The sequence below is a fragment of the Zea mays genome, chromosome 6 (genome assembly GCF_902167145.1).
Source record: "Zea mays cultivar B73 chromosome 6, Zm-B73-REFERENCE-NAM-5.0, whole genome shotgun sequence".
Classification (NCBI taxonomy): domain Eukaryota; kingdom Viridiplantae; phylum Streptophyta; class Magnoliopsida; order Poales; family Poaceae; genus Zea; species Zea mays.
The window spans coordinates 134483018-134552496 of NC_050101.1; the positions used below are offsets into that span (position 1 = coordinate 134483018).

General features: G+C 42.0%; 6 protein-coding genes, 1 long non-coding RNA gene and 1 other non-coding gene across 32 annotated transcripts; 4 read left to right on the plus strand and 4 right to left on the minus strand.

Annotated features, from left to right (window-relative positions):
- Positions 1 to 2763: 2763 nt before the first annotated feature.
- Positions 2764 to 7081, plus strand: LOC100274586 (putative integral membrane protein). The gene is made up of 7 exons (NM_001148939.1): positions 2764 to 3216; positions 4206 to 4390; positions 4817 to 4884; positions 4988 to 5120; positions 5442 to 5603; positions 5682 to 5948; positions 6634 to 7081. Exons 1-7 carry the CDS (start codon positions 3093 to 3095, stop codon positions 6757 to 6759), a joined length of 1065 nt encoding a protein of 354 aa, NP_001142411.1. The 5' UTR covers positions 2764 to 3092; the 3' UTR covers positions 6760 to 7081.
- A 6699-nt stretch (positions 7082 to 13780) lies between these two features.
- On the plus strand, positions 13781 to 16585 carry LOC103631410 (probable gamma-aminobutyrate transaminase 3, mitochondrial). Of its 23 annotated transcripts, none has more exons than XR_002262836.3 (8): positions 13821 to 14193; positions 14453 to 14536; positions 14624 to 14711; positions 14787 to 14877; positions 14972 to 15097; positions 15270 to 15385; positions 15473 to 15571; positions 16207 to 16585. XR_002262836.3 is itself a non-coding variant. In XM_035960156.1 (6 exons), the coding sequence occupies exons 3-6, from the start codon at positions 14776 to 14778 to the stop codon at positions 15545 to 15547; spliced, it is 372 nt and encodes a 123-aa protein (XP_035816049.1). In that variant the 5' UTR covers positions 13825 to 14193; positions 14386 to 14536; positions 14624 to 14775; the 3' UTR covers positions 15548 to 15760. The 23 variants fall into 23 exon arrangements, 1 of the variants encoding a protein (XP_035816049.1); XR_004850303.1 differs by having other exon boundaries at positions 13823 to 14193; positions 14386 to 14536; positions 15473 to 15603; XR_004850299.1 differs by having other exon boundaries at positions 13824 to 14193; positions 14386 to 14536.
- A 1329-nt stretch (positions 16586 to 17914) lies between these two features.
- On the plus strand, positions 17915 to 21411 carry LOC103630033 (uncharacterized). Its single transcript, XR_002748578.1, has 3 exons — positions 17915 to 18234; positions 20567 to 20682; positions 20971 to 21411. It is a non-coding gene; the product is annotated as an uncharacterized lncRNA (long non-coding RNA).
- Positions 21412 to 21625: 214 nt separating this feature from the next.
- Positions 21626 to 24828, minus strand: LOC100278212 (uncharacterized). Its single transcript, NM_001151561.1, has 9 exons — positions 24627 to 24828; positions 24465 to 24527; positions 24320 to 24375; positions 23524 to 23617; positions 23367 to 23427; positions 22643 to 22724; positions 22490 to 22545; positions 22231 to 22294; positions 21626 to 21916 (listed from the first exon to the last, which is right to left on the minus strand). The coding sequence occupies exons 1-9, from the start codon at positions 24771 to 24773 to the stop codon at positions 21856 to 21858; spliced, it is 684 nt and encodes a 227-aa protein (NP_001145033.1). The 5' UTR covers positions 24774 to 24828; the 3' UTR covers positions 21626 to 21855.
- A 9094-nt stretch (positions 24829 to 33922) lies between these two features.
- Positions 33923 to 39315, minus strand: LOC103630034 (AP2-like ethylene-responsive transcription factor CRL5). Of its 3 annotated transcripts, XM_020539492.1 has the most exons (9): positions 38879 to 39315; positions 38631 to 38781; positions 37224 to 38544; positions 37052 to 37103; positions 36850 to 36937; positions 36706 to 36779; positions 36593 to 36643; positions 36436 to 36512; positions 35656 to 35866 (listed from the first exon to the last, which is right to left on the minus strand). In XM_020539492.1, the coding sequence occupies exons 3-9, from the start codon at positions 37336 to 37338 to the stop codon at positions 35739 to 35741; spliced, it is 585 nt and encodes a 194-aa protein (XP_020395081.1). In that variant the 5' UTR covers positions 37339 to 38544; positions 38631 to 38781; positions 38879 to 39315; the 3' UTR covers positions 35656 to 35738. The 3 variants fall into 3 exon arrangements, with proteins under 3 accessions (XP_035816051.1, XP_020395081.1, XP_035816050.1); XM_035960158.1 differs by lacking the exons at positions 38631 to 38781; positions 38879 to 39315 and adding an exon at positions 33923 to 34329 and having other exon boundaries at positions 35816 to 35866; positions 37224 to 38627; XM_035960157.1 differs by lacking the exons at positions 38631 to 38781; positions 38879 to 39315 and having other exon boundaries at positions 37224 to 38627.
- Positions 39316 to 39834: 519 nt separating this feature from the next.
- Positions 39835 to 43531, plus strand: LOC100192895 (uncharacterized). The gene is made up of 11 exons (NM_001358486.1): positions 39835 to 40043; positions 40140 to 40232; positions 40877 to 40945; positions 41064 to 41168; positions 41445 to 41499; positions 42091 to 42164; positions 42375 to 42458; positions 42544 to 42684; positions 42795 to 42860; positions 42948 to 43057; positions 43130 to 43531. Exons 1-11 carry the CDS (start codon positions 39939 to 39941, stop codon positions 43296 to 43298), a joined length of 1071 nt encoding a protein of 356 aa, NP_001345415.1. The 5' UTR covers positions 39835 to 39938; the 3' UTR covers positions 43299 to 43531.
- A 2160-nt stretch (positions 43532 to 45691) lies between these two features.
- On the minus strand, positions 45692 to 45887 carry LOC111589690 (U2 spliceosomal RNA). The gene has a single exon (XR_004850935.1). It is a non-coding gene; the product is annotated as a U2 spliceosomal RNA (small nuclear RNA).
- A 4390-nt stretch (positions 45888 to 50277) lies between these two features.
- LOC100272933 (germin-like protein) lies at positions 50278 to 51368 on the minus strand. The gene has a single exon (NM_001147385.1). It carries the CDS (start codon positions 51317 to 51319, stop codon positions 50681 to 50683), a length of 639 nt encoding a protein of 212 aa, NP_001140857.1. The 5' UTR covers positions 51320 to 51368; the 3' UTR covers positions 50278 to 50680.
- Positions 51369 to 69479: the final 18111 nt, after the last annotated feature.

The following is a 69479-nucleotide window of genomic DNA, read 5'->3' on the forward strand; positions in this document are numbered from 1 at the left end:
CCAAAGTTGTACTCTGTGCCTATAAATAGAGGAACAGTGCCATACATTTGGACATCTTTGGATCACCAAAAGGGCGATTGGCTCTCGTTTATGAAGCTGTTATTCTTCCTTCGTCTTGTAAGCTTCACAAGGCCGAAGGTAGAATTGTAATCTCTGATTTAATAATAAAAGAAACCAAAGTAAGTAAGCAATGTCCATAATATTACATGATGTGTTCGATGTTTGTATTTACATTCTTCAAATTATTATTTTATCAGTGCAACCCTTGTTGATTAATGACACTCCTTCATCTCTAAATTTAATCTTCTCCTCAAAGAAGGTGAATTTAGAGACGAAGCAAAATTTCGATCTAATTATGTTGCCTTGTTTTTTACACCCGAAGGAGTCAAATACAAGTGCCCAACCAAATCTGTTTTGTATTTCAAGTCTTCCAGATGCCACATCCTAGTCTTCTCTTTAATTATTGTGTACAGTCCTTGAAGTACACCGAAGCAATGCACTACATATTTTTCGATACTCTGGTTGTTTGGTGGTGAAAAGCCTTTGCTTGTTACTGGCATTAGGACTCCACTAATTGAAGTGGCCCATGGTGGGTATATACCATCGTAGAGATAGTAACCCATGTTGTATTGTCTTTCGTTCACACAATAGTTTACTAGCGGTGCATTTCCAGTAGCTAAACTATCAAATACTAGTGGACAATGCAGAACATTGATTTCATTACATAACCCCGGTAGACCAAAAAGGCATGTCATATCCAAAGGTCGTAACTAGCTATTGCTTTGAGGATGGGTGTTGATTTCTTGAAATGACCACGATAACTGCCATGCTAGGAAGTGGGCACATTTCTCATTCCTAGTACGTGCAGTCTATGCTCCGTAACATATGTAGAAACCCCCTTTGTTCTGCAATAGCTAAGAGACTTGCAACATCATTCGTGTTGGGTTGTCTAAGGAACTTTGGCCCAAACAAGTGGACGACTGTTCGTGTGAACTAGACAACTGTTTCTAGGATGGTGCTCTCACCCATATGTAAGTAATCGTCCAAACTATCAGCGGGCCCATCGTAAGCTAACATACGAATAAAAGTTGTTACCTTCTGAATCAGGTGGAATCTAGGTTGATGTGTTCCATCATATGATTGCTTGAAATATGGATTGGATCCTTCTAGGGATTGACAAATGTATTTGAACATCGGTTTTGTCATCCGAAATCTCTACAAAAAAGTTTGTGGGGCAGTGTAATTACAAATGATTGAACCATCAAACTAACCGTCATTGGAATATGTCGTCGTTGTAAATAGGGTTGTCACAAAAGTCATGAGCCTCATATAACCCGACCCCTTGTCTTGGTTGATTATTCAATGGCCAATTACAGATCCTCAGTGCACTTGTGGCTCCTCCTCTTAGGCTACTTGTGATGTAGTAAACATATGGAGTAGCTCTTCGTTCTCTAACATCAGCATCATTCTTTGATGTCGTCAATCTTTGTCAAAAGACATTTTATGGATACTGCGTGTTTGTCAACCTGGAACAAAATACATGAATCAAACATGAAGCATTAATAAGAACCAATTGGGCCCCGCATGTGTCTCTAGAGCAACTTCCGGGTGATGGCGCAAGGAGACCTATCGGTGTCTCTAGAGCAATATACAGAGGAGGATATGTTTCCTTGCTGGAGAACGAGAGACGACCGATAATGTAACCAAATGGGCCCCGCATGTGTCGGTCATGGTAAAAGCGGACGCGGATCCACAACTGCTGGAGTTGGTCTTAATACAGTTAATACTGATCATTGGTGTCACGTTTTTATATTACTTTATAGATTATTCTGTATCTAAAATTACTACTAAGGGGGTGTTTGGTTAAAGGGACTAAAGATTAGTCTCTAGTTTTTAGTCCCATTTAGTCTCTTTTTTGCCAAATACTATGACTAAAATATGGACTAAAATGATTTAGTCTTTAGTCATTCACATATGTGCTAAAAGTGACTAAACCATATTAATTTCACATTTATCCCTCATTTAGTTCAATTGTACTAATAGTAGGAGAATGTTAAAGGTCATTTTAGTCTTCTTATGAGTCATTTAGTATATTCTTACTATTTTTAGCCCCTAGAACCAAACATGTTAGGGACTAAACTTTAGTCTCATAACTAAACTTTAGTCCATAGACTAAAGAAACCAAACATGGCCTAAGTTTAACATTTGTAAAGGCAAAATAAGGATATGATACTTTCAACGGGTATATCGTGGTGTGAGTCCGGCGGCTTTTGGCTAGTTCTCCGCTCAACTATGTCTAGTCTAGGAAAGACAAGAAAGGGCATGTTTGGTTCGGCTTTTTTCTGACCAGCTTTTTTGAAAATCTGGCTGTGTAGAGAATCTGGCTGTGGGGAGAATCTGAGTATCATTACGATTACGTGTGGAGGAAGATAAAGTTGTTCATAGGGCTCAGGATCTAGAAAGTGACGAATTCCTACTATTACAACGACTCAACCGATTATGTGTTTATATTAATTTTGGATAGTTTTTTCCGCAACGAATTTTATAGAAGCTGGCTGAAAAGCTGATCGTTTGCAGTCCGCAGCAGCTTTTGGTGGTCAGAAGCTGCTAGAAGCTGAAACAAACAGGCCCAAAGAAGGCTGGTCCCACATAAAAAACCTTGAACATTAGCAAAGTAATTACTGCTACTGCAGAGTCAAATATCCTTCCCAATAGCAATGATGCCAATGATGCCCTCTCTCTAATCAGCTTTCTCACCGACGGCGACCGACCGACCAGCCATATAATAAAGAAGCGAAGCTAAGCGAGACCGGAGGGGCACGAGCGCCACCGCCTTGATCCCGCCCGCTCCTCCCCAGATCTCCTCGCCATTGCCGCCGCCCTGCCAGGATTCGCGCCCTACTCGCCCAGATCCGACCGCGGCTCTGATTTTCCAACTGACGCAGGAGCGGTGGGTCTGACCGGGCGCGACCCGTCTTCTCATGGGCGAGACAGCGTGATCCCTGCGGCTCGATTGTAAATTCGTGATCTTTCGGGGCATTCCTTGGTTTGTCTGTCGGTGCTGGTGGTGCTGCGTTTGGAGGGCCGCGGAGATGGGCGTCGGCGGGGAGAAGTTCCAGCTGGGGACGGTGGGGGCGCTGAGCCTCTCCGTGGTGTCCTCTGTCTCCATTGTCATCTGCAACAAGGCGCTCATGAGCTCCCTCGGCTTTAACTTCGGTGTGAGATCTGACTGTGTTCCTGCCACGGTTTCTTGATTATTATGTGTATGCTCGTGCTGGATGTTATGTGATTCGTGTAGATCTGCGTTCTCCATTGGGGGCTGCAGTTCTGTTCTGGTGCATGAGATGTGTGTGCAAGGTTCAGCACTTCAGATGGTGCTTTAGGGCTTAAGCTTCAGTGGTAACTTTGAGGCAGGGCTAGGAGTGTCAATTGGTAGTTGTCGAAACTTCAACTGTCGTTGCCATTTTTTTATTGTGAATGGTGAAACATGTGTGACCCTGGTGCTAACTTGCTTTCTGTCAAAGCTTTGATGGCCCTTGATGTTCTAGATTAGAGCTAATTCTCTGTAGTTGGTGAGTGAGGTTGGGTGTCATGTCCTGGTTGCTTCTTTCATAGGTTGCTTCACACAAGGGAGTATCCTTGTTTGCGCTGGTGACACATTTGATTTGCATGAGAAGTTCATGTACCCATGCATCGGATGGGGAAGTCATAACTTCCGTTTTTGTTCTTATTTAAAGATAACGTACGTTGACTTGTACTCATAATTTGGCTAAGGCTTGTGCTGCCTATCGTGACTTTGTATCACAAAATGCTATAAGAGTTAAAACTTCTTGTTTTTTCTTAAAAAGTTTTGGACTAGGGTAGTGGGGTTTTAAATTTTGCTGAGATACTTCTACCTGCCTGTAAGGACTAGGGTAGTGGGGTTTTAAATTTTGCCCACAAATGTAAACTTTTGGCCTAATCCACCTGAATAGACAGGATTTAACACTATTATTTGCAGCACTGATAACCTTATTTTGCAGTGTTTACTTGCACAATGTGCGCTTTTTTCCTCCTTGCCCATGTTATCCTAAAAATTGAGGAAGTTCTTACATTTGTCGACGGACAGAGTACTAGATCTTATATTATCAACATGTATGTAGTGAAGTATGTAAGTCTGATTTAAATGACTTCTAATATCTGTGAAATATGTATGTCTTTTGCAGCCACTACCTTGACGAGCTGGCATCTGCTGGTTACATTCTGCTCCCTTCATGTAGCATTATGGATGAAGTTCTTTGAGCATAAGCCTTTTGATTCAAGAACTGTCATGGGATTTGGAGTACTTAACGGAATCTCCATTGGGCTCCTCAACTTGAGTCTTGGCTTCAACTCTGTTGGGTTTTACCAGGTACGTAGCTTGTCTATGTTCTTAATGTAGTTCTTCCACCAGTCAGAATTTATTAGATATTTCATTCTGGTCCTGCAATTATTACTTGTCCGGTATTGCATAAGATTTTCATTATGTGGTGATACAACAATAGTTACTCATGTAAAGGTCAAGGTAAAAGTATCTTGTCATTGTCATGTATCATACACACTTTGCTTTTGACACAATATGCCATCCACCTTTTTTTTTTCTTAACACAATGTATGATGCATTTTTTTCTCAACACAATGTACCACCCACTCTTCTTGTGCTAGACACATTTTGTAGATTTTTTATTAGATTTTCAAGGTCTTGTATGAGTATTTATTGCAGTTGAATAATTGGTGTTCCTCTTCCTTAGATAATAATCAATCCACCTAACTGATGCTGAAATGCCTTTAAATTTAGATGACTAAGCTGGCAATCATCCCGTGCACTGTCATTTTAGAGACACTTTTCTTCAGGAAGAAGTTCAGGTTTGTGTTTGATACATTTTGTGCATTATTTCCGTAATATCTTCAGCTAACATTTTCTTTTATGAAACTCATCGCATAACATGTTTCTTACTTTACTCTGCAGTCGGAGTATCCAGATGTCCCTTTCTGTGCTTCTTCTTGGTGTTGGTGTTGCAACTGTCACTGATCTGCAACTCAATGCTGTGGGATCCATACTGTCCTTGCTGGCAATTATCACGACTTGCATTGCTCAAATTGTATCCTTTCATCAGAAGCTCCTATTTATTTCCCACAAACTAAAGTTTAGCTACCTAATAATGTTGTTTTTATTCAGTAGAATTCGCACTTCGAAACCATCTCCTGTTTTCATGTGGTTAGCCTTGGTGTTCTAGTGTTCTACAAGGCAAAGAAAATTCTAGTTTCCGCTCGCATCAAAACATGAGATCAAACCTGCCATTATTTCTATTTACACTGCTCTCCTGTAAATAAGCAGAAGCTTTTTCCTCTTGCTGTGTAACTCTAATGCATTTGAGTTTCTGTTTTGTGGTCAGTTTCTGTAATCTTTAACCGTTCATCAGATGACAAACACTATCCAGAAGAAGTTCAAGGTCTCATCAACCCAACTGCTTTACCAGTCTTGCCCTTACCAATCACTGACCCTGTTTCTCATTGGCCCCTTCCTTGATGGCTTTTTGACTAACCAAAATGTCTTTGCTTTTAATTATACATCTCAAGTTGTGGTGAGTAGTAAAACATCTTTGGTGCACTTATCCCAACAGTTTCACCATATTCTAATTTTTCTCTTATTTCGCATGCAGTTTTTCATCGTCCTGTCATGCTTGATATCTGTTTCAGTGAACTTCAGCACTTTCCTTGTGATCGGAAAGACATCTCCTGTTACTTACCAAGTCCTGGGCCATCTTAAAACATGCCTTGTTCTTGCTTTTGGTTATGTTTTGCTTCACGATCCGTTTAGCTGGAGAAACATACTTGGAATCCTAATTGCTGTAGTTGGAATGGTCTTGTATTCATACTTCTGCACAGTGGAGACCCAGCAAAAAAATGTTGAAGTCTCCCCACAACAGGTAACTTTCTCATGCACTACAGCACTAGAGAAGTTCCAGTGCGCACCATTAAATTCTGTTGCCCTTTCAGAATTCTGTCATTGGTAGTGACCCAGTGTGTAAGTATGATATACTAGTAGCCAATCCTGAATGTTGTGTTATTTGAGCAGCGAACATTGAGTTTTCTGTGTTCTTTTATTTCATTTTTACAACTTTACTACTTGGTCGGTCCTAGTCATCCTATTTATATCAGGACTAATATACCAAATTGGGTTGCATTTAGGGTTGCAAATTGGGCTGAGAACATGAGCCCAAGTGGCCTAAGCCATCTAAAAGCAGCTCATGTCTTCAGCTTCCCAGTAATTCCATTCTGTTTCTGGTCGTTCACTCCCTAGTTGTCCAACTTATCGTCATTGGTCGATGTCTAATCGGACATGATTGGTCAATGACTAATTGGACAACCATAAAACTAATCGAGTCGGAGCACCTAGTTAAGTCCAGGATACTAACTAGGGCAACTAATCTTGATTAATCAGATGACTTGGTAACACTGTACTTGTATATGGAACAAACTAGGCTCTACGTTTGTGGTGTAGTAAGTGGAATTGACCTTTTTTAGCATATTCAGTTTGTATTAACTAGCATTATAGATTTGTCTCTTCCTGTCTCTTGTTTGTAATTCCCGGCTGCGCTTCTTACATTGCAGGTGAAAGAAAGCGAGGCAGGCCCTTTGATCGCAGACTCTATGAGCAAAGTTGAAAACGGGGGTGGTGGTGTTGATGACGAGCCTTTGAAGGTACCCATGTGGAGCTCAAAGTACTCGCGGGAGTGAAAAGGTCACGATGGCATGGCACCATACAGGATTCAATTTAGTAGGCAGATAGTAGGGTTGGAAGCCAACCCAGAGTGTAATGAACATTTCAGTTACATTTTTGGGCTTCTTTAGTGTCGCAGTCTACTAGCAGTTAAAGGATCTGTTTCTTGGAAGGATCCTACCTTCAGGGCTCTCAGACCTACCTTGAAACTAGACAGCAGGTATTGTATGATTGTATCTCGATATGCTCCACATCCTCTTACTGTAACTTCCAACTGGTACATGGCGTGCCTATATCCAAAGATAGACCTCATTCTTTTTGTATCAAGAAGATCCGGATAAGAAGACTTGTGCAAGATTTGTAGCGTTTAGTGAAATTTGTGACTGTCAGTCATGTTCGCTTTAAAAAAGTTTAGTAATTTAAAAGTCAATTAAGAAAACTCCCGTCTTTCCTGCTTCCATGTAAAGAAACATATTAGAGATTATGATTTCTTCATGATCCATACAATGGCTTGCAACTAGATGCGAAGCTCAAAAGGAATCTTGTGGAAAATTAGGCGTTATACGGTGTTCACATAAATTTGGTACTTTCCTAATCTAACTTGAGTGAAGAGCAGCAAGGCAAATCGGCACATCTGTTTTAACATTTCTCGCTACAGTTTCTACAAAGCCACAAACAATCATGGTTTAAAAGGCGTTGCCTAGCCATCCAAACGATGTATTTTGCTAGGCGTCAGCCTAGGTAAAAACGCCATCTTGGTGAGGTAGGCGGCTGGACGACCGAATTTTTTGGTTTTAAGTCCTTTTTCTGTCAAAAATTTACAATTAGACCCCCAGAAAACTTAAATGCAAATTTAGACCCGTTTCTCGGCGCCAAGAGCTATGGCGCCGAGCTTACACAGCTCGGCGCCATAGATCATGCCGCCGAGCTTCCTGCCGCGCTGTCGCCACCAGCTGACGCGGCGCCGACGTGGACCGAAGCTCGGCGCCATAGATCTTGGCGCCGAGCTCCGGAGTAAAACTCCTGCGCGGCTCTCGTCTCCTCCAGCGCGCTGTCGTGTTCTCCACCGTGCAATTGTCTCCGGCCTCCGCGCGCTCGCCCACGGCCACCGCACGCGCTCCTCCTCCGGCCGCCGCAACGCGCCTGCTCGTCCTCCGGCCGCCGCACACGCCCCTCCACCGGCCACCGCGCGCGCGCCTCCACCGGCGACCGGGCGTCCCGACCCAACGCGCGCCCGTGCAGCTCCGGCAGCTCCACCGCGCGCCCGTGCAGCCTCGCCCCCGCCACCGCCCCTGGCCCGAGAGCCTCGACCCGTGACCTCCCCACTGCGCCTCGTCCCCGCCACCGGCACCTCCACCGCGCCCCGGCCCCCTGCACCACGCACCGCAGCGAGCCCCAGCTCCCTCCACCGCGCGCCGCAGCGAGCACCGGCTCTCTCCACCGCCGTCCCTCGCCGCAGCGGCACCGAGCTCCGTCTCGCCTCCTAGCCCGACAGGTAAAATTTTAAAATTTTTTAGTTAATTAGCACATTGTAAAGTATATTGTTTAACTTAGCATTTTGTTTAACTAACCATATAGTGGGTGATTATATAGTTAGTAAATTGTTAGTATATTGGATGAAGGAAAGTTATTGAGTATATAGATATATTTGTAGCATATTGTTTAGCATACTTGTAGATATCGTGCAGTTTTCTGTGTTTGCAACCATCGTGTTGTCGTTTATTTGTAGGTTCTAGAAACATCACTTTATAGGGGAGGTGCTGCCAAATTTTTTATTGACAATAGTTTTTTTGTACGTAGGTGTTCTTCCGACTTGACCTTCTCCATCGTTAGCTGGACTCGTACGCGATCTCAGGTATACATTGTTTTCGTACATTATTCATAGATTATGTAACTTCGTTTGATGTGGTCATGTAATATTTACTATATAGTTATTAGTTAATAAGTAGTTACTATTTATTTATTATTTAGTAAGTTTTTAGGCTTAAGTACGTAGCCGTTATTAAGTTAGTAATCCATTTTTGCAATAGACGAACAGGCGCACACAAACTACAACTTCCGGAGGTATTTGATTTGGTATGATGGTGTGACTAGGTGCAAGCTGAAGGGACAGTGGACAGCTGCAGACTATGCCGAGCAAGAATCGTCAGACGACGAAGACACAGCTTTCGACATAGCTGCTCGGCACGGGTCCCAAATTGAGGCTGCTCCAATCCTTGACAGAGTGGTAACTATTTCTTTACTAAAATTAGAAATTTCAATTCAATGCTTTATGTCTAGTTTTGAGCATCCTAATGTTTTAACTTGTGAATAGGGAAACTCTATGCTCGTATCTGTTGTTGAACTTGAGCGTATCTCACAGAGAACTTCAGATAGTACTACGCTTTCGTTACTATCAGTGAGTATCAATGTTTAAAAGAAAACTTGTTTATTTGTATGTTGTAACATATGTCTGTAACTAATATTTCGATTACAGAGGGTATCACGTCGTCTTCGTCGTGCAGCGGCTCGGTGTAGATGCCGGTCTCTAGCGAGCGTTGACGTGCAGCTGCCTGTGCCTCGTATGCAGCAGGACGTTCAGCCTCCCATTTGTGCAGTTGGACCATCTACAACAGGACTGAGCTCCTCGCGATCGACGCGGGACACGTTTGAGGACGTGGCCCACAATGACGAGGACGAGGACGACGACGACACTGGCGCTGGCGCCACAGGTCAGGAGGAGATTGGACCATCACAGTTGCAGGATGCTCCTACAACTCAGCCATCACAGCTGACACCACGTAGAAGGCGTCCACGAGACCCTTACACTCCAGGCATCGACGCTCTTGGGGCCAAGGGCAAGGGTAAGACTAGGAGGAAATGAATACTTTTGTGATGTTGGTCTTATGCTGAAAACTTTGTGATTTGGACTCATGCTGGAGACGTTGTAATGTGAACTATGTTATGTGTTTTGGACTATGTTTTGTGGACATTGTATTTTGGACTTTGTTTGTGGACATTGTATGAAGAACTATGTTTTGTGGATGTTTTTATATTCGATGTTATTTTGTGATGTATTATATGTTGAAATGTGGTTATGTCTTATAATATGTGATTATTTGAACTGTGGTTGTTAATAAAACAAGGGGAACTTTTGCAATTTTTTTTTTGTGAATTGTAAAAAATATGACAAGCAATAAGTAACGCATCTTTAGAGTTCTAAACTATTTTAGATATTCAAGTAGAGTTCTAAATTATTTTGGATACGAAAATACTACATAACAGGCTACAAGTTTCTTCAATCTGAATCACAATCTATAAGTAACTCATCTTCGGAGTCATCCGTCGCGCAATCCTCAACGACAACCTCATTCCACTTGCTGCATTGTCCTGCATCACACTTGTCAACAGTTCTCTTGTAATAATTGGCTTCTGCTTCATCTGCAGCTTGGGAGAATAGCTCATCCTCAGCCTCAGCCTCATCATACTTCTTCTTGTAATAAGCCGCCTCTACCTCTTCGGCGGCCTGAGACATAAACTCATCCTCTTCCTCTTGAGCACGTAATCCTGCCTCAGCTAGTGCGATGAGCTCACTCAACCTTGATGTGTCGTCCTCCTCTTCTTCATGTAATCCTGCCTCTGCGAGAGCGATAAGCTCACTCAATCTAGATGTGTTGTCCTCCTCCTCCTCCATCAGCTCAACCGTCGCCATTTTATCCTGAACATATCTTGCATGCGCCTCATCGGCCAAATAGTTTACGCCACATCCAATCTTTGCAAATATAATGAGCAAAATAAGTTAGCAAAGTCAAGATAAATAAATTATACTAACATAATTATAGTATCATTTTTCTCACTCACTTCCCTTGAGGCGATCAGCAAGATTATCCAACATCTGTTTCTCGGCTTGAGCCGCTTCCCATTCCCTTGCATCCTGTGCTCTCTTCTCATCTGCCGCCTTCAACCTCCTATACTCTGCACGCTTCGGGTTATCATAAAAGGCAGATTTTGCTTCCCTACGCATGTCGCGTATGCGATCGTTAATGTACGAATCGACAAGCTGAGATCCACAACGCATCTTCTATCCCATTAGTCTCTTGGACTCTATTGTGCGCATCACCTCTCCTTTGTCGTCGTAACTCTCCCAACTGCATTTCCTCGTCTCCTACAAAAAAATAGTAAGTACCGCTATAACATTACAGTTGGTGCAAAAAAAATACCAACCTTGTCGTAATCGACCATATGTCCACAAAAATATCCAACACCAAGCTCGGAAGGAACTAATCCATACTTAGCTTCAATACCACATTTGCAGAGTACTGGATCAAATTTCAACTCTTCTTCCGCCCACTGATTGTATCTCTTTTCCTTTACCTCTGGCTCTGGCCAATGGGACAAAGGACCATACAACCACTCTCTGAAACGACACTTACGCCACCCGTATGGCTGCAGGAGAAAAATTAGTAATTTATTGTAAAAAATAACTAGTTCATACATTTAGCGTATTGATGGGCTCACATAATCAATGTTCAACAGAACTGCTTCTCATAGTCTTTGCCGATGACAGCACGGTCTCCACAATCGCATCGAGGCGGTGAGTCCATCCGTCTTTCTGTTGCTACCTCCTTCTCCGCATCCGTCATTGGTGGAGGATTCGGGGGAGGAGGTACCCAACGCTTAAAACGCTCATGACTAGTCCTTCCACTCAACCAATTAACGAAAAGAAGATATCGAGGGTCAAATTTATTAGGACCGTCGATCCACTGGAAAAAGAAACACCTCTGATGCCCCTAAAATAATGGAAAGAAGCACTATTACACATCTACAAAATAATGAATGCGAACAAAATTAAGTGACAAGTCATAAGCTACGTACGTCCAAACCGCCACAAAGGTAGTAGCAGCGAGCAGCCGTGTCTGAATGTTGTGATTGATGTACCCAAGCCAGTCTGCCACAGTCACAGTTAGGCACGGGGAGTTCAGGAGGAACATGAGCATCCTTACTAGATACGTCCGGATATAACTCCCGAGGACGACCTCTCTTCTGCCACAACGCCTCTCGGTACATGTCTTTCATCTAATAAACGATTATAATTATCACTTGTACCTAATATGCTTTATAACAGGTTTACACAAACTATCAAATAAAATATACTCATCATATTAATGATACTATATATATTATGAGCAACTATGAAACTAATAATCGAAATGATAATATAATAAGTTTACACAAACTATCAAACTATGAGCAACTATGAAACTAACAACCCAATATACAAAACAAATCAGTTGAGCACCATACCTTGGTCTATGAAGTAAACCACCTCGAATCTTTGAATCCAAATAAATTTGACGAAGTTTTGAAATGAGAGGAATTGTGCTGCTCTCGGCCAGCAGCGCGGCTGTTTTATAGGCGTCCGTAGCTCGGCGCCAAGATCTGTGGCGCCGAGCTACGAGGCCGCGTCGCCGCCACATCGATGACAGGTCAGCCCTGGGCGCAGGTAGCCGTTGCTGCCACGTCATACCTCGGCGCCATAGGCTGTGGCGCCGAGCTGTGTTACCTCGGCGCCACAAGCTATGGCGCCGAGCATCGGGTCCAAACTTGCAAATAAAATTTCTAGGGGTCCAAACGTAAATATTTTTCAAAAGTAGGGTTAAAATACAAAAAATTCGGGCTGGACGACGCCTTCTTCATCCTGGGTGACCGAATTTTTTGCATTTTGATCCTTCCTCGGAAAAAAATCACGTTTAGACCCTAAAAAATTTAATGTCATTTTTGGACCCTTTGCTCGGCGCCATAGCCTATGGCGCCAAGGTATGTGCTGCGCTGGCACAAACGGACGTCGTGGCGTCGACGTGGCACCGAGCTCGGCGCCATAGATTTTGACGCCGAGCTCAATTGTGTACACAAAGCTTGTCTAGCTCAGTCGGTAGAGTACAATGCTCTTAACCTTGTGGTTGTGGGTTGAGTCCCACAGTGGGCGTTTAATATTTTTTTGTCTTTGTCACTGATTGTTTTTTGTTGTCTAGATTTTTCGTTTATGTCGCTAATTTATCCGTCTAGATTTATTTCTCATCCAGATTTTTTTTTGCGGTTCAGTTTGATCTTGAAGCGAACTCATTCTCGAGTCCAAAACTGCCCGCTGAGATATAACCCAGTTGGGGTTGTTCCTCCCGTCAACCCATAGTGCTTCACCAGTCTGCTTATGCTTGAAGTCTGGATACCTTGGGTTCTTCTGTTGATGGTATGATTTGAGGACATAAGCCAAGCAAACGTTCAGCAGACCTCTTCCAAACAGACTGAGAGACAAATTACTTAAGTAAATAAATAAACACTATACTCATGTTACAAACACTATACAAATGTTTTTAAAAAAACATGTAAATATCAAGTCACTACACGACGGTTGATCTTTAGCGACCTTTATTAGGTACCAACTGTTGGTTGCTAAAGGTTAGGGACCGACGGTCAGTCGCTAAATCCTTTTATAGCAACGGTCGATTGGTCGCTAAAAGTCTAGAAATGTAACAACTTATGGTTGGTCGCTATAGATGTTGTCGGGGACTAGCAGTGGGTCGCTATAGAGCAAGGATCACTATCAAATCTTATAGCCTGAACGTACCTGTAGATGTTAGTGACTAAAAATTAATTAAAACAAGTAAACATTGATAGCTAAATTGTAGTAAAGAAAAAAAAAGAATTGTAGAAAAGAAAAAAAGAATTATGGAAAAGAAAACTGTAACACCATAAAAATCATAAAATAAAAATAATGCATTTAGTTATTAATGATATTTATGGTAATGAATTTTCTTTTAAGTGTTTGTTATGTATTTGCATTTGGAATAATTTTTTTATTGCGCATGATTGATTTTTGTTATTGAATAACATTTTTTCTTAAATGAAAATCCTAGTAAATAAAAAATATAATAATTATTAGCCCAAAAATTAATATTTTATTTATAAATAATTTTGGTTTAATTACTATAAATATTAGGGTTATTTAAAAATATATTTCAAATTTAGAAAAGGAAATAAAAAAGAAAAAAAACAAAACCTAACCAAATCGGCCCATTAAAGCTCAGCCGCACTCCCCTAACCCTAACCGGTCGCCACCTAAACCTAGGCGCGCCACTCTCCCTGGCAGCCGCCGTTTGTTGTCGCGAGCGCGTTCCTGCCCCGCCACAGCCGAAGCTCCCAGCGTCCTCCTGCAGGCCGAGCTGAAGGTTCAGCGCGCCGGTGGAGTTCGACGACGAAACTCCGTCACGTCATACCTCTCCGCCTCCCGTCTTCCAGACGTCTCCAATCAGGGCTCCCAGCGTCTCGGAGAAGAGGAGCAGCACGGCACGGCGGCTGTGGCGAGGAAGGCTCCTGTCCCATCCCAACCCAGTTAGCAGCCGCCCAAGGAGGAGGAGATTCAATCGGCGTGCGGGCGTCCGCGGTCCATCCATCGATCCAATTCCAATCTGCAGGTGAGCAGCTCGTTGAGATTCCCAATCAACAGCTCGAATCGCCTGCTCTCCCATCCTATTGAATGAAACTATGGTATAGTGGTTTGCCTAGTTATTATCTCGAATTAATTTGTAAAGATCTCCACTTTGGTTCGATTTGATTGTTTCTTCAACTAGTGGCATATTGTTCTGCTTCTTATGTGATTCCATTAGGTCTCTGCGTCACGGCTTGTTCGTGGAGGAGAGGTCGAGAATTTACTAAGTCAACATCTTGTTTTAGGTCATTACTGCATTTGGAAGACTAGGGACAATGTTTGGATGTGATATGTATAATATTAAACCAGATCTTGTTTCCATAGCCAAGGTTAGTTCAATATAAAATACTTATTAATTACAAGAGAACTTCTTTATAAAATTAATGGTGAACTTAATGCACTTTTCCCCCTAATAGGCTCTTTCTTCTGCATATATGCCAATTGGAGCAATTCTCGTTAGCCCAGAAATAACGGATGTAATTTATTCTCAGAGCAATAAACTTGGTAAATCTAATCCCATCATGGTAAATCTATTCTGCATATATGTGTCTGATTAATCCTTCATATAATGGCCGTTAGGGAAAGGAATATTGTAGAACACGTTAACAAAATTGCTCCAAGGTTCCAGGAGGGAATCAAGGCCTTCTCAGGCAGCCCAATTGTTGGGGAGGTGCACATCTAAATGAGAAAATTCTTACTTTTACATACTTCAGAGGATCCTTTCTTCTTGTTTATACTGATACATTGGTTGCTCCTCCATACAGATACGCGGTCTGGGACTGATACTTGGAACTGAATTTGTCGACAACAAATCTCCAAATGATCCATTTCCAGCTGAATGGGGTTCATTGTTTTATTGATCTCATGTCCCCTTTTCAAACATTTCAGAAGTAATCCAACTTTAAGGCGGCCCAAAATTGTTCTCTGAAGAGTTAACTTAATGTTATGAATTAGCGTAGCATGTCGAGGCAAAATTCGTCACTATCCCCAGAGTTAGAAGAAACCTTGCCGAGTTGATTAATGGTGACAGTATATTGATTTTATTACGACTGGTAACTCCAGGTGTTGGTTCGATATTTGGCACGGAGTGCGAGAAGCGTGGGATGCTCATCAGGGTGGCTGGGGACAGCATCATGCTGTCACCCCCGCTGATCATGACTCCCAATGAAGTCGAAGAAGTAAGACCATTTTACAGTCACTTTTTGCCTTACTGATACAATCATCTAACCATCATGAGACTGACAGAAGCCTGATTGCCCTCTTAGATCATAAGCAAATTCGGCGATGCTCTAAAGGCTACAGAGGAACGGATTGGAGAACTGAAATCCAGGAAGAATTAGCCGATGCTGCTGGTTGTAACGACGGTGAGGATGGTGATGGCAGTGTCCAATATACAGTATATTTTCAAACTTTATTTCAGTAAAGTGCTGGGCTGGAACCTTGTAGTCGGTTGCATAGCGACAGTTGTTTCTTGATATGGAGCAATAAGGAATGCATCTGCTTAATCAGAGTAGCATACCCTTGGCTTTGTGGTAATTGGTATAGTGTAGAGCCATAGTCGGATCCTTCATTGCGAATTGTTACTTTTGTTGGATCATGATGTTCAGTTCAGTCATGTACCATGTTTAGTGTTCTTACCATTTTGCTTTTATTTTCGTTACTGTTCAGTCATAGACTAAATAAACAACTTAATAGATGTAATGATGAATAGAAATAATAGGATACATTGGTTGCTCCTCCATACAGATACGCCACCTAGGGATGTTATTCCCTTTGAAAGGTGATCAGCTGGGCGCCTGCTACCTGACCGCCTGGGGCCATCGCTCCCCTTAGGGTTGGGGGTCACTGGCCATGTCCTTGAGGATTACCTGACCGGCTTGTGGAGGATAGATGTAGCTGTTTGGTAGTCTACTATTTGTCTATATGTAGCTGTTTGGTAGTCTAGATTATATAAATGTAGATTATAATTTACTTATTGCAATTATCACTTGTCTTGCAGACATGCAATTGAAAATGATAATTGATCTTTTTTATGGGCGAAGTGTTGAAGATGGCTTTGGTGAAGGAAATGTCTTGTTAGCATCAAGTAAGTGGCGACATCACAACCCCTACAAGCTTGTGCCTTAAAACAAGAGGATACAAGAAGTTGGAGTGCTTTTGTGAAGGCTTTTGCGAATCACTTAAAGCGTTAGTACTTTTGTGAATGATTTTGTAAAGTGTTTGCAAATATGTGCAAAACATAATAACATGTGTAGGTTTTGTGAATGATTTTGTTGTGGTGTCTGTTGATGGTTTATGTATGTGGATCTATCATTGTGCAATACTAATTAAATTTGTATATCTATGTGATTATGTGTATAAAAATTGGTGATTTGTGATGCTTTTGTATATATAACAGTTGTTAATGCCAATTAATGGTATATTATCATTATTAACGACTATAACTAGGGGCAACTTTCTGTTGGTTGCTAAATGTATAGTATAACGACTCACGATTGGTTGCTAAATCTATAGTACAACAACCCACAGTTGGTCGCTAAATATACAATATTAGCAATGGACGGTCGGTCGCTAAAGAGATGTCGGTCGTTAAAGCCTTTAGCGACGGCACTTACAGCGACCATCCTTATGGGTCGCTAAAAGTTTTTAGCGACCAACCGTAGGTCGCTGAAGGCCGTTTTAGCAACCAACCGTAGGTCGCTGTAAGTGAACCATCGTGTAGTGAGTCTATCTCCATAAAAAGCACCATAGAAGTGTTATGTGCTGATAACAGGTCTTGAACTCTTGTCGCCAGATTGAATTTAATTTGATATTGGTGCTATATTTCTTTATAGATTCAGGACGGTGGACAAGTGATTGTTTTTAATTATGCATGGCATATAGCAATTGGATTAAACCAACTAAATTCAATTGCATGACTCGAGCAGTAATACAACCACTATACTCATGTTCATTAAACTTTAGTGCAGTCTCCTGTGGTTAAATTAAAAGGAAACAAGGGTAGGTTCCCAAGGTCAGAAGATAACTCAGACAAAAAATGCAGAACCCTTCAAGTACACTAGTCTCAAATTTAAAGTTAGAAGTGCAGAACTTATGCATTAAATCACTAGAAAAACAATAATATCTTTGATAACTCATTTGGTTGTTTATTATTTCCGGCTCAAAAGGAAGGTTTAAGTTATTCACATGCGAGGTAAACTGTATTAAACTGCAAAAAAAATCTAGATGAGAAATAAATCTGGACGGACAAATCAGAAAAATCTGGACAAAAAAAAACAAATCAGTGACAAAGACAAAAAGTATTAAAACACCCACTGTGGGACTCAAACCCACAACCACAAGGTTAAGAGCCTCATGATTTACCAACTGAGCTAGACAACCTTTGTGTACAAAATTGAGCTCGGCGCCAAGATCTATGGCGCCGAGCTCGATGCCACGTCAACGCCACGACATCCGTTCGTGCCAGCGCAGCACATACCTCGACGCCATAGCCTATGGCGCCGAGCTGTGTTACCTCGGCGCCATAGGCTATGGCGCCGAGCAAAGGGTTCAAAAATGACATTAAAATTTTCTAGGGTCCAAACGTGATTTTTTTCCGAGGAAGAGCCAAAATGCAAAAAATCGGCCTAGGTGACGCCTGACCTTGGGTTGTTGGCTCTACTTGCCGCACGCGAGCATAGCCCAAATTGGCGCGCGTTTTGGTGCGGGAACAAATAATAAAAGTAGGAAACATAGGGGAATAGATAAAAAAATATAGAAATTGATCACCTTGACGGTTTGACTTTTCCTGGACGACACCTACAGCGGCGACACCACCTCCTGCACGCGCGGCATCCCCTTCCTGTGTGCGCGTGGCTACTCCTCCCTCTATGCCGGCTGCTTCTCCCTACACGGCAGCTGCTCTAACTGTACGCGCGGCAGCTGCTCCCTGTGCGCGCGCGGCTCCTATGCGTGTGGCTCCTCCTCCTCCTTGTGTGCGCGGCAGTTCCCTGCATGCCCCTCCCTGCACGGCGTCAGGTCCTCCCTGGTAGGTCCTCCTCCTTGCTTTCTCTCAGGTTTCTATCAAGATTCAAGAATGGTGTTCCTCCTCCCATGCTTCCCCTGGTTTCAGGTTTCTGTGAACATCGTGCAACGAGTACCCTGGTTTTAGGTTTCTGTGCACATCGTGCAGCGAGTACCCTAGTTTTCAGGTTTCTGTCAAGACTGTGTAGCGAGTAGCGACAACACAATGTCTTCTCTAAATGAAGCTCCATCTTCTGTGGCTGGTGAGTAACCCGAAGAACGATCCAAACCAGAAGCCACGGAAGTCTGCTAGTTCAGGGTGGAAGTATGGATTTTGGTCAGATCTTCAAAACAAAGATAAGGTGGAATGCACCCTATGTGGTCAGGTTATTAGTGGAGGGATAAAGAGGTTAAATCAACATTTGGCAGAGGCATATGGAGATGCAAAGTTATGTTTGAGGCTAGCAGTGGATTAAGGAAGGAGATGACAAGTTATTTGGAGGCAAACAAGAGGAAAAATACCAATGTTTCTAGATGAAGATGAAGAAGCTGATGAAGTGGTGGAGGTGACAGTAGCAGATGGGGAGAATGATGCATCTGTTGTGGAGTCTCAAGCATCCAAGGTGCAGGTTAAGCCCAGTTCTAGTACAACAGACAAAAAGACAATCAATCTTGCAATTCAAGGCAAGTAATAAAGCACAACCAAAGACATCCAAGTCCATAGTTGATATGTTGCGGAGAAAACCAGAGGATGTGGTGGATGAGAGACTTTCAGGATCTTATCAGCTCACAGTCTTGGCTAGTACAAAAAGTAGGGAGGACAAACACTATGTGGACATGCAATGGGCTTTATTCTTCTATGACTGTGGTGTACCTTTCAATGCTACAGTAGTTAGTCATTTTTAGATTGCAATTGGGACCAAAACATAGTTTGGTTCAGGTTATAAGCTTCCAACACCTTACCAATTATGCGAGTCATTGCTTCAAGAGACTATGAAGTCAACAAATACAACGAGGGAGGAACATGAGCATGCATGAAAATACTATGGTTGCACACTCATGTCCGATGGATGGTCTGATAGGATGGACACCATCTTATTAACTTCTTAGTGAACAGCCCTAAGGGCACTTACTTTTTAGAGTCAATTGATGCATTAAGTGAAGTACATGAATCATACATGCTTGTTGATTTGCTAGAGAAAAAAGTTGATGAGATTGGGAGAGACAAGGTGGTACAAGTTGTTACTGATAATGGTGCCAATTACAAGGTTGTAGGCAAGCTTCTAATGAAATGGATTCCTACATTATTTTGGAGTCTATGTGCTGCACATTTCTTGGATCTAATGTTGGAGGACATAGAAAACTTGAAGGAATTCAAGAAACCAATTGCACGTGCAAGGCGTGTGACAACTTTCATGTATAGACATGGGAGAATCCTTGCTGCCATGAGAAAACTGGTGGGGCTAATCTTGTGAGGCATTATGCCACTCATTTTGCTACTTCCTTTCTCACATTGAATAGCTTGTACAAGCACAAGGATGCTTTGAAGTCTTTATTTGGAAGTACTATTTGGACTGATAATAGATTGGTAAAGACTAGTGTTGGATTGAATGTGTATATCATTGTCTTCTCCACACAGTTTTGGAATTCAGTAGAAGATTGTCTTAGAGCCTCAGGACCACTACTTATTGTACTTAGGGTGGTAGATGGAGATGAGAGGCCAGCTATGCCGGAGGTCCAAGCATTGATGAAATGTGCAAATGAAAAGATCAATCAAAGTTTTGTTGTCCAAAGCAAAAAGAGTTTTCTCAAGAAAATCATGACTATAATTGAATGGTGTTGGGAGAAAACAAATGGATCACCCAATGTATGGGGCGGTAATGTATTTGAACCCAGAAAAGTTACATCCACTCATAAGAAATGATGATGATGCTACCGTTGGGCAGCTAAGAGATTACTTTCTTGATGTGCTTGCAAGAATGGTAGATGATGAAGAAACAAGAGACAAGATCAATTCTCTAGCACTGCATTATGAGTATCTTAGAGGAGTAGCTTTTTCAAATAAGATGGCCAAATATAACCTTCAAACTATGACCTCTCATAAGTGTTGTTAACTGCTATTGTAATTCAAGTTGGTTGTTGCATTGATGCACATTCCTACAAGTTGGCTGGCTGTTGTTGTGTTGCTGTAATTGTAGTAAGTTGGCTGCTGCAGTGCTGCTATAATTCTAGCAAGTTGGTTGGTGCAGTGTTACTGTAATTACAGCAAGTTGGTTGTTGCAGTGCTGCTAGTAGTGTTGTTGTTAATTCTAGCAAGTAGTTGCTTCTATTGGCTTGTTAATTTGTTATTATTGCAGTTGAGTGGTGGCGTTCTTATGGTGGTCGTGCTATTGAGTTACAAAGATTTGCTAGACGTTTGGTGCTTTGTGCGTCATCATTAGGTTGGGAACGCGATCGAAGTACCTTTGTATTTGTAAGTTACTATATGTGACTCCTCAAGTTCTGATCCAACTACTTGGCTACTTTTGTAACCAATATTTTAGAAATTAGTAATTAAATATTTTCTGATTTTGTAGATCCATACAAAGAAAAGAAATTGATTGTTGCATAAGAGGTTGAATTCTATCGTTTTTATTTCTAACAACCGGAAGATAAAAGCTAGATTCCAAAAACTACGCCAGAAGAAGAATAAAAACTTTTGATACATTGGTTCATGAAAACTTCAACTGGTATAATGAGTTGGCTAACTCTTTGCATGTAGGCACTGAAGTTGGGCGTAGGTGTGACCTTACATAGGACCTCGTGGATAATGTCATTGGAGCATCAGAAGCATTTTGTGGCCGAAACTTTCCAAGAGAAGGCCACAATGTGTTTTCAAGAAGAAATTCTATTGCTGCACAAAATGTGGTAGAGGTTGAAGAGAAAGATGAAAATGATCCACATGATAATGCAAAAATCATAGATTGTGGAGATGAACCTGGTGCTATCAATGATAGTGAAGAATGGGAGGCACCCAATATCTCAGAAGAGTTCGATGATGATTTGAAAGATGGGAGAGTAGCTATTACTAGAATATATTAGCATATTTGCTACATTAGCAGCTAGTTACTATTAATTATACTATTAGAAACTGTCTATGTCAGATTAGATATTGTGTTGCTTTATATTTTGTATTATTCCATTAGAGACTACTTTATCGATATTTTAGATCCACTATTGTGTTGATTTATAGTTTATGAGCTGCTGGTTGCCTGGTTTTATTTTCTTGTTATACAAAATGTTTATAGCTACAGTTTGTATGTGTTGACTAGTAAGGCGACGCCCAGACCGTGGTTGGGCGCCTAGTTCTCCCTAGCCGTCTTTAAAACCATGCAAACAATAAACCTATTCAGTCCCAAATTCTCACAGTTGAGATAGCAAGCACCAAAACTCCTGCCTGGAAATGAAATTATGCACTTCCACCATATAAGCAAAGTTGGTTTAAGAGCATGCACAAGAGAATCAAATAAACCACTAGCTCTTCATATGTATGCTACTCTGTTGTATTACTCGTTCCGCAGCTAAGAAAGTTGACTGTTAAAAAACTTGAGGTTCTGATCAGTGTAGAAATTAGTGGGTAATAAGACAGCTCATCGTAGACAGGTCATCACTCGACCTTTGCAACTCCATCTGGGAGGCTACTATCTGCAACTGCTTCTCGCACAAACCTGCAAGGCAGCATGGCACGGAATCAATATCAACACCTGCATTTTCATCAAGTTTTTGCGTCCAACAGAATCAAGTTCTTTGCTCAGAAAACATGACAAAAATGGAAGATCACAATGGAGTTAATTTTAATCAAACTAGCTACTGTTTTCAAACCTTGCTTATATCTGCCCAACTCTTTAAGTAGTTTTACATAAGAGATTATTTGAGCAGGGAGATGTTGGATACAAATCTCCAGCATTTAGTTCAAATCACAATAACTTATTATTCACATTATTATAATCCCATAAACAAATTAAATGTGCCAGCGTTGTACCTTGTCAACTTCTCTTGAGATGACTGTAGGACATATATTGCAAGAATGAAGGACAAAACAAGCCCTGCATGTGTGAATGCTATAGTAATTAGGATCTGAGATATCAAAACAAACAACAACATAAATTGTTTGGTCACTTGTCCATGGGATACGGTATGCTCCGATTCCAAAGGCAAGAGAGAAACTAAAAGCAACACAGATTAAGAGCTTAAAATACACAAAAAGCTATCTGAATCACTGAATGAGCCAATGAACTCACCGGATCCAAATAACACATAAAATCCTCCAGTAACATCTATCTCTGATTGCTCCTCCCTGAACATGAATTCAAGTGTTAATAGTATTCTTCAAAGATGGTAATGTTTACTGCAGAAGGTTACTCATTCACAAATAGGGCAGATAAAATTTATACCATGTATATCTAACAAGAACGTATTTTGGCCAATTCTGTGGATCCCAGAAATTCTTCTTTATGTCAGGATGAACTTCCACGTCTGCCAGTGAATTAAATGGTCAGTGGCTAGGGTACTAGATCGGCCATGTAAGACATGTTTATATCATAATATCTTAATATAAAATTTACTGCTCACATAGAACAAAGGGGAAAGAGAGGGAAAAAGTATAGTAAACAAGATGATGCATTCCATTATGATGTTTGCAAGCTTTGGAAGGTGACATGTCTATAGCATATTGGAGTTTAAAACATGTGCAGTAGACATCATAAGGCTCAGGAATTGTTAAAACAAGCCAATCATATTCTTGATTGACAGAGAAATCATGTACGTGTGTTTAGTGAATATTTTCAAATATGCTAGCACACACAACAGGTTAACAGTAGTCAAAGATAACTCTACATGGTAATAAGTTTTCAAAGACAGCAACACATGACAATGATGTAAGCTCTAGCTTTTTAGTTAGCAGATCTAGAACCTAGACATAATTTTAGCAGATGATCTTGGGAATGCAGAAATTTCTCAATTATACAGTAATTCGACAGGAAACAGTTCATTTTTCACAGGAAAAGTGTAGGAAACAGGAAAAATTCCTTCATTCTGAAGGGGCCTAAAAATCTAAAAGGAATATAATGACATGAACAAAAAAATAAATGTAATAAGGACAGACAGTACATTACATACAGTGGTGAGGCATGTCCACAACTTTAGCTGTCACCCCAAGTATATCATTTCCAGAGTACTTCTGTGAAATCCACAGCAAATGCTATTAAACAAAAGAAACCAAAAGACCCACTAGGATTGTGTAAACAAAAAGCCAAGCAACGACCATATCCCTCACCAAATGGAAATCGATCAGTGGAACTTCAGAGGTTTTGCGATTTATAACATAAAGCCAAGGAACATGGAACTTTTCATGTCCAATTTGAAATGTTCTGCAGAGTCATAAAGGTAAGACAAACATACTTCTGCAAAGATAGCCTCATAAAAAAACAATAATTGAGTAAAAAGCATACAAAGTGGTGCAACATTATCATATTCAGTCATTGTTATTTCGCTGATCAAATTCAGTCCATTTGAAGATAAGTGCAGTGCATAATATAATCCTTAATACATGTCCGCCTCAAAATGAGCATCATATCATACTCAGAGGAATATTACAGATTTTCTCTAGAACATGGCAAGTTCTAGAATGTGCAATTCCAGGGGAGTTACAGCCATAACCATTATGGGCCTTTGCATTGGATGGATGTTTCATAAGGTATAGTTATATATTGCAAATCCTTCCTATCACATCATCCAGTAATGTCTTGCTAATTAATTCCAGGATTTAAATCCTCCATAATCAAAATAATCATGAGGTAGAAAGACCTAAACACTTATGTGATTAACTCACAGGCACAGCACATTTACAGATATGCTATCTTAGAGAAAGAACAAGGTTGAACGTCATTTCTCATCCAGAGAAAAAGCACTTGTACATCTAACAGTTCTAGAATCTTGTATTTTTTAGAAACTACTAGTCAACTTGGCAACACCTAAATAGCCCTGATAAAACTGAAGAATTCACACGATCACATTAAGTATTGTATTATACTAATGCATAATTTAGACATGTCTAGAGGGATGTTACTCACATCTTGTACGGATCAGCACCAGTGAACCCCGTAGGCTTTGGGATCGGCATCAGCACCTGCACAAAAACCTCAATCAAATCACCAACCTTCCTACAAGAAGAACCAGAGAGGGAACCTTCGATCTGTTCCCAAAAAAAAGTCTCACCTCCCGGTTGACCGCGAAGGCCGGGCAATGGCGCCCCACCACGTCGAACCACACCGACCTCGACTGCAAAACCACCCAAAAAAACGCACAGATCAGACATAAACGAACCGAAATAACTCCATACTTGCTGCCTTGGGTAATGGTTGATGTTGATTAGATTACGCCGTGGTACTGGCCCGAGCGGAGCATCGGGACGATGTCGCCTGGGCGGTATGCGGCGGCGAGGGAAGGGAGGGACGAGCATAGGATGAGAAGGAGGGCGGGGAGGACGCCGTGCCGGGCGGGGCTAGTGCTCCGGCGAGCGGCCATGGTGGGGACGCGGTGGTCGCTGGAGTTAGGAGTGGAGCTGTCAAGACGGATGAATGGAGATGGATGGGTTGGTTTGGACTTTGGAGCCTCAGATCTGGCTGGCGAGACATGTTGGGCCTTCTTTGACCAAAATGGTGCGTGGCCCTGTCCGTTTGGGCCTCCAAGTTTCAGCCCAACCTATGGATATTAAGGAGTGTTTAAATGCATCGGATTTAATAGTTAGTTGTTAAAATTAAGTCATTCAAACAGTCTACCTAATATTTTATTTATTAGCTATTTTAGCAAATTAGCTAATAGTTAGCTAGCTAATTCTATTAGCAATTTTTAGCCAACTAACTATTAACTCTAGTGTATTCAAACACTCCCTTATTATATAGGTGACTGGATTCCATGTTTCAGCCCAATATATAATGAAACTTGAAACAACAAGAACGAAAAGTTTGTTCTAAAAAAAGAAAAGAAGGGTAATAAGTTTATCACCTTAGAACTATGAATCAAATTCCAGTGTCTTCGTAGCAAGATTGATAATATAGGTCATAGTAGGTTTTATAATATCCAACTAAACGTTTAATCATATAATAATTCTATTATAATATAAGTTGTACATTTAATACTTCTTTATCTCTACCTTTCAATAAGTATCTTGAAGTCCGTAAGTAGACTACTTCCACTCGGTTACTTTTGAGTCGCTTGTTTCTTTTTTCTCTTTATTCTATGTAACCATAAATTTATGTAACATCTTTTAGGCTATCTTCAGCTGATTCCCTATCTCATCTCCTATTTCAAAGTATACTCTACAAACAGTGTCATCTACAATTTCGCGTCCCCTATTTTACCTTATCTATTGAAGACAGTCTTAGGGCTTATCGACAACACAAATTATAGTTGCTATCAAGGCCACATACATGTAATCGCTAATTTTAATAGAGAGTTTGTGGGTTAGGGTTATAATAAACCCATGCCCAGCGAACCATGCATATGATCGTGCAAAACACATTTTTATATTGTAGACTGAACTCTTTACATAATATAGTTTGAAATAAGGGATGAGATGAGTAAGGCCAGAGATAGCATGAGCAGGAGGATCTAAGGGGCTCTAGCCATCATCCCTAAAACTTAATTAGATAAAGAGTTGGAAGATAAAGGAGAAGGGAGGAGGAGGAAGAGAGAGAAAAATGAGCATCACTATATTGGAGAAAGAGAGAAAGAGGTCAAGGGTATAAGATAAGCGAGGGGGAAGAAGAGAGAAAAAAGAGGCCCTTACTAGCTTATGTTGTATCCGTCATTGGTCACTAGAAAATCAGCCTTTCTTTAGCCTATTTCTGAATCCAACACTGAGCACGAGAGAGAGGAGTCGCATGCTCAAGTGGTCGGCTAACCTTTTTACATACACAACGACTACTGATAGCTATCTCCTCTTTCGCACGTTACTGTAGATATAAGTTAGGTATAGCAAAACGCTAATTGAACACTCAGTCATGTAGAAAGGTAATTTGTCATTTGTTCGGCTAGCTTTTTACTACGGCTAGCTTACATCTCTACTCCTTAAACCCACAAGTTCGAACAAAACTAAGTGCACCCTATAAACCGTGTCCCACGTAGTCATGCCCCTACTAAATCCACTCAACGTTTTAACCCCAGACAAAGCCCGCTAATAAAAAGCAATGTCCTGAATCATTTCATTTATCTACTCTCTCTTAATCAAACACATCTAACGGTCATTCTTTAGTGGATCATCCCCAACGCTACTCACCAATCAATCCTTCAATCCTCAATCGTGGCTCCGAGCCTCTCCCACCTGCAATCGGCACCACGATCGTTTAGGATGAGGCCGCCTCCACATCCTCCACCACGGTCGTCGGTCGCCTATGCCTTTACCAGCCAACGGAACCAATGGCGGAACCACAACCACTGCGAGCGCCGAGATCGCAGGAAAGCTCCTCATCTCCCCCATCGATGCTGCTCGGGCGGGGAGAAGTGTCCTCTCATGGTGGTTGAGAAGACCAATCTGCGTCGCCAGTCCCTGCGACTGCTTCCATGTGGTGGTCTTGGCTCCTAGGGCGGTATGCTCGTTGTGGTTGGTGAGATGAACAACCACACGACTGGAACAAGCAATGGCGGATCCGAGGATGCGGCAGCCGGGGACGCGACCAGGAGGAACACTAGATGCCCAAATGTGAGATCTCATGTCGAATCTATCATGTGTGATTCCTGTATTGGTTGTTCTCTTGTTTCTTTCTAGCTAAGGCAAGAGATGGCACGATAATATATGTTGGGGTTAGTGGTTCGACCCCTTTTGGTTTGGAGATGCTGATAGCTTATGCTCTCTTTTGGCATTGATATTTTTGTTGCCATGTTGTTAATCATGGGAGTTTGCGTATTAATGACTGTAGCGAGTTCAATCCATAAGAAAAACCATAGATTATAAGCTCACAAATAAGTTTTGACCACATTACATATTATGTTTTTATTTTGCTCCACGTCACTTCTACATGTTTCAGATACTTAGGGAGTTGTTGCCAAACAATTATCAAAAGTGAGACAAAGCAACATTTCTCTTGGAGGTAAGGTTTCGACATGTTTCATGTTTTATCGAAGTAATTTTCTCAGTTGACTAATACATTATCCCTTCGCGTCATCCTTTCTAATGCAGGTTATTGAATATATATACGTTTTTTCAAGAGAAAGTGCAAAAATACGAGGCAACATTCCCAGAATGGAACCAAGAAAATGCAAAGATGCTTCCATGGGTAATTGCTTCTTTCTCCAAAGTCGCAATGCTTGCTACTACTGTCAGGAAATGAACAGTCAATTCTTGATTTTCTGTGTCTAGATGTAGTTTTACATTCTTGTAGTCAAATATGTATTTTCGATCATTCTAGAAAATGCACATGCAAGTGTTTGTTGCTATAAATGCATTTGCTTAGCCGAGTTGTTAATGTTGTATCAATAGTTTTCAATCACCATCTTATGCATGCTTGTTATTCTTGTGCTACAGAGTAAATGTCAAACCCTAAGAGATTCCCCGTCTGATGTGGCGGAACCGCCCGGATTATTCCAGCTTAAGTGCCCACGTCGCACCCTTAAGGGCAGCAACACACTTAAACAGGAATAACTCGTCAGTCCCTCGGATCTAGTCCGATAAAGCCACTTACCAGGACCAAATACCACTAGCTCACACGAAGGTGAGGCACAGAGAAATACAATAAAACATAATACCACAAATTTAATAAATATCATTAGTGATTACATTGTCGGAGTTTAGAAATAATAACCTTAAATTTTAATGCAGCGGAAATAACTAATGGAGAAAACCGAGTAACATGGCGAAGCCTGACCACGCTACTCCTCCTGGTCCTCTCCTGCGGAAACAGTAACCCACTCGACCATCTATCCCGGTGGCAGGGATGGAGGCCAAGTCACACCATCAACCAATTCAACCTAAGGGGTACCTGCAAAAATTATGCCACAAGCAAGGCTGAGTATACTAATACTCAGCTAGACTTACCCGGTGTGAGGAGTCTACTCCTCTACCTCTAGACATGCAACTGTTTGGCTGAGGGGTTTGGTTTGCCAAAAGCACTAGCTGAGTCTAAAAACAAAATTTAGCTTTTCAGTTTTAGTAGAATCCTTTAGACTAGATGTGTACCTAGCTAATCAGACATGGTATCAAACATTTTATCAATCAATATCTTTTTGCCAGTCACCTCATTTCCACTTATTACTCAATGCAGTACAATGGATCAAGCAGTCTCATTAGCTGCGAGAAGCAGACGATTCGAATCGAGTTTTTATCCTTGCAAGGTAAACCTAAACACACGACATGTAGGGGCACTCCGTCCCCACACACATCAACCGTCCCCATCGATTCCCTGGCAACAGATCAGGGCTCACCGCCTTTGCGTACAATGCCCCACTGACCCCGACTGGCCGTCGTGCAGTGGCCGCACTTGTACCCACCATAACCGGAATGGGAGACCTCGTCTCAGGTCGCGTGAGGGGATATGTCTGCGGGCAGGTTCACTCAGGTACTAGGCTTACCGATTTACCATATTTCTCGGTATGTGTTTAGTACGTTCAAACGCTTGACACAGGTATCCGCACGTTAATCCTTATTCCAATTTTCCTCTCGTAGACCACGCGTCCCCATGGACCCGTGTCCACAGACCATCACCATTCTGTTATCAAAGTGGATACAACCAATTCCTGACCTCGCGCGAGTGCTAGAAAAATCACTCGACTTCTACCGAGATCCCTAATTAGTAAAGCAGCTACTCGACCTAGCATACTAGTATCCATCTCAACAGGAATCCTGAGTTCATGCAACTAGGGTTTCAGTCAACTCCTACACTTAAGTGCACAGTACAAGCCTACAAACATTAAGTGTAGTAAAATAGCATATATAAACGGTTATGCATAAAACCGGGGCTTGCCTTTAATTTAACACTTAGATAGTGTTTGCTGGGGGAGGTACTCGCTTGGCGAGCATCCACTGGTTAAGTCCATCCTTCCTTGTGTCGTCCATCGACTGCACCTTGTGGTTGGCACCACATCACTTGCATGATCGTCTCTCGGTCCTAAATGAGATGCAAGATGCATATGTATGAATATAATGAAAAATATCACAAGATACTGCAAGCACATGATAGCGAACTAAGCATTAATTAGTAAAACACTGCAACGACTATACGCACGCGCTAGCTAGTCGTACGTTATCGACATTCATCCTTAACACCATTAAAAAGACGACGACATTTTAGATACTTACGCAACACAATAATACATCACAATTAACTAGAGAAAGAAACGTATAAAAACATGGCACATATGTTATCTCTAGCTTAACCATGGCAAGTCTACATTACTTAAGAGCAAACCAAACATTTTTAGCGAGAAGGGTGAACTAAACAATCAAAAGCGCACTAGCAGAATTTTTGGACAGCAATACAGCAGTCGCTAGTTTTAATCATAACTCTTCAAATATTAATCCAAAAATAGCCAATTAAGACTTTCTGGAAAGCTTAAAAAGTGAATTACAACTTTGGTATTTTTACCTCCACAGGATTCAGCTGTTAGCAAGGTCAAAAAGTGCAATTACAGCAGCACTGTCCAGATTTGGACAGATTCTGACTTGCAACTTCAAAAATTCACAACTGAAGATTCAGGCATCCAAACAAGGTGATCCTAGACTTTCTGGAAAGGTAATAAAATTGTCTACATATCATTTATAAACATCTTAAGGTGACTCAATAGTCAACTAAGGATAAAATACACTAGAAGGCTTTGCTGTCCAGAATTGGACAGATTCAGTCTTCAGACTTCAAACATCCATAACTTAATCTTCAGACCACCAAAAATAGTGGTCCAAGACCTTTTGGAAAGCTTGGCAATTGCACTACATAACTTTTATAATCACCAAGAAGTGATTCTGTGCTTAACTGAATCAAACAACGCAGTTTTCAAAATCTGTTCTGACGGAGGACAGAACACAGCAATCAGTTTGTAAATTTCATAACTCTTAAACCGTCAGGCCTTTAGTTATGAAATTTTAACACAAGCAAGATCAGAAAAGCATCTACAACTTTCTTATAATGACCATGAACTGATTGCAACATTAAATGGAGCAAACAATACATTTTCTGAAATCTGTACAGAATTTGGACAGATTCAGTTACTGAATTTGTGAACAGCATAACTCTTAAACCGTCAGACCTATGGCTGTCAAATTTTAACACCAGCAAGATAATAAAGTTACCTACCACTTTTATATAGCACATATCTACAGAAAACATAATTTATTTCATCAAACATACAGCACACCGAAAACAGTACGTGCAGCCCAAAACAGCAATCAATACATTTCAGCTTCTATATAATTCAAGAATTGCGGCGTTCTAGATGCTCGAATTGTTCTAACGCTTTGACAATTGTTAGAGTTGAATTAATTAAATGAGGACTAACAAGTAGACTTACAAATTTTATCCAAATCATTTAGTGCACTAAAATTACCACATTCAGTTAACAAACGCATTCACCACAATCATCAAATCCGGCATATACTTATATCTAAGCGCTTTTCATCCACTAGTCCGCATTTTAGTTTAGACACCACATGAGCACTACAGATTTTTACTCGTGACCATAACCATACACATTTAGACCACAACAAGCAATCTATCGCGACTACAATCTTAACCAAAGCCGTCTAACAAGTCGGCTAGCCCGAGTAACAATCTAGGCCGCTACACATCCTACACGTCGGCTTGCATATTATTATCGCAATCCGAGACAACACATATATAACAATCACTTAACGAATTTGACTCCTCAACATTAGTTGGCTAATCACAGCATAAGACTTAGCAACCCATTTAGACATTGCAACTCAAAACATGGGTGGGAGCAGGTTAATTAACGTTTCTTAACCTTTTCTCAACTTAAACAAGACAACACACAAGTCACTTAGAACACCATATTTTAGGAGGTCTAACATAGAGGCATTAACGTCTGGCATAAAACTCCATAAGACTTACTTGCTACTGAAGGACCTAAAGCACTTAGGTGCATATGTTATCAGATTGTTCTTCAATTTTAACAAGGATTGACTCATGAACGCTACTTGCCCCAATAATTATTGGGCTGCGATAACACTCGTATATGACCTCTAATCGATCAACAAGACATTTATTTATCCAAGGGGCATGGAATGTGATGATTGACAAAGCGAAGCATCACATTGCCATACCACAAAAATCATGACAACTCTGAGATACTACCCACGAATCGTTTGAAAATTAAACTTACTTCTCGCCTGCCACTACATCACTCCTTAATCACATAACCCTCACGAGCATCCTTCGCACGATTATATAATAGCGACCTAAACGTCGTGTTACACAATACATACATCCTTCCTCGTCGCGAGTATAACCATATTACGGCATATACCCGCGCACCTCAAATAAATATCTCACGCCACCACTACTATATCACACCACGGCACACACACCTACGTGCACTAATTAAATCCTCGCATCCCTTGTACTACCAGACTTACTTATCACATAAAACAAGAACGACACATTTGTTTACCAAAACGTGAAAGCGACCTTGCCACTGCATATAACCAAAACATTTTATACCCACATATAGTCAAACACCAATGTACATCACATCGACTAAAATATAATTGTACAACTACAAATCGCACATTCGCACACATCAAACAACACATCGCATATATTCCTATCTAGTCCCTCGCCACGAACTTCAATCCATACAAATACATTTTCTTACACATGCACAACATCGACCAAAGCTTAAATAGATTAATCCACAAAATACCAAGTGAACAACCTGGACGAACCGAGACTAGTCACATAGGTTGTCCACACAGCTCGGTGTTTTGTTGAACGGGCAAAGCGCGAAGCGCGGCGTCGATCACTAGCTGCGATAACACAAAACATTATTGATGACAGTTCCTTGAACATCATAAACGCCGGAAAAACAGCGAGGACAACGGGGTTCTCACCGAGGGTCGACGACATCACGGACGGGGCTGCGCACAACACATTATTTCTCACGGGTATTCCGTCGAACAGCCAAGGGGCATTGAAGAGAACAGCAAGGGCGCTCAGCTATGGGATGGAAGCAGGGGCGCCATGGAGGTTGCTGCCGCTGCTTGGTGTTTTGGAGGGTGGGCTGCTGTGCGCCATGGAAGTTGCAAAGGGGAACTCGACGGGGTGGCTGGGACAGCAGGCATGGTGTTGTGCTGCGCGTTGCTGGCTGCTGGCCGGAAAGCAGGGCATCGGCCATGGGCGACGGCGGCCTCACCTGCTCGAGCTTGGATCAGAGGGTGTGCCGCACCATGGCTGGAACAGAGGGGAGGACGGGCGCCGTGCACAGGGATGGATGGCGGGCGCGCTGGGCACGTCACAGAGGTGCGACGGAGAAGCTCGACGCCATGGGGAGGAGATAGCAGGGGCGCTGGACTGGAGATGGGACCTCGCTGGATTTTTTTTTTTGGGCAGGGAGCGGGGAAACAGGGAGCTCGGCGTCCGAGCAGAGGGGACCTGCAGACCGGGCTTGCAGAGCTCAAATGGGTGCAGCGTTGAGGAGCAGCGGCTGGAGCAGAAGGGAAGGCACTCAAGGAGAGGAGCCACGGACGACCCTGGAGCTGAAGCGTCGCGCCATGGGAGGAAGAGCTCCTGCTGGGAGCGCCTGCCCCAAGGGAACTCAGCTGAGGAGGCTTCTGCCGCGGGCGCCCAGGGAGAAGGAGCGGTTTGGAGCTTGGGGCGTCGGCCATGGGGTAGAGAAGAGCCCCTGCTGGCGTGCTGCGTCGAGGGGCGAGTGGAGGGAGACGCAGGGAGCGTGCGTCGGCTGAAGGAGAAGAGGAAAATGGTTGTGGCGGCTGTGGTTTTTCCAGGGGTGGGAGTGCAAAAATGCCTCCACTTGCAAGGGGATGGCTCCTATTTATAGAGAGGCACTAGGGCTAGGGTTTTCTTAGTGGGCTGGGCCGGGTTAGAATGGGCTTGGCCCAAAACATGAAATCGGGTCGCGCTAATTTATTTTCCTGAATAAAAACGTTCCCGCGGAATTCGTTTCTACAGATAACAGAGCGAATTAGAGTTTCGGCGAACGAATGATTGAGCGATTAATTCGACCGAGAGTTTGATTTGAATTTTGCTCGGAACTAATTCCCTACGCGTGATTCGGAAATAAATCGTCCTGAGATTTGATCGGCTTTGGAATTTAGTCGGAGAAGGCGAATCGTGATATTTTAAAATCGCTGTCGATGCAGGGTTTTGAATTTGGTTTGGACATAGAGATATTTGGCCGAGTCGAGTAAGAAATAATTAAAGGACGACGTACTGAGTATTCCGTGTGAGAGTACGGACTCAGATCAAAATAATCGGACATCGATCGGGGTTCGAGGAATTAGACTCGGGCTTAGATCAGATAACAATCGTCGAGAGTTTGATTTAAAGAGCTTCGGATGAGATTTATAATTCTAGAATGATCTTCGAGTCTGCATTAGTTCCGAGAATTAAAAGTTTTAACACGCTCCAAAATTGGTTGTTTCTCGCGATCGATTAACTCTGAATTCGGTGAACTTCCAAGAGAAAGCCTGATAAACAGAGAAAGGCACGATCGAGAAATAGAAATTTTTACTGAGCATCCGAGATTAGGATTAATCTCCCGACATAACACGAAACTGACACCTGGGGTGTCACATCTGACCCATCACATTTCATGGGAAATGGATCCTCCCCTGGATATAATTTCAATGGGAAACTCGATGATAGCCACATCTGCATCTGCATCATGGGCACAAAATCAGGTAGAAACTGATCACGTGGCTTGCGGGTGCTGTAGATCAGCAGAAACTCCGATGAATATTACAAGTATGATCAACGGTTCACATGATTTTGCATCATTCTCAGAAGTGCTTTATGAGATTAGAAGCAACACTTGTTACTTATGTCTTCTTTATATGCAAATAATGTTATATCTCAGTCCCAACCTCAATGGACAGATCTATCCCCTGTGGATGACTCTGCAATGAACAGTGAAAAGCTTAACAACAAACAATTGGCAATAGATGAACGATCAACAATAGAAGATGGAACGATCAGCGTGTCCAATAACTATTCCCAAGAGTAAGTCACAAAGAATATAAGTTATTTGTTGCTCACCCTATTCAAAAATTCTTGCTACATTTGATTATGCATAGTCGCAGGTGTATATATTTGACCAATAATTTCTGATGCAACATATTCTTAGAATCCTTCAACTTTATGATAGGCCGCCTCGCCTCGCCATCGCTGTCAGATTTCATTTCGATTAGAATTATTGTCTTTTAATTGTCGTAACGTTAGCATGGGCACCTTACTATCTACAGTAACATACGAGACTCAAGATAAGTCGTGCTCATGCACCAACCTTTTCGGCTCGCCTTGCTTTACAAGAGACTGTGGATCAGTTTTCTAAGTACAAGAGACCATACGATCTTCCTGTCACTTCGTGAACCTTTTAGGGCATGCACAACCTCGAGACGTGGATCAGTTTTCTAAGTACAAGAGACACCTAAGAGGCTGCATGATATAATCCTGAGCCCTTTACCATAAATGCAGTTAAGAGACAATTTGTATAGAAAATCATGAAGAGTATGTCTCTTGTATTTTTTTCAATTAACCCCGTAGAGCCCCTCAAGAGACTCCATATTAAATAGAGTTGTACACGTCCTTATTTTTCTAGAATCGTAGCACAAAACAAATTATGAGGCTAAGGTAAAAATTGGCTAAGAAATGTTGAATGAGGACACGTGGCAGGACTCGGTAACGTCAAGAAAAATAAATTCTATCACAATTGTTGTTTTTAAGAGCGAGCATAATAAGTTGACGTAGACGGACTATAAGAGATATTATATCAGATTTATGATGATGTGGAAGAAAGAGAAGTGAAGAGAGAAAAATTGGACTGCTCACTAATAGTAGTAGCTAGACTGTTTAGACGTCTTCAACTAATAGACTATTTAGATACATGTGAAATAGGCTATTAGAAGTGTGCAAGGTCACTATGTTTGATAGGGTGAAAATAGATGGATACAGACGAATAAGTAGATTATTTTGTATCCTATCCTAATATATTTCAATATGATTCAAAATCAGATACGGATAATTAGAAACGAGATCGATATAAATATAGAGGTTAGATACATGCGGACAGATAAAAAACAAATACGACTATTATTTATCCAGAGATACATGCGGCTAATAGATATAACTAGAATAAGTGGCGCCCTTACGGGCGCCCTATCGAGACAATAGTATTCTTGAGTAAATTGTTATATACCTTTCATATAAATTGTTCTCGAGTTTTGGCAGATTGGGGCAATAGTAATAAAATACTTTAGGTGTGCATGAGACTATCACGATAATTAATGAGCATACAATATATGTTGTTCTAGAAAATCCAGCCAGAATTCCTTAACTTGCTATGGGTTCTAGAAAACAAAGCACAAATGTAGCAAGGAATCCTACCAAGTGAGTCCAATCCATGTTCCTTCTCCTGGACAGCTTCGTGAAGCCGACCTTTGTCAAGAACATTAATAAGAACATAAAGTAATCACTTAAAGTGATTGATTTGAAGTTCAAGCTAGTAAAGTGGTACAACAGAGCCAGAAACAAACATGAATAGTTGTGCATATTGTAATACATCGCACCTCCCAAAATTGTTGATTCTAAAATTGCCCAAGAGGATCTAGTTAGTACATTGAGAAAGCAAGATAAGTTCCTGACGCACAGTACAAACTTCGACCAGATTACTTCCTTGTCATGCTAATGCTGCTTAGCTGCTATCTGTAGTCCAAGTGTCCAACGGGGTATTTCAAAACAATACAACAGGCTGCTTTGGTCAGAGCTCACAGCCTTAGGGAAAGCATTGCTATCCGCAAAAAGCAAAGAATGATCATGGAATGTGCAGCCCGCGGATTAAAGCGAACGCAAAAGCCAGGCACAAAACTTGACATTAGCAGTAAAAGCCCATGTCCCAATCCTATACCTTCATCTACAACAAATGTACTTTGACGAGACAATCGACATTAGTACAACAGACACCGCTAAAATCTACTTCTACAGCCAAATGGAACGATCTTTCTTACTAAAAGTGTCGAGGTATAGATCCTTGTTTCCAGCGACCCTTCCAATCCGAGACTGCCATCTTCCTTGCTGGTGGTGCCTGCAATGCAGTTAGCGTGTACATTGAGACGATCTCTAAGGAAGCAAAATGCGGTGGCATAGTAGTCTGGGCAAACGAACCTCGTCACCCCTCGGTAGATGGAAGCGCCTCGAGAAAATCCACTGCTTCTCCTGTGTGTGATGGTCAGTATGAAGCAAGGCTGTTACGATGCACATGCATGCAGAGCACTGACCTTCTCAGATGCGCAACGAATTCTTGCCTTGTCATGCCTTTCATCTCCTCGAGCTCATCTCGATAGTTTTCTACCTGCCAAACGAAGTGTGCTATGTAATCCCATCACATGAATAAAGCTACAGTTTTCTTCCATGGCACTTACGGGGAAATTGACGTGAGTAGCTGGACCTAGTATTTTAGAGCAGCCAGATCGTAAGCCCTCGTTGTCTTGTCTTCGGTGTCGTAACCACCTAATGACCAGATAAAATAAATAACCTTTCTTGTTTACGGATCTGCTAAACGCAGCTCGAAACAGCTAATTGATCAATAGAAAGCACGATTGGATAGGAAATGATTCTTCTTACCTAGATATACTATGTGGAGCATGCAACCAATCACATTCAGTCATGGCAAACCCTAGAATCACCATTTCAAAAATATAAAACAAAACCAAAATGTCAGAAATTAAAGGAGGTCTAAGATGATGGGTAAATGCTTGTTGCATCATTTTATTTTGGGTTTTTGTTAGCTATCAACCTTGTTTGCCTTTTCTAGTCTGCCCATCCTTCCTGCAGCTGTTGTCCCAGAGGTGGGCTTCGTATCTCCCAGTCCACCTGTGCCTGCTCCAATGGATCCACCTCTCCCAGTCCATGTGTTCAAACTCCAGGTTTCACGAGGATGCAAACATCAAATACAAGAATGTGAGTATAAAAGCTCCATAAATATTCCCTATGTCATGTTTCATCCACAAAAAGAAATTGACATATGAATTCACTGTAAACGGGGATGTATATGACACATGCAAAGTTAACCAAAATAAATCTTACGCTTGCAGCCATTGTTGATGAGGTGTTTTTTTCTTAAAAGACAAATATTCGATAGGACACGGATTAAACTGTGGTCAGATAACATTGGTAGCTTCTGCATAGTTTTACTTCTTATGCTGCATCGGTAAGTACTTAAGCAATGATGAGAAAATGATTCAGATGAACATGTAGTTTTTACTATGTAGTCCATCTCGTTGATATAACATAGTTCAAGTGAATCTATCTACATTTCCTAGCCATGTTTAGATATCTACATATGCTCTGCAGCTGAAAGTTGAAACAAATGCATATGGATATGGAAACATTACCTGAAGATAAATCTAAGCTAGAGGAACAGGAACCCAACATAGTGGGCAAATGAGATACTTCCTATCCTTTTAGAGAAAAAGGAAACATTTATAGCAACATGTTAACTTAGGGGCGGAGCCACACTGCACTTAGTGGTGTCTTGTCAGGCTGTGACAAGGTTACACGCAGGAGGCAAAGCCGGACAAACTGATGGACCCTTTAGTGACCGAGACAAAGTAGCAGGTTGTACATAAGCGTCATCTGTATCAGAAGTAGAGGCAGTAGCATTCCCTCTCTGAAATGGTGAACCTGGCGAGCATTAGCTCTGTGATTATTATCCGTAAAAGATTCATTTTCATGTGGTTCCTTTGAATTGAGCAGAATTCACAAGAATGAGTAGGTAAGATTCACCATACATGCCATATTGACAGACTAAGATCACACGTAAGTCTGAAGGGAGGTGGTTTAGTTAAGATCACACGCAAGTTCTAACTATATATAATGAGTTGGCTTCGAAATCTCAACAGAAATCATGTTTAAGTGATGGGCTAAGCGGTCACCGGTCGGTGCTACTGAAGCATACTTTTAGAAATGAATACCTTAGAAGGGGATGATATATTTCTAGTCTTCTGGGTAGCAATAGCTTCATAGTGGGTCATGAGCCCATGACAATATCTGCTAATCAAGAGCTTCTGTGAACCACCACCTAACTTCATAAACGATGACATTTTTTCCTGGACAAACTTATAAGGGCCTCTGTGCTGTCAGTCAAAACAGGGTTAACCAAAAAAGTAAAGTTTTCGCTCCAAACTAAAGCTTAGAAACTCACTTTTGTCTGCAACGAACAAGCTCAATGAAGTGGAGACCTAGCAGACCAAACTGCATAACCATATCGTTCTGCAGCAAGTTAGGCGCCATCTCTTCTGTTAGCCCTATCTCTATGGACTTAAGGGCATTCAGTTCCAGCACAAAATTAAGAGCTGACGAAATAAAATCAAGGCTATTTAGATACAGACAATGCTAACATTAATGAATGGAAATATAAATACCCAGTTTCCTCTAGACCACATCGGTTACCTGTGCATCGGCGAGGCTCAACCGTGGGATCCACCTCGGCCTTCCCGGACTTGATGAAGGCGATTCGAGGAACAATACAACCAGCGCATAGGCAAGGGAGACGTCCAGGAGCATCTAGATCACACGGCGGCAGAGGCACATAGTGCTGGCCCCCAACGGCCTCCGCACTGTGCCGAACGCAATGGGTCCCTGCGACAAGTGCCCTAACCCTAGTAGGAGGAGGAGGCACGTCAGCGGACAGAGCAGTGCGGAAGGACAGGCACACGAGGGGTGGCTCTGGGGTAGGCGCGAGGCAACGATGCAGGTGGCTGAGCGGACACATGAGGAAAAGAAATTGGTCGGACCATTACCCATACGCCCATACGGGCGACCTGGAGAGATGGAGTGCGCAGCGGAGGGAGGCGGTGGTCGAAGGCCACGTGCTAGTGGAGCCGGCCGCGACGCCGGGGTTGCATGTCGCGGCGAGATCTGGAGGAGGCAGGCGCGTGGCGGTGGGGATGGCATGGGGGAGTGAGAAGAGATGGGAGTGAGCCGGCGTGGGAAAGAGAGGAGCATGGAACGTCCACGGGTTAGGTGTCGCACGCGCACAGGCTGGCATCCGCGGTTTCAATTCACACCGATTCACTAATTGGAAAGCGAAGCGGAGGGGGAGACCCGCACCATCACTCGGCACGACCGTGCCCATGCCTTCCTGTAGTGCGTAGTGGACGAGACGAGCGACATGCAGCTTTTTGCAGCCAGAAATCCATCGTTTCACGCCACTGACGTACGTCGAGCCCGCCGAACGCGGAGGGGCGCCCAAAAGGGGTGGAGTTTTAATAACTTAGATTAGATACATACATTGCTTATCAACTTGTATATATACACCACCAATCACTATTCAAAAGTTCACATTAATTCACTTCACACCCCACCAAGTGTGCGTATATATCAGATTTCCCCCCCTGTATTCCGACATTTTACGGCCACAAAAAATGTATAAAATAGGAAATGGGAAAACCCCATCACAGCTCCACGCCTCCACTGCTATCCCTCTCTTCCTCTCTGCTTTCCCCTTCCAATGGAATCCTGTAGCTTCCGTGCCGCAACCGCGCCTTCTCCCTTTCCCTCCGCTCCTTCTTCATCTTCATCCCCGCGCGCCCCATGCCCCATACTCCGATTTCCCGTAGGCGACTTCCTCCTCCGCTTGTATAACCCTAGATTGTCGGGCTTTTTTTTGTTCTCAATTTTTTTTTCTGATTTTTCGGATGTTATTATGTAGAGGCCAAGAAAAGGGAGGCAGATTGGGGTGCGGAGGAGGGCGTCCGGATTTGATGCCTTCGCGTCTTTCGCCGGCAAGGTCTTCGTGGATGAGGTGCTTTCTATATCCTTTTGCCTGTTCTATTTTGATTTCCTAGACAACGAATGCATTTTCTTGGGTTGTGTTCGGTTAGTTTCAAGAAATCTGTCCTGCTCTAGGCGCAATAAATGTGTCAAATTAACTGCGGTAGTGTGTCGAATTATCTCGCGACTTCTGAAGTACAATTTGCGCTTCTATTTTGAAAATCAGTACCGTTGTATTGTTCTTCGGTAGAAAGATGGTACTAGCTAGCTATGATTAGTTTGAAGCGCCTTCTGATTAGATCATTTCTTTCGTTCCAGTACATTAGTTAGCAAACTAAAAGCGCCTTCTGAGAGTTGGTTCCTTCGAGGTGAATTCTTTTCAGTAGATATGACTCACATTTGGTATGTAAATTTGTGCTGGAGCAGTTATGCTGTGACTGTGTAACCGGTTAGCTGCTGGAGGGCTCAGAGTTGACAGTTAGTATTTTTTCCCTGGGCTCCTTGTTTGTTGTTTTCCATGGGTATTTCTCCATAACTTGATTGGTAATGTTCTGTAAAATTGGAACCACCAAAAGCCATGTCTAATATTGGCCCATGTTTTTTTGTGAGTAGGGATTTTGTTATCATTTTTAAAGTTGCATGTTAATGAATATTCTTTTTCCCCATGTATAATAGGCGATTGGAGCGGAATATGGGGAGGGCTTCGAAACATTTCGAATGGATGGACCACTCAAGGTTGATGTGGTAAGTATACATCATCATAAGTTGGGATTCCCATATCAAATATATCTATTTGGTGTCCCATAAGGCCATAACATTTATGTAATGTTAAATTTCGTTATAAATTCTCTCAATGTTTCAGGATTATCTGAATGAAAAATTGCAAGAGTGCTTCCTTCAAAGGATAAGGCATGCTATGAAGCCGGATGAGGCGTTTGGTCTAATTTTTTCGTGGGACAATGTTATTGTAAGTTTTCTTTTGGTGTTAGTGTATCAAATGTCAGTGTTCCAATTTCTAAATGGCATCATGGAGTTTTTTCCTACAATTATGGACTGTAAAGAGATAACACAAGTGATGTCTAGCTTACACTGTTTATATTTCAACTATTCTCTGGTTTGACGCACCTCTGGGTGTTATAGGCAGTTTCTTCTGTACATGCTTGTATGTATAACATGCAAATATCTTTATTATATGTTGCGCCATTGAATGACTGACATGTGATGCCCGTCTTTATTCTCTTAGGCTGATACAGACTCGCTAAAGTTGAATGCTTGGAGACAACTTGCTTTGGAGGAAGGTATGTTTATAAGCAAAGCCATGTAATTGTGTAGGATACTACTGCCATTTGACCAATCTAGCACCACGAGGGACCATTTTCTATTTACATGGATATATTAAGTCTCCTTTTTCATATTCTCAGTGATGGATCGTCTAGTATAAGCACATAAAAAGCTATCTCTCTTTTAGACTGAAATTTTGGGACGGAAGGAAGGGCTGTTGTATGAACAACACCTGTTCATTTGTCATCTTGATAGTTAATAGGTTTTCGGCCTTATTGCATTAAAAATGATCCATCCTAGCAATCAGAGGTAGCCGTCCTTAGATGGATTTGGTTATGCCCTGCAAATCCATTTTGCTCTACAAGGGCTCAGTTCTCACCTTGGCCTTCCTACACTTTGATCCAAGGAAGAATACTTCAGGTTGGAGTTAGGTTGGATTCATAAAGCTATATTTTAAGTTTGTTTGCACTTTCTTCAGTTGTGGGCATCTACTTGAGCTTACTGCACCTGAAAATCATAAGCTTTTCATTAGTCATTGAATTGATGTTTATTTCTATGTTTGTGGATGCTGCCTTGATATAGTTGTTAAGGTTCTTTGCTTTGTGCAGGTAAGGATATCCCAAGTGGTGCTCATGTCCGGAAGAGCATTATTCATGGTGCTGCTGACCATGTTCTTAGAAAGGTGTGAGTTTGTTGCATACGGCCATATCATGTATCACTGAATCTATCGCCATTATACATGATCAATTGATGTATTTTTTGCAACTCTATTTTCCACATAATTTCTCAACAGAAAATTAAGAGGAAAAAAAATAAAATGCATGCTCTCTCACATGGTATCTCCATTTCATTTTGTTTGGGATTCACTAGCAATTCTGCATTGTCCATCCAGGTTTTGTACTGGGCAAAAGAGGAAGATAAAATGGAAAAATTGAAGGCACGCCTTATAGAGTTGTACTACGAGAACCTGTTCAAAGTAAGTTCTGTTCTGTTTTTTTTGTAAATTGTGCTGCTTAATTTAAAATATTATCACCTATTAACTAATTTCTCATTTCATTCAGCTCGATACACCTGTAGAAGGATTGAGAGAATGGCTGGATGCTGTTCAGACAGCAGGGATACCTTGTGCTGTCGCATCACCCCTTGACAGGAGATGCATGATCGAAGCTTTGGATCGGATGGCGCTAAGCAAATATTTCAAGGTGATTTGAGCTACCGTTTGAGCTTTTTAAGTTTATTACTGAATTACTAGTGCTTGAAAAGCATGCTGCTTAGCAAAGTTCATTTGATCCACTTCAGTTGTTGACTGCAGGCGATCGTGACTGACGAAGATGATATGGAGTCGATAGCAAATCGATTTCTGTCAGCTGCTATGAAGGCATGCTCCTGCCCCACTTCTAATCGTTGTACATCATGTTAATATATATAGGTCACACATTTGCGGTTTTTCTTTTCTTCCTGGCAGTTGGATCGTAAACCCTCGAAGTGTGTGGTGTTCGAGGATGACCCAAGGGGCGTCACAGCCGCCCACAACTGTACAATGATGGCAGTCGCATTGATTGGTGCTCATCCAGCGTATGGATCTGTTTGAAACTCTCCTCTCCCCGATCCTCACATCTTTAGCTGACACTGTATAATCACTTGCAGGTATGAGTTGGTACAGGCAGACCTTGCCATTGCAAAGTACAGCGAGCTCTCAGTGATCAACCTCAGAAGGCTGTTTGCGAACAAGGGAATCAGCTTCATGGACTTGCAGAAGCAGATAATCGAGAAGTCACCTCCCAAGAGGAGGCTGACAGTAGACACCATTTTCTGATAGATACACTTTTATTTGGTGTCTGCCTGTTGTTCTTGAGTAGCCAACAACCTTCGGCATTATGGCGGTGGCGTTGTATATAAGATAGTGCTGATGTTAGGTGATCCGCTGTGTACCTCCTTGTGAATGCAATGCGGTAGTTCCATCAAGGTACCATGAGGAAGACTGCTGCAACAATGTTGTTGCTGATGTAAGCTGATATTATTCAAATTTATTCATATTTCATGGTCGATATCTAGCTCGTCGACATCTTGTCTGACCAGGCCTGCTAGACGGGAAGCCTGCCTCCAGACTCCACAGTCCAAATGGCCCATCAGGGAAAAATATCTTTTTTTTGCCTCCTTGAACTATTGTTGGAATCTAGGTCTTCAACTCTTCAATTCGATAAATTGTCTTCGCTCAACTCTCAAAACCATTTAAATTACATCCCTACAATGTTATAAGGCAGTTTAGTTCTTGTACCCAACTTTTAGTCAAATAACACATAAAACACCTGGTAAGGTTATTAAATCACAAAAAATCTAAGATTTTAAAAATCTAGAGAAAATTCTTGACATAGATTAAGGGGCTGTTTAGAAGTACCCAGTTTTTAAGAAACTAGTTTATGGAAATTGAGGTGATTCCAAATATACCAATTTATGTCTCAGTTCGTAGAAATTAGATTACCGATTTTTTAAAAACCAAGAAGCTGTTTCTTCTAGCTAAAAAATAAAAACCGATTTCTTAAAAATTGCTTGCTTCCAAGCAGGACTTCTAGAAATATAAAAACGTTTAATATCATAAAAATATATCTATACACTTCTAGAAATTAGACTCAGCTCCCAAAAAATAAAATAAGAAGAAATATGAAAAAAATCCCTAAAACATTGACATCAAAACATGTTTTAAAAGCTTTCCTAAAATACAATACAATTTCTTCGTTTCAAATTATGACTTCCCTAAATATATTGCAATGTATTTAGACATGATATATAATTTAGTCTAATATTTTTTCTTACTTAGAAATAGCTGATGGTATAACTTTTTTTGTTTATTTTCCCACGATAAGTACATACGTTGATTGGTGTGGTTAGATGTATTTAGTAATACTAGTCGGTTGCTCGTACGTTGCGACGACTCACAACAATACCTCATGAATTAGCCTAGATTATCGTGGGACCCACGATGCTCGCACCCCGCCACAGGAAACAGGATGCTGCAAGGAGGCGCCCGAAGCGTCGCCGCGGGACGAGGACAACCCATCCCCGACCCCGACGGCGTTGTGCTGGCAGACACCGCCATCGTGGGCGAGGACGACCGCTGAGGTGGCGGCAGCGGAGGAGAAGAGGCTGAGGATCAGCCCGAGGCCGGACTCGTCTAGGCCGCTGCGGCGGCGGAGCGTGCGCCAGGCGAAGGCGGCCCAGATGGAGGCAGCCGCCAGCATCCACCGCCAAGAGCTGGCGTCTTTGGAGCCCAAGCCTCCTGGCACCACACCAACTACTTTCCCATCACCGACGACCCGCTCGAGGACACCACCGCCGAGGAGGGCGAGGACTAGGCCTGGGCAAAAAGAACCGGAACCGAGGAACCGAACCGAACTAACCGAGAACCGGAACCGAACTAACTGAACCGAAGGAACCGTTATGAAATTCGGTTCTGGTTTTTTGAGAACCGAAATAAATGAGATATTTTCGGTTCTGCACTCTAAAGAACCGAAAAAACCGAAAGAACCGAAAAACCCGTAAGTACCAGATTCAATTTGTTACATGTGTTTGTAAATTCGAATGTTGTGTTTATCGACTTATGTTGAACCTCTAATCATCCATGTATTACCTATGAAATTTTAAGCATTGTGCACTTGTGGTTGTTTGTGGGGAGATGTTGCTAAAATTTCTCGCAAAAGTTGCTGTTATTTAGAATTTTAGAGTGGCTCTTACAATTCGGTTAGAACCGAAGAACCGAACCGAAGAACCGAGAACCGAACTAGTCGGTTCTAGTTTTTTTATTTTGTTATTTCGGTTCTAGTTTTTGAAGAACCGAATTTCTACAAGAACCGAGGAACCGAACCGAAGAACCGAATGCCCACTCCTAGCGAGGACGCCGATGACAATGAGGACAACACGGAGGACATTGTCTAGCTCCTCCGACTAAGCTAGACTGCAACTTTTAAAATGTATGTAAATACTTAATTTAGCATCTCACTTCCAGCAAAGATGATACTCACACGTAGTTTCATGTTATAATGATTTACGTGTTCCAGTTTCTTTTATATCTTCCAAGTTGGGTTGATCAAAGCTTATTCTGAAACCAGTTTACCAAAAAAAATTGTTTGTATGAGCAGTAAAAAGAGGCCCATTGCACAAATGCTTAGATTAGTTTTGGTTGGGGTGCGCCAGGCTTAGGCGGTAGTGCAACACCTAAGCGACGCTCTAGGCGGTAGTGCAACACCTAAGCGACGCTCGAGAGCTCCAGTAGCAAGCTACTGTTGCGAGCTCTACCCCACAAAAAATAAATTTAATATCGAAATAGACATATAGTCTACATATCAGATATTAAACTGATAAGAACAGATACTACACTTGATCTTAGCCAAAAGGCCGAGAAAGGTATGAGTTGTTGGCTGGCACCTCGTCTTCCCTTTGTAGCGCGCCTCGTGCCTCTCCGCAGCTCAGCTGGCGATGTGGGACTAACAAACAGATGCACCGCATCTAAGTCTTCCTTGCGGTCCTGCGAATGCGGCTCCTTGTTTAGGCCCAACGCCGATCTCCCGCTCGCGGCTAACACGTTCGGCCTTCTGTCCTGGCTCGGGTTGGTTGGTAGCCTCATGGGCCAAAAGGGACGTACAAGTTGCAGGGCTCTCTCTCGGTCACGGCCTGACGAACTGATTGAGGGGTGCATGTGGCAAGCAGACTATACGTCTCTACTCACGGGCTCCTATCCTGTTTTTTTTTTCATCACAACAAGTAGGTGATGTAAAACCTAGAAAAAATACAAGCCACCCTAGTCTAAGAAGAAAAAGAATAAAAACCACTTATTTTGATAAAACAAGGATAACTTTATAAAATCATATAAAATCATTCCTGAAGATATAAACCTCCAAATTTACAAATGATTTCTCTTGTGCAAAGAGAGACTTAGGAAAATTTCTAAATCTATTGTTTGTCATTTTTCAGAGAGAAAGCTGGTTATAAGTGCTTCTTTGGCCTTAAACTTTGAAAAAACCTAGATAAAAGACCACTAAGTATGACTTGGTGAATTGTGGCACAAGATCATGTTATTGCAGCTAGATACCAGTAAAAATACCCATTAAGGCAGTAGTCACTTTTAAATAGGAGGTGTAGAGTAGTGTAGGGCCTGTTTGGTTCAGCTTTTTCTGACCAGCTTTTCTGAAAATCTGGCTGTGGGGAGAATCTGGCTGTGGAGAGAATCTGAGTATCATTACAATTACGTGTGGAGGAAGATAAAGTTGTTCATAGGGCTCAGGATCTAGAAAGTGACGGATTCCTACTATTACAGCAATTCAACCGATTATGTGTTTATGTTGATTTTGGATGGTTTTTGCCCCAACAAATTTTATAGAAGCTGGCTGAAAAGTTGAGCGTTTGGCAGTCCGGAGCAGCTTTTGGTGGCCAAAAGCCGCCAGAAGCCGAAACAAACAGGGCTGTAATGTGCCCCTCTGCCCTAGTTTTTGTTATTTTTATTCAGAACAATCCCTAAGTACTTCTGACCCCAAATTCCTAGGAAAACCTATTTTAACTACTAGGGAGTTACTATATTTTTTACAGAATTTTTGGAAATTTCTAAGACAAGGGTGTAGTCCAAATCACTCTTTAAAGGCTTAATGGATAAAGAAGAGAGAATTAAAGGTTAACTAATATTAATTAAATGATTTCAGTAAAACCTATCTGAGCCTTAACTAAGTTTTAAGAATATATTCTAAGACTTAATCCACCCTTTTCCTTGAGAAAATCTTATTATGGACCCCTAAATGCAAATCCATGTAAAGACTTATTCTAAACAAGTATAAACCCTCACTTTTGCTAAGAAGCTTAGTGTTACTTCACCATGCATCCTCAAGAAACATTTTGCATACCATAGCATTCATATATTTTATATATTGCATTCGTTAGATCACAACCTCGTTGACGGAAAGTATGAGCAAGGAGCTGAGAAAGAAGAAGACTAAGAGCCTGCTCCCGAACCTATCACCGAGGATCTCCCCGCTGCACCCATATTTGAAGGCAAGCCCCGGTTTTATGCATAACCATTATTATGCTATCTTACTGCAATTATGCTTGTAGGTTTGTATTGTGCACTAAGTGTAGGAGTTGTTTGAAACCCTAGATGCATGAACTCAGGATTCTTTATGAGATGAAACTAGCATACTAGGTCGAGTAGCTGCTTTGCTAATTAAGAATCTCGGTAGAAATCGAGTGATTTTTCTAGCACTCGCACGAGGTAAGGAAATTGACCGTATCCTTTTTGATAACGGGATTATGATTGTCTATGGACACAGATTCCTGGAGAATGCCCTGTAATGATATGGAATTATAATAAGGATTAATGTGTGGACAACTGTGTCAAGCGTTTCAAAGTACTAAGCACATACCGAGAAATATGGTAATCGATAAGCCTAATACCTGATTGAACCTGCCCGCGAACTTTACCCTTCACTTGTCCTGAGACATGGTCTCCCATGCCGGATTATGGTGGGTACAAGTGCGGTCACCGCATGACGACCGCCGGGGTCAGTGGAACATTGTATGCCAAGGAAGTGACTCATGATCCGTTGGGAGGGAATCGATGGGGACGATTGATGTGTATGTGGACGGAGTGCCCCTATATGTCGTGTGTTTAGGTTTACCTTACAAGGTTAAAACTCGATTCAAATCGTCTGCTTTTCTCACAGCTGATGAGACCGCTTGATTCATTATACTGCATTGAGTAAGAAGTATAATGATGTTTCATGATATTAAGTGTTGCTTGCATTGAATGCTTGTTACCATGTATGCTTAGAAGGATGCTAACCTAGTCTAAGGGATAATATAGAACTTGAAAAGCTAAAACTTATTTTAGACTCAGTTAGTGCTTTTGGCAAACCAAACTCCTCAACCAAACAACTTCATGGTCTAGAGGCAGAGGAGTAGACTCCTCACACCGGATAAGTCTAGCTGAGTATTAGTATACTTAGCCTTGCTTGTGGCACCAAAATTTTAGGTTTTCTGCAAGGTATGTTTGATGGTTTGACTAGGCCCTCCACCCTGCCATCGGGTTGGATGGTCGAGTGGAAGGATGCTACCTCTCTAGGAGAGAACCAGGAGGAGTGACTTGGCTAGGCTTCGCCATGTTACTCTTTTACCTTCGCTAGTTATTTCGGCTACAACAAAAACAATGGTTACTACTTCCAAACTCTGAATCATGTAATCACTATTGGTACTTTTAATTATGGTATTATGCTTTATTGTATTTTTTGTGTCTCACATTCAAGTGAGCAAGTGGTATTCGATCCTTGTTAAGTGGTTTTATCAGACTAGATCTGATGGACTTACAGTTTATTCCTATTTAAGTGTGTTGTTGCCTCTAAGGCGAGACTTGGACACTTAAGCTAGAATAATCTGTACGGTTCTGCCACATTCTACATCTTCAGAGACCATTGCAGCTTGGATAGTTTAGCGTTGATGGTGACAAAACATCCATCTTATTGGTGATATTGGCTCATTAAAACACACTAGTACAAAAAAGCTTTATGCCTGTTGTGAGGTATAATTTTTACAGGCGGGTTTGGTTATCGAGCATCAGTGAAAATAAATTGGCCGTCCCGACTCAAGAACCGCCTAGTGGAAACACTTTTTCGCTGGTGGTTTTACAAATAAAATCTCTAGTAGAAATCGTATTTGTATTGGCGGTTACTTAAGAAAATTGCATGTAGAAATCACTTGAACTCAATTTTTTTGAGTTTTTCCAATGACCTTGTATGAAAAATCCACCAAAAATAAAGTTGTAGATCTCTAAAAGTTATGAAACTTTGTAGTTGACAAGTTTTTTATATCATTTGGGTTATCAAATTTTCATCTTAATTTGATATATTTTAAAATACAAATTTTGTAAACAAACTCGAATGGAAAAAGTAACAAAATAAAAGTTGTTTAACTTTGTAGTTGACAACTTTTTGGTTTGAATTTGTTTATAGCCTCAAACAATCAATTTATACTTGTTTGTTCTAACGTGTGGGCAACAAATGCAATCCAGACACAAGAGATGGGTGGAGTGGTAGAAGAGTCTACGTTGTCATGTAGTGTGTGAATTTTGCACAAAAAATGCCGCGACTTGCAATTTGCGGGTGGGGCCTTCTCTAATTATTTTTTTTCTGTTTTGAAAACCCAATTTATGTTTCCTAGCCCCGTTTGGATCCCTCAAATTGGATTCTATTCTAATATTTGTAATATAGGTATAGATCAATTAAACTAATATGGTTTTATACACAATATATTTATATACTACCGTTGTTTATATGAGGGAGATATTTATGTATTATATTTCTACTATAGGTGAGCGAGCCAAAGGGCATGTCATAAATTGCAGATTAGAATCATAGACTAGTGTGATACATAAAATCAATTTCCACTCCCTCATCGTATGAATTTGAGATAGTCTTATATCTAAACTTTAGAAAGTGGTGAAATGTCAAATTCCAAACCAAATAACCTACCATATTAAGAAAATTTCAATTCCTTTAAAATGAAGGGATCCAAATGGCCCCTAAAAGATTTGTACTAGCGGTTTTGTTACAACAACCGATACTGTTATTTTTCTTAGCTTAACCGATAGTGGAAATCGATTTCTACTGGAGATTCTCAATTAACTACCTGTGAAAAGAAACATTTTTATTAACCTCTACCACTAGCGGTTCTAAAAAACGACAGTACAAATAGGTTAATAACCGCCTCTACATGACTTCTTGTACTAGTGACAGTTGCACTAGATGTGAGATGGGATAAGTATTTCAATAGTAGGACTATATGTAATTGAACAGATTAACAGCATGCGGCACTACAAAGTGGTGTATATATAAAACACTGAAAAAACAGCGAAACGTAACCTTAAGCGATCATATATAGCTTTACAAACGACATCGACCACAAAGCTATTTTGAACCAATCAGATGCACATGTTACTCTTTCATTGCAACAAAATGCAATATGGAAACTGAATACATCCCTGAATGAAAAGTAGATGAATAAATAAGGGTAAGATGAAATAGACCACGAGTACTTTGACACGCGACGACAGGTGCACGCACGCATGCAGCAGCAAGCACACGCGTTCCATTCGATGACGACGGACCAAGACGACGACGGCGACGATGCATACCCAGCCTGCACTGTATTGTCTCGAAAAACAAGTTAACCGCTGCCGCCGAGCACACTCTTGAGCTTCTTCACCTGCGCGTCGTCCAAGAAGGTGACCTTCTCCACGACGGCGGACGGGAGGTTGTTGGCAAAGAGCGCAAAGTCGGTGATCTGCAGGCCGGGGTTGGGGCTGCTGAAGGCGACGAGGCCCACGGCAGCGCCGGTGCCGGCGTTGTACTGGTAGTGGAGCAGGCCCTGGGGGAACACCATGATGTCGCCGGCGTACAGCGTCTTGGTGTAGACGGTGTTGGAGCCGGAGCTGATGAAGCCGGCGGCGACGGTGCCCTGGGTCACGAAGAGGAGCTCTGAGCCCGCCGGGTGGGTGTGCAGCGGCACGACGCCGCCCACCTCGATGTCGAGCCTGGCCGCAGAGATGCCAAGCCCGTTGACGCCCGGGAACTGGCCCACGAAGGCCGGGGTCACGGCGGCCTTGATGAGTGGGTTTATTTTGCCCTGGCCGGCCAGGCCGTGGAAGTAGAAGTCGTTGGCGGTGACGCTGGACTTGCACGGGTACCCCGCCGGCGTGTCGCTGCAGGTCAGGTCGGCGACGCAGAAGTCCTGCGTCAGGGCTAGGGAGGCCAAGGGCATCAGGAGGAAGGAGACGAGCACGCAGAGCAACACCATTTTGGCCATGGCAACGGCTTACAGCAGCTAGCTAGCTCGAGATAGCTTTACCCGAGTGTGTGTGTATCTGTTGCATTGTAGACTTGGAGCTAGGGCCTCTTTATATAGGAAGAAGGAAGAAGGGCGTAGTGTATCAGTGATTCAGTGTATGTGTATATGCACGCAGAGGAAAAAATGACAGCGCGCGTACGTTAACTGCTGTTAACGTACGTGAGTGAAATTTGGTTAGGATGAGAGGCATGCGGCTAGTGTTCGTCGGCATGGCGCTGCTAGGGATATTTGGACGAAAGGAGGCAATAGACAAGCGTTGCCAGCTGGTGCATGCAATGTCCTCCAGGATGGAAGAAATGGGACCAGAGCTTTGATGAGCAAAAGGCCTCGTCTTGCTCTGCATTGTTACATTGATCGGGACGGGCTATGGATAGGACACGCGATACATTTTTTTACGAAGATAGCGATATGCTCCCGACTAGACCAGCACTCTACAGAAAAACGACAGTTTACTGCGATTAATATAGTATTGGATGGCCAAAATACAAAGCCCATCGAAAATAAATCTATTATTTTCGACGGTCTATTATTGTTTAGTTGTAAAAAATAAAGTATTTTTTGGCAGTTATTGGAGTCTGCTGAAAATAACAGATTTATTTTGGTGTCTTGAGGCTCATCGTCAAAAATATAGTCTAATTTTTTTAGGATTGTAGGCTGGCCAACCAAAAAATAAGAGGCTATTTAGTGGTTAAATCCTAACCGTCGATCCAAAATAATAATGGTCTATAAATCGTGCTCGTATCTATCCTCATCTTATGTCCGACGGCCTCCACTAAACCATCGGACATAAGAGAAGTGACCCCATTAACAACCGGTAATACCGTTATCGAGGTTAAATGCTGACGGTCTCTTTCGGCCATCAGACATAGCTTATTTTCGACGACCGCCGTCGGAAATAAGTTTATTTCTGACCCGTTACGACCGAGAGACAGGTACCGTTGGAAATAAGCTTTCAGTCATCAAAAATAAGCTATTTCCGACGGCTTAGTGCTTATGTCCGACGACTTTGGCCGTCGGAAATGTAGGGTTTTATTGTTGTGGTCGCTGCTCGTCTTCTACACTTATGCCCTCCCCATCACGTCGTCATCACCTGCCTGACCACTTGTTGCCCATCCCTCGTGCTCGCTCCTACTCTTGCACCTACCTACCATCGGGCCTGTTTGGTTCAGCTTTTTTCTGACCAGCTTTTCTGAGAATCTGGTTGTGAGGAGAATCTGGCTGTGGGGAGAATCTGAGTATTATTAGGATTACGTGCGGAGGAAGATAAAGATGTTCATAGGGCTCATGATCTAGAAAGTGACGGATTCCTACTATTGCAACAACTCAACCGATTATATGTTTATGTTGATTTTGAATAGTTTTTACCTAAACGAATTTTATAGAAGCTGGCTGAAAAGCTGACGCGTTTGGCAGTCCGCAGCAGCTTTTGGTGGCCAGAAGCTGCAAAAAGCTGAAACAAACAGGGGCATCGTCTTGTCGCGCCCGTCCCCATCTCGTTAGACCGCACAGTGCCAGGCGACCGCCCGCCACCACGCAACCATCTGCCCGCACCCCTTAGCCACGCCGCGCGCCTGTGCATACTCGCCATCACTGTCACACCATCTGTATAAAAAAATGTGTATGATTATTAAACTATTTTGATATTAAACTAGTACTGTAATGAAACATATGCATCATCTGGTTTGGTCGGAACTTATTACATGCGTGACATGTGAGGTTTATCAATCTAGAATTGTCATTTTTGGGCAGACTGTGACTAATATAGCATGATATTTATGACGAACTATGTGGTTCGAACGAAATTCCGACAGTATAACCTAGCTACATTGTTCTCTACTGCATCATATTTCAGGAGTGCAGGTGCAGAACAACATGTTTATGGTGTCAAAATTTTATTCGAAACCTACAGGCTCGTCATAAATTCGTGTTGAGTCAGTTACACCTGGGTGGGTTTAGGACATATCCTTACCTATAGATAATGTAAAACAATCATCATTTTATATTTTGCTTTATTCTATAGTTTCAATTATGGCTGAGTATTGTCGGTGGATGTATGATGGTTGGAATAAAAGTCAGGCTCACTCAGCTGAATGCATATCTAAGACTAGCACAATCGTGTCATCTCTTTATCGACTATCGATTAGATCTGGTGTCTATGCAGAAACTGTCAAAATGCAAAGTTATCTGATAAGGTCACAATGAGTAAACACCTATGTCACATTGAAGATTATGAAATGAGGGTCTTTCATGGTGATAAATACACCACAATTATAGCAGAAGAGGAAGAGAATGATAGTGCAAGCATTTATAAGATGGACGAGATGCTCGAATATATGTAGCCAAAATTTAACCTAAACACTAAGGATGAGTTGACACCAGAGGAGTTTCTCCGACTTCTAGAAGCTTCAAAAGAGCTGTTACACCCACACAAGAGTGACCTTACTCATTTTTGTGATCCACTTCATGGCTATTAAGTCCATTTGTTTTCTTCAACAATTCCTACAACAAGCTTGTAAAATTATTTAGGGGTGTCCTTTCGAAGCCTCGTAAATTGCCCAAGTTTGTACCAATCCAAATAACTACTCAAAGGGCTTGATATGCATTATCAAAAGATTGATGTCGATCTAGATAATTCCATGCTTCTCTAGAAGAACCACAAGAAAGAAAACAAGTGCATAAAATGTGGCAAAATGTACATCGATGTTATAAATGATGAGGGTGAAACAGTGACAATAGAGGTTGCACATAAGCAACTTTGTTATAGGCCATTACACTTTAACTGAAATGATTATTTTTGTAAAAAAGAATGTCCATGCACTTGCGGTGGCATAAAGAAGATGAGAAGGAGAACAAGGAAGTGATGGTTCACCCTTTAGATGAAGACATGTGGAAGGCTCTAGACAATGTTGATCCATAGTATGCTGAGGATGCAAGAAGTGTTCACATTGAGCAACCACTAATGGCTTCACATCTTTTGGCCAAATCACTGCATCTTACTAATGTTGGCCCGTGTTTGCTATTCCATACAACCTTCCTCCATCTATTTGCATAAAGTATGAATTTATATTTCTTTTCCTTGTCATACCAAATCTTGGAACATCCTAAACCAAAACTCAACATCATGCTAAAATACTAGATTGAAGAATTGAAAGAGATGTGGAAAGAAATCAAATCCTATGACAGACACAAAATGCAGAAATTCACCTGTTTAGGTTGCATAAATATGGTCAGTTCATGGTTTCCTTTCCAATGTCATTTTCTCCCTATGGAGTGTTCATGGCAAATTGACTTGATCAATATGTGGTGCTGACACTGATTGTTTCTTCCTTGCCTTTGGTGGGAAGATTTGCGACTAAGATTATCATAGATATTGTTTATAACCAAAACACATCTTTAGATGGCAGAAGGATAGCTTTAGGAAAGACACTATCATAAAAAAGAGGCTAGCAAAATGTCTAAGTGGGCAACATTGCTGATAATTTGAACAAACTAATTGTAAATGAAGAAGAGGAAGGGTACATTGGATTTCGAGTGGAGCACAACTACTCTTATATATGTGGAATATGGGAGCTTCCATATGCTAACACATTGATTCTAATGCATAGCATTGATGTTATGCATCAGGAACATAATATTGCCGAAAGCATCATAAGCACGTGCATGGATAAGAGCAATATAAAAGATAATGATAAGGTTCGAAGAGATTAAGCTGAGATTTTTAATCGTTAAACACTTGAGCTCATCGATAGCGGGGGTAAACCATGCGCTCCATTTTTTCTTAAACATAAAGATAAAAAGTAAGTGCTAAGATGGATGAAAAAATTGAAATTCCCTATGGTTACGTTGTAGGATTGAAATGAGTTGTCAACGTAAAGAAATAAAAATTTAATTGTTTAAAGAGTTATGGTTACCACATAATAATAGAAAGTCGACTGGTTGTAATGTTTCAAGGGTAGCTTGAGGATAATGTGTGGAAAGTGATAGCAGAGCTAAGTTTGTTCTAGCTCTGTGCTAAAGAAATCAAGAAGGATATGATAGAAAAGTTGAGAAAGATATATGAATGCTTATATGTAAATTGGAAAACATTTTCCAATAGGGTTTTTAATCCAATGGAGTATGTTCTTGTTTGTCTTACTTATGAAGTTAAGGTTTGTGGGCTGTGGTGTATGTATCATATTGAAAGGGCCCTCAAACATCTTAGTGTGATGGCTGTTAATAAGGCCAGAGCTGATGGCTCTATCGCTAAAGCATTTTTGTGTAGGAAGATGCCATACTTCTCTAGTGTACATTTTATGGGCCAACATAATGTCAATGCACCTACAACACAATATAATGTGGATGGTGATTCTCCTATCAGTGACCTAAAACAATTTCAATGGAGGGGCAGAGTTGCTAGTAGTAGCATCACGACCTACTATCATATTCAAGAAGAAAGATTGTATGTTTGCTTTACATGTATACCAATATGAAAGATATGGAACCGTATTTCATGTAGATATCTATTATAGTGAGTATGATGAACAAAATTGGCCATCTATATGTGATGGTGTGGGATAAATAGAGGTCCTAATTTCATTGATTGGCTTTGATCTTATGTATACTATTTTCATAATTCATGTTTCCATCCTCTCATATAGCAATGGTTTTTATCCATTAACTTCATATTATTTCTAGGGCATAAAAGATTTTGATGTTCATGATCACTTGTGGGAACTATCCTATGAAAGGGTGGTTGTTAGAAGCTATGGTCGGTATGAAGACAATGGCTGAGGAAAGGAATGATCAAACCTAAAGGGGGTGAACTAGAACAACTATTTTTTGCACTAGTATATATCCTCTATTTTCCCTTAAACAAAACATATGAAGATAACCAAGCATTTATAATTGTAGCTTAGGTTTTGTAAATGTTGCTATCTCTACCACCAAACGAATCTTGTAACCTAGTGAAAGGGAAATGTGCCCTTGGGCCATTTCTAAGTATTTTGGTGACTGAGTGTCCAACACAAGTGCTTAAGTGATAAACTATGCCAAATTGTGGATAAGGTGCAAATCAATATAAAGGTATGATTCTAGACTTAGTACATTGGTTTTTGTATACTAACATGTTTGTCTAAGTGCTAGAATAAGAGAAAATTCAATTTGAAAAGCTTGGCTCGAAGCAGCCAAAAGTCTGCTCAGTCTAGGTACACCGGACTGTCCGGTGGTGCACCGGACAGTGTCCGGTGCGCCAGACTGGCTCTGGCGAACTGGCCGCTCTCGGGAAATCGTCGGCGGCGTACGACTAAAATTCACCGGACTGTCCGGTGTGCACCGGACTGTCCGATGAGCCAACAGTCGGCCGGGCCAACGGTCGGCCGCGTAATCCGCGCGCGACGCGTGGCAGAGCCAATGGTCAGAAGGGGGCACCGGACTGTCCGGTGTGCACCGGACAGTGTCCGGTGCGCCAACGGCTCTGAAACTCCAACGGTCGGCTTCGCCAAAGAAGGAAAGAAATCCGCACCGGACAGTGTCCGGTGGTGCACCGGACTGTCCGGTGCGCTAGGCGACAGAAGGCAAGAATTGCCTTCCTGGAATGCTCTCAACGGCTCCTAGCTGCCTTGGGGCTATAAAAGGGACCCCTAGGCGCATGGAGGAGAACACCAAGCAACATTTGAGCATTGTTGATCATTCACACTTCATTCTTGCACACTTGTTCGACATTCTTAGTGATTTGAGCTCCGTTCTAGTGAGAACCTTGTGATACTCTTTTGAGCTCAAGTCTTGGTCCTGTGTGTGCGTATTTGCTGTGGATTTGAGTGTGTTGCTTCCCTCCCTTACTCTAGTGCTTCATTGTGATTCTTATTGTAAGGGCGAGAGACTCCAAGTTGTGGAGATTCCTCGCAAACGGGAAAGAGTAAAGTAAAGAAGAACACCGTGGTATTCAAGTTGATCATTGGATCACTTGAGAGGAGTTGAGTGCAACTCTCGTCCGTTGGGACGCCACAACGTGGAGTAGGCAAGTGTTATACTTGGCCGAACCACGGGATAAATCCTCGTGTCTCTTGTGCTTGTCCTTATTGTGTCTATTGTGCTTCACAAGAGCTCTCCTCTCTACTCACTTGATTTCATTGATCTAACTCTTAATCAAGTTTGTGGTGTTAAGTTTTAAGTTTTACAGGATCACCTATTCACCCCCCCTCTAGGTGCTCTCAATTGGTATCGGAGCCGTTCTCTTCAAGAAAGGGACTAATCGCCCGAAGAGATGGATCCTAAGGGCAAGGGGATGGTGGTCAATGATAAGGAGAAGGAGTCCTTCGTCAATGATCCAAAGGATGACAAGCCTACTGACTCAGGCTCTAGCCACAAAAGAAAAGACGGGAGGAAGAAGAAAACAAGGCGTATCAAGGAGATAGTCTACTACGACAGCGACGAATCTTCCTCTTCCCAAAAGGACGACGACAATGACTACGAGAAAAGGAAGACGATTAATTCAAACTTTTCTTTTGATTATTCTCGTATTCCGCAAAGTTCCAATGCTCATTTGCTTTCCATTCCCCTCGGTAAACCCCCCACTTTGATGGAAAGGACTACGGATTTTGGAGTCACAAAATGTGTAGCCACTTGTTCTCCCTCCATCGAAGTATATGGGAGATAGTAGAAAATGGAATGCACTTTGATATTACGGATAGTCCCATGTTCATTAATGAGCAAATTCACAAAAATGCACAAGCTACTACTGTTCTTCTAGCTTCATTGTGCAGGGATGAATACCATAAGGTGAGCGGCTTGGATAACGCCAAGCAGATTTGGGACACTCTCAAAATCTCACATGAGGGGAACAACGTCACCATGCTCACCAAGATGGAGTTGGTGGAGGGCGAACTTGGGAGATTCGCAATGATTAGGGGCGAGGAGCCAACCCAAACGTACAACCGGCTCAAGACCCTCGTCAACAAAATAAGAAGCTATAGAAGCACGCGATGGACGGACCACGACGTCGTCCGCCTAATGCTAAGGTCTTTTACTGTCCTTGATTCACATCTTGTGAACAATATTCGTGAGAATCCTAGGTACACCAAGATGACGCCTGAGGAGATCCTTGGAAAGTTTGTAAGCGGGATGATCAAGGAGGCAAGATACGTTGACGATGCATTGAACGGCCCAATCCACGAGCCTCAAACCATTGCTCTCAAAGCAACGAGGAGCAAGGACACCTAGAAAGGTGGCACAAGTTGAGGCGGCGGGACTCAATGAGGAAGAGATGGCCCTCATCATTAAGCGTTTCAAGACGGCGCTAAGGGGTCGCAAGGAGCATCCCAACAAGACCAAGACGAAGGGGAAGCGCTCATGCTTCAAATGTGGTAAGATTGGTCATTTTATCGCTAATTGTCCCGATAATGATAGTGACCAGGAACAAGGGAACAAGAGGGAAAAGAAGAAGGCTTACAAGAAGGCTAAGGGCGAGGCACACCTTGGAAAGGAGTGGGACTCGGATTGTTCGTCGTCCGACTCCGACAACGAAGGACTCGCCGCCACCGCCTTCAACAAGTCGGCCCTCTTCCCCAACGAGCATCACACCTGCCTCATGGCAAGGGAAAAGAAGGTAAGCACGCGTGATACTAGTACTTACGCTTCCTCAAGTGATGAAGAATCTAGCGATGATGAAATAAATTATTCATGTTTATTCAAGGGCCTAGATAGAACTAAGGTTGATAAGATTAATGAATTAATTGATGCCTTGAATGATAAAAATAGGTTATTAGAAAAGCAAGAGGATCTTTTGTATGAAGAACATGATAAGTTTGTAGAGGCACAAAAATCCCTTGCTTTAGAAATTAGAAGAAATGAAATGCTTTCTTGTGAATTGTCTACATGCCATGACTCTATTTCTAGTTTAAAGAGCATGAATGATGATTTGAATGCTAAGTTAGAAATAGCTAGTAAAACAAACTCTCGTGAAGAACATGTTATGATTTGCAATAGGTGCAAAGATTTTAATGTTGATGCTTGTAGTGAACACCTAGTTTGCATTTCTAAACTAAATGATGAAGTGGCTAGTCTTAATGCTCAACTTAAGACTAGCAAAAATGATTTTGATAAACTAAAATTTGCAAGGGATGCCTACACGGTTGGTAGACACCCCTCAATTAAGGATGGGCTTGGCTTCAAGAGGGAAGCCAAGAACTTGACAAGTCATAAGGCTCCCATCTCCATCAAGGAGAAAGGGAAGGCCCCTATGGCAAATAGTATTCAAAAGAACCATGCTTTCTTATACCATGATAGGAGATATTCTAGGAATGTTCATCATGATAGAAGTTGCAATGATGTTGTTTCACATGCTTATGATTCAAATGCAATGTTTGCTTCAAGTTTTTCTATGATGTATGATAGAAGTTTGGCTAGGAAAAATGTCGTTCATCATATGCCTAGAAGAAATATTGTTCATGTTCCTAGGAAAGTAATAAATGAACCTTCTACAATTTATTATGCTTGCAATGCTTCCTTTGCTATTTGTAGAAAGGATAAGAAGGTAATTGCTAGGAAATTAGGGGCCAAATGTAAGGGAGACAAGACTTGCATTTGGGTCCCTAAGACTATTGTAACTAACCTTGTAGGACCCAACATGAGTTGGGTACCTAAGACCCAAGCCTAAATTTTCCTTGCAGGTTTATGCATCCGGGGGCTCAAGCTGGATTATCGACAGCGGATGCACAAACCACATGACGGGGGAAAAGAGGATGTTCTCTTCCTACGTCAAGAACAAGGATCCCCAAGATTCAATCATATTCGGTGATGGGAACCAAGGCAAGGTGAAAGGGTTAGGAAAAATTGCTATTTCATCCGAGCACTCTATTTCTAATGTGTTCTTAGTTGAGTCGCTTGGATACAACTTGTTGTCTGTGAGTCAACTTTGTAATATGGGATATAACTATTTATTTACAAATGTAGATGTGCCTGTCTTTAGAAGAAGTGATGGTTCATTAGCTTTTAAGGGTGTACTAGACGACAAACTTTATTTAGTTGATTTTGCAAAAGAGGAGGCCGGTCTAGATGCATGCTTAATTGCTAAGACTAGCATGGGCTGGCTGTGGCATCGCCGTTTAGCACATGTGGGGATGAAGAACCTTCACAAGCTTCTAAAGGGAGAACACGTGATAGGTCTAACTAATGTAACTTTCGAAAAAGATAGACCTTGTGCAACTTGTCAAGCAGGTAAACAGGTGGGAAGCTCTCATCATGCCAAAAATGTGATGACAACATCAAGACCCCTGGAGTTACTTCATATGGACCTCTTCAGACCCGTCGCCTATCTAAGCATAGGAGGAAGTAAGTATGGTCTTGTTATAGTTGATGATTTTTCCCGCTTCACTTGGGTATTCTTTTTGCAGGATAAATCTGAAACCCAAGGGACCCTCAAGCGCTTCCTAAGGAGAGCCCAAAACGAGTTTGAGCTCAAAGTGAAGAAGATAAGGAGCGACAATGGGTCCGAGTTCAAGAACCTTCAAGTGGAGGAGTACCTTGAGGAGGAAGGAATTAAGCACGAGTTCTCCGCTCCCTACACACCACAGCAAAATGGTGTAGTAGAGAGGAAGAACATGACGCTCATAGATATGGCGAGGACAATGCTTGGAGAATTCAAGACACCCGAGCGGTTTTGGTCGGAAGCCGTGAACACGGCTTGCCACGCCATAAACCGGGTGTACCTTCATCGCCTCCTCAAGAAGACTTTGTATGAGCTTCTAACCGGTAACAAACCCAATGTGTCTTACTTTCGTGTATTTGGGAGCAAATGTTACATTCTAGTGAAGAAAGGTAGGAATTCTAAGTTTGCTCCCAAAGCTGTAGAAGGGTTTTTGTTAGGTTATGACTCGAATACAAAGGCGTATAGGGTCTTCAACAAATCATCAGGTGTGGTTGAAGTCTCTAGCGATGTTGTATTTGATGAGACTAATGGCTCTCCAAGAGAGCAAGTTGTTGATCTTGATGATGTAGATGAAGAAGATGTTCCAACGGCCGCAATACGTACCATGGCGATTGGTGATGTACGACCACAGGAACAAAAGGAGCAAGATCAACCTTCTTCCTCAATAATGGTGCATCCCCCAACTCAAGACGATGAACAAGTTCATCAAGAAGAGGCGTTTGATCAAGGGGGAGCACAAGATGTTCATGTGATAGAGGAACAAGCGCAACCGGCACCTCCAACCCAAGTTCGAGCGACGATTCAAAGGGACCATCCCGTCGACCAAATATTGGGTGACATAAGCAAGGGAGTAACTACTCATTCTAGATTAGTTAATTTTTGTGAGCATTACTCCTTTGTCTCTTCTATTGAGCCTTTTAGTGTAGAAGAGGCCTTGCTAGATCCGGACTGGGTGTTGGCCATGCAAGAGGAGCTCAACAACTTCAAGAGAAATGAAGTTTGGACACTGGTGCCTCGTCCCAAGCAAAACGTCGTGGGAACCAAGTGGGTGTTCCGCAACAAACAAGACGAGCACGGGGTGGTGACAAGTAACAAGGCACGACTTGTGGCAAAAGGTTATGCCCAAGTCGCAGGTTTGGACTTTGAGGAGACTTTTGCTCCTGTGGCTAGGCTAGAGTCAATTCACATATTGTTAGCCTATGCTACTCACCATTCTTTCAGGCTGTTCCAAATGGATGTGAAGAGCGCTTTCCTCAACGGGCCAATCAAGGAGGAGGTGTACGTGGAGCAACCCCCTGGCTTTGAGGATGAACGGTACCCCGACCACGTGTGTAAGCTCTCTAAGGCGCTCTATGGACTTAAGCAAGCCCCAATAGCATGGTATGAATGCCTTAGAGACTTTTTAATTGCTAATGCTTTCAAGGTTGGGAAAGCCGATCCAACTCTTTTTACTAAGACTTGTGATGGTGATCTTTTTGTGTGCCAAATTTATGTCGATGACATAATATTTGGTTCTACTAACCAAAAGTCTTGTGAAGAGTTTAGTAGGGTGATGACTCAAAAGTTTGAGATGTCGATGATGGGCGAGTTAAGCTATTTCCTTGGGTTCCAAGTGAAGCAACTCAAGGATGGGACCTTCATCTCCCAAACGAAGTACACGCAAGACTTGATCAAGCGGTTTGGAATGAAGGACGCCAAGCCCGCAAAGACTCCAATGGGAACCGACGGACACACCAACCTCAACAAAGGAGGTAAGTCTGTTGATCAAAAGGCATACCGGTCTATGATAGGGTCCTTACTTTATTTATGTGCTAGTAGACCGGATATTATGCTTAGCGTATGCATGTGTGCTAGATTTCAATCTGATCCAAGGGAGTGTCACTTAGTGGTCGTGAAGCGAATTCTTAGATATTTAGTCGCTACGCCTTGCTTCGGGATCTGGTATCCAAAGGGGTCTACCTTTGACTTAATTGGATACTCAGACTCCGACTATGCTGGATGTAAGGTCGATAGGAAGAGTACATCAGGGACGTGCCAATTCTTAGGAAGGTCCCTGGTGTCGTGGAGTTCTAAGAAACAAACTTCTGTTGCCCTATCCACCGTTGAGGCCGAGTATGTTGCCGCAGGTCAGTGTTGCGCGCAACTACTTTGGATGAGGCAAACCCTCAGGGACTTTGGCTACAATCTGAGCAAAGTCCCACTCCTATGTGATAATGAGAGTGCTATCCGCATGGCGGATAATCCTGTTGAACACAGCCTTACAAAGCACATAGACATCCGGCATCACTTTTTGAGAGATCACCAGCAAAAAGGAGATATCGAAGTGTTTTATGTTAGCACTGAGAACCAGCTAGCCGATATCTTTACCAAGCCTCTAGATGAGTCGACCTTTTGCAAGCTGCGTAGTGAGCTAAATGTCTTAGAATCGCGAAACCTGGATTGATTTATAGCATACATGTGTTTTATGCCTTGATCATGTTCCTTAATGCATTTTGTTGTTTATTTATGGTGCTCAAGTTGTACAAGCACTCCCCGGACCTCACAAGTCCATTTGCAAGTGATGTACATATTTAGAGGGAGATGTGCTACGACTTGACCCTTTGAGACTAACTGTGTGCTTGAGTTTGCTTAATTTAGTCTCAAAGGAGGTTTGAAAGGGAAAAGGTGGACTTGGACCATGCAAGACTTCCACTGCACTCCGATGAAAGAGTAACTAACTCCAAGTTCATCCTTGTACTCTTATTGCCTTTTTACTCTTAGTTGAAGATTTTGGTGAGGCAATAGGGTTAAAGGGCCAAAATTGATCCTATTTTGGTGCTTGATGCCAAAGGGGGAGAGAATAAGGCCAAAGCAACAAATGGATCAGCTACCACTTGAGAATTTTAAAAATAGTAGAATAGAGCTTTTGATTTGTCAAAAATCTCTTATTGTCTCTTTTGTCAAAAGTTGGCCTCTTGTGGGGAGAATGGTTGATTATGGGAAAAAGGGGGAGTTTTTGAAATCTTTGATCAATTTCTCTTGGAACAACTCTCTTTATGTCTCAATAAGTGTGATTGACTTAGAGATAGGAAATTGAGGTTGATTTGCAAAAACAAACCAAGTGGTGGCAAAGAATGATCCAAATATGCCAAATTTGAGACAAAACAAATTTGTGTTTTCATTTGCATTGATGTTGCACTTCTTTTAGTTGCTTTTTGTTGTGTTGGCATAAATCACCAAAAAGGGGGAGATTGAAAGGGAAATGTGCCCTTGGGCCATTTCTAAGTATTTTGGTGATTGAGTGTCCAAAACAAGTGCTTAAGTGATAAACTATGCCAAATTATGGATAAGGTGCAAATCAATATAAAGGTATGATTCTAGACTTAGTACATTGGTTTTTGTATACTAACATGTTTGTCTAAGTGCTAGAATTAGAGAAAATTCAATTTGAAAAGCTTGGCTCGAAGCAGCCAAAAGTCTGCTCAGTCTAGGTACACCGGACTGTCCGGTGGTGCACCGGACAGTGTCCACTGCGCCAGACTGGCTCTAGCGAACTGGCCGCTCTTGGGAAATCGTCGGCGGCGTACGACTAAAATTCACCGGACTGTCCGGTGTGCACTGGACTGTCCGGTGAGCCAACAGTCGGCCGGGCCAACGGTCGGCCGCGTAATCCGCGCGCGACGCGTGGCAGAGCCAACGGTCAGAAGGGGGCACCTGACTGTCTAGTGTGCACCGGACAGTGTCCGGTGCGCCAACGGCTCTGAAACTCTAACGGTCGGCTTCGCCAAAGAAGGAAAGAGATCCGCACCGGACAGTGTCCGGTGGTGCACCGGACTGTCCAGTGCGCCAGGCGACAGAACGCAAGAATTGCCTTCCTGGAATGCTCTCAACGGCTCCTAGCTGCCTTGGGGCTATAAAAGGGACCCCTAGGCGCATGGAGGAGAACACCAAGCAACCTTTGAGCATTGTTGATCATTCACACTTCATTCTTGCACACTTGTTCGACATTCTTAGTGATTTGAGCTCCGTTCTAGTGAGAACCTTGTGATACTCTTTTGAGCTCAAGTCTTGGTCCTATGTGTGCGTATTTGCTGTGGATTTGAGTGTGTTGCTTCCCTACCTTACTCTGGTGCTTCATTGTGATTCTTATTGTAAGGGCGAGAGACTCCAAGTTGTGGAGATTCCTCGTAAACGGGAAAGAGTAAAGTAAAAAAGAACACCGTGGTATTCAAGTTGATCATTGGATCTCTTGAGAGGAGTTGAGTGCAACTCTCGTCCGTTGGGACGCCACAACGTGGAGTAGGCAAGTGTTATACTTGGCCGAACCACGTGATAAATCCTCGTGTCTCTTGTGCTTGTCCTTATTGTGTCTATTGTGCTTCACAAGAACTCTCCTCTCTACTCACTTGATTTCATTGATCTAACTCTTAATCAAGTTTGTGGTGTTAAGTTTTAAGTTTACAGGATCACCTATTCACCCCCCCTCTAGGTGCTCTCACCTAGGTTCTAGACCTATTCACTATCATATAGCAAAGCTATTAACATAAAGCACACAACCGAAGGTAACAATATAAATGCATAAGCTTAAGTACGATAGAGATACAATCTACCATTAACATGTTGGTATTTTTAACGAGGTATTATAAAGCATACAAGCTTATTACTAATCCTAGTTGGAGCCCCACACAAAGGTAGCCCACGCAAGCGCCGGACCCTCAGATAGGTAACTCCATAGATAGCCGCAGGCCTTCTCCACGTGCAAGTGATAATATGTTTCTGGCCTCTCTTGGATACTATCTATTGTCTCCACTATCAAGATTCTGGCTAAAAATTTATGGGCCTTATTCTTGATGGTACAAAGTGGTGCCACACCACAAACGTAAGTGGTGTCATCTTGCAAGATATAGTCACTCCCAGTACAATACAATGTTGCGTGCAAGCACCAAGGCATTGAGGCTATCTAAACTTACTTATAATCTCTAGGGATATCTCAGAGCAAGTGCTACAATAGTGGTCTAACTAACCTAATCACTTTGCAAATCACCTACTCTAATAGGACTAGGCACTTTTATACTGACCGCCGAAAACCGAACCAAACCGAGCCGAAACCGAACTAAACCGTCAGTTTTTCGGTTTCTCGGTGCGGTATCGGTTGTCATTTTTTGTACGCTGAAACCCTGAACTCGGCTTCGCTTTACATGTTTGAGACACCGAAGTACCAAACTCCAAAGCAAACACTTTCATTCCATGTGACATTGTATGCTGGCCCATCAGCCCATGAATGTCGCCTACACGCTCAGCACAAAATCCCTATAGCAATTCTTAAATCTTGAGCCTAATAATTCCCACAACACTACATCAGCCCATTAAGGCCATCTCCTTCTCCACACACACAACTCTACTTGTACGACTGTGCCATTGCCCGCCGCCATGGCGCAATCACCAAGATCATCCGTAGCTCCCTGATAGACCCAGATGGCGGCACACTCGTCGAGCTCGTTGGCGTGATGGCATCATTGTCCACCTGTCCACGTCCTAGCCTCCTGTGGCTGTAGTGCGTCGTCACCTGCCCAACCATGTCCTAGGGCGGCGTTGTCTTTTTGTGTTGGTTCATGACGTTGGTCCTGCTTCTATTAATTCGGTAGAAGCCGAAACCCGAACCGAATCAACCGACACCGAAATTGCTGGTTTCTCTTATTTATTTGCATCGATCTGTTTGTGCTATGTCCGAAACCGAACTTCACTAGCACCAAAAAAACTGAACCGAACAGTCGGTTTAAACCGATTGCCACCCCTATACTCTAATCACTAAATGATTCTTTGAGAACTTGGGTGTCTAGAGCTATAGGATTGGAGTGTCAACTCACTTGCTATGATTCTAACCTCCCACACTTGAGAAATAATCAGTTGACTGGTACTTATAACTCCCATCTAAAATAGAGTCATTGGAACAATTCAAATTTCCTACGTAGCATCAGACATGTTTGGTGGTACATCAAACACATCCGATGAGATCCTTATCAGCTAGCCATTGTGATTTTGTCATTGTCGACCATTGAGACATGGGTATCCGGTGCTAACACTAGTGTCACACCTGACATGTCTGAGTATCGTATCTAGTGCAGGATCCAATGTGCCACCTGACATGTCTAGTGTGTTGTAAACTCCAATGTACATGTTACAACCCTTACTGGGTGACCTATCTAGTGTGGCATCCGGTGCACATGTCTGGTGCCCACCTATGTGTTTGGTGTACAATCTTCAACCCATTCTTTAGTATATGTACAACACCTGTTAGATGCAACATCTAGTGCATCACCAGACACGTCTAGTGATCTCTGTTGTCCTGTTTTATTTGTTTCTTCGTGTTTCATCATTTGGGCATCTGACTTCTTGTGCCTTGGACTCTAGCATGATCTTCATGAGTCCTCAATGTGTCTTCTAATGTCTTGCTTTGAGGTGTTTATATTCTAGATCACCATGTTGTCCTAGTTCATGCTGCACCGTTTGAACTATATCCATATATACTATAAAATGTTATATTTTAAATTTTGAAGCTACTCCATGTTCACCGGGGTGATCAACTCAAGAGATGTTCGATCACATAGAGGATATTCCTCTCAGAGTTCACGTGGTAGTAGTAGCCAACTTCGCCGCACGGAGCAATAAGTTGTCATAGAGAATCTACAAAAGGCACTAAGGGCACAAAACGAGTACAATATGAGGTAGGAAGTGTACTACATATAGCATCAAGGATACTTTGCTAACTACACCTATCAGCAATAAAATTACATTATTGTAATTATGATTTTAGAATATTTATCATTTTAACCATTTAGCACTACTAACTAATTGCTTTTATAATCAATGTTACAACCACAGAATATTTAGACAAAAATCTTGCCATAGTAGCAGTTGCCGTCACTACCACCGATGTTGCCACAATTCTATCCTTTAGGACCTCCTAGAGCTAAGGTTCAATGAACTTTCTAAAATTCCAAGCAGTTTAACTCTCAGATTCTATACACATTTAGTCAACCTAGGTAAACTTATTAAATTATAGCTTCATTTATATAAATTTAGTGAATGAAACTATACTTGTGCTATTCTAGGTGAACATATTTAATCCTATCTTTTTAATCTATTTCAACCTGTATATTCTAGTGATCTATAGTAAATTTGACAAAATTATACCAAAACATCTATTGGTGGTACCAACATCACAAGGTTAGTTTGCTACAACTTAATAACTGCATTTATTTTGTTAATTATAATGCTATAAGTGCTAATATATTCTCTAACAGTGGGCTTTATTCTTAATTAAAGGTTGACTAGGCTGTTGACTTTGGCAATTAACACATTCGCTTCCAACGGTAGCAGACACAGCTCCAATGACCCTTAGTTTCCTTAGGTGAGACTTATCATGTTCGCTTGATTTACCGATGAGTTTATTAATAATACTGGAATATTGTTGATTATGATGGTAGTATGTGTGCATTTGGTTATTTCAATATGATGTATGAATATTGAATGATATTCGTATGTGTATGTGTTGTTCAATGTTAAATTGATGAAATGTGAATTGTATATGGGCATACAATTGGTATGTGATCTATATACGGATGTACATGGAAATTATGCTTTCTTATAATGATTTAATTTTGGAAGCTGCTATTGGTCACCAAAAATAAGCCAAGTTACCTTTGGCAGTTTGATAGGGTCGCCAAAAAAAATCTTGCCTTATTTTCGGCAATTAGTAAAAGCTCCTGAAACTAACTTTGCTTATTTTTCAGCAGTCAGTGGTAGTTGCTATTTTTTACAGTTTTATGTGGCCATAAAAATAACTTATTTTTGACGGCTGCCATAAAAAATAAGTCACACTTTTGGTAAATGTGTCGATGAGAAATGCTAATTTTCGTCGTTTTCTAGCCGCCAATTTTTTTTTATTTTCTATAGTGAGGAAATTGGAAATAGCATCAATTTAGTGATGAACAAATTGATTCTAACAATAATAAGATAAACAACAACATGTTTCGTATATATATAACTCACTAGCAGTTCATAATCTAGTGCCCGTTGAAAGTCGCCTAGAGGGGGGGGGGTGAATAGGGCGAAACTGAAATTTACAAATATAAACACAACTACAAGCCGGGTTAGCGTTAGAAATATAAACGAGTCCGCGAGAGAGGGCGCACAACAAATCCCAAGCGAATAAGCAAGTGAGACACAAAGATTTGTTTTACCGAGGTTCGGTTCTTGCAAACCTACTCCCCGTTGAGGAGGCCACAAAGGCCGGGTCTCTTTCAACCCTTCCCTCTCTCAAAACGATCCACGGATCGAGTGAGCTTTTTCTTCTCAATCACTTGGAACACAAAGTTCCCGCAAGGACCACCACAAGATTGGTGTCTCTTGCCTCAATTACAAGTGAGTTTGATTGCAAAGAAAGGATCAAGAAAGAAGAAAGCAATCCAAGCGCAAGAGCTCGAAATAACACAAGCAAATCACTCTCTCTAATCACTATGGCGTTGTGTGGAGTTTGGAGAGGATTTGATCTCTTTGGTGTGTCTAGAATTGAATGCTAGAGCTCTTGTAGTAGTTGGGAAGTGGAAAACTTGGATGCAATAAATGGTGGGGTGGTTGGGGTATTTATAGCCCCAACCACCAAACTTGACCGTTGGCAGGGTTGTCTGTTCGATGGCGCACCGGACAGTCCGGTGCACACCGGACAGTCCGGTG

Excerpts from the sequence above, each read along its gene's own strand:
- LOC100274586 (NM_001148939.1), top strand. The coding sequence starts at position 3,093 with ATGGGCGTCGGCGGGGAGAAGTTCCAGCTGGGGACGGTGGGGGCGCTG. Across the intron at positions 3,217-4,205 it reads CTCCCTCGGCTTTAACTTCG|CCACTACCTTGACGAGCTGG; the intron begins GTGTGAGATCTG and ends TGTCTTTTGCAG. Across the intron at positions 5,121-5,441 it reads CGACTTGCATTGCTCAAATT|ATGACAAACACTATCCAGAA; the intron begins GTATCCTTTCAT and ends ACCGTTCATCAG.
- LOC103631410 (XM_035960156.1), top strand. The coding sequence starts at position 14,776 with ATGGCCGTTAGGGAAAGGAATATTGTAGAACACGTTAACAAAATTGCT. Across the intron at positions 14,878-14,971 it reads GCAGCCCAATTGTTGGGGAG|ATACGCGGTCTGGGACTGAT; the intron begins GTGCACATCTAA and ends TCCTCCATACAG. Across the intron at positions 15,386-15,472 it reads CTCCCAATGAAGTCGAAGAA|ATCATAAGCAAATTCGGCGA; the intron begins GTAAGACCATTT and ends TTGCCCTCTTAG.
- LOC100278212 (NM_001151561.1), bottom strand. The coding sequence starts at position 24,773 with ATGGCCGCTCGCCGGAGCACTAGCCCCGCCCGGCACGGCGTCCTCCCC. Across the intron at positions 23,618-24,319 it reads GGTGCTGATCCGTACAAGAT|AACATTTCAAATTGGACATG; the intron begins GTGAGTAACATC and ends ATGACTCTGCAG. Across the intron at positions 21,917-22,230 it reads TCTCAAGAGAAGTTGACAAG|GTTTGTGCGAGAAGCAGTTG; the intron begins GTACAACGCTGG and ends GCTGCCTTGCAG.
- LOC103630034 (XM_020539492.1), bottom strand. The coding sequence starts at position 37,338 with ATGGACTGGGAGAGGTGGATCCATTGGAGCAGGCACAGGTGGACTGGG. Across the intron at positions 37,104-37,223 it reads GACTAGAAAAGGCAAACAAG|GGTTTGCCATGACTGAATGT; the intron begins GTTGATAGCTAA and ends TGGTGATTCTAG. Across the intron at positions 36,644-36,705 it reads TTCGTTGCGCATCTGAGAAG|GAGAAGCAGTGGATTTTCTC; the intron begins GTCAGTGCTCTG and ends CATCACACACAG.
- LOC100192895 (NM_001358486.1), top strand. The coding sequence starts at position 39,939 with ATGGAATCCTGTAGCTTCCGTGCCGCAACCGCGCCTTCTCCCTTTCCC. Across the intron at positions 40,233-40,876 it reads GCAAGGTCTTCGTGGATGAG|GCGATTGGAGCGGAATATGG; the intron begins GTGCTTTCTATA and ends CATGTATAATAG. Across the intron at positions 40,946-41,063 it reads GACCACTCAAGGTTGATGTG|GATTATCTGAATGAAAAATT; the intron begins GTAAGTATACAT and ends TCAATGTTTCAG.
- LOC100272933 (NM_001147385.1), bottom strand. The coding sequence starts at position 51,319 with ATGGCCAAAATGGTGTTGCTCTGCGTGCTCGTCTCCTTCCTCCTGATG.